This window comes from Gossypium raimondii, chromosome 2 (genome assembly GCF_025698545.1).
Source record: "Gossypium raimondii isolate GPD5lz chromosome 2, ASM2569854v1, whole genome shotgun sequence".
Classification (NCBI taxonomy): domain Eukaryota; kingdom Viridiplantae; phylum Streptophyta; class Magnoliopsida; order Malvales; family Malvaceae; genus Gossypium; species Gossypium raimondii.
This window is the reverse complement of record NC_068566.1, coordinates 33,883,415-33,955,503: the sequence shown is the minus strand read 5'-3', so window position 1 is coordinate 33,955,503 and position 72,089 is coordinate 33,883,415. Positions and strand designations below refer to the sequence as shown.

At 35.5% G+C, this 72,089-nt stretch overlaps 2 protein-coding genes and 2 long non-coding RNA genes across 9 annotated transcripts; 3 read left to right on the top strand and 1 right to left on the bottom strand.

The window, feature by feature from the left end:
• The first annotated feature begins 22,734 nt into the window (after positions 1-22,734).
• Positions 22,735-28,355, top strand: LOC105788474 (squamosa promoter-binding-like protein 6). Of its 3 annotated transcripts, none has more exons than XM_052627331.1 (5): positions 22,735-22,816; positions 23,518-24,438; positions 24,941-25,077; positions 27,159-27,946; positions 28,085-28,355. In XM_052627331.1, the coding sequence occupies exons 2-4, from the start codon at positions 23,774-23,776 to the stop codon at positions 27,932-27,934; spliced, it is 1,578 nt and encodes a 525-aa protein (XP_052483291.1). In that variant the 5' UTR covers positions 22,735-22,816; positions 23,518-23,773; the 3' UTR covers positions 27,935-27,946; positions 28,085-28,355. The 3 variants fall into 3 exon arrangements, with proteins under 3 accessions (XP_052483291.1, XP_012470849.1, XP_052483292.1); XM_012615395.2 differs by lacking the exon at positions 22,735-22,816 and adding an exon at positions 23,055-23,215; XM_052627332.1 differs by lacking the exon at positions 22,735-22,816 and having other exon boundaries at positions 23,271-24,438; positions 28,090-28,355.
• Positions 28,356-28,493: 138 nt separating this feature from the next.
• On the top strand, positions 28,494-32,179 carry LOC105788476 (COBRA-like protein 4). The gene is made up of 6 exons (XM_012615396.2): positions 28,494-29,575; positions 29,661-29,740; positions 30,459-30,915; positions 30,994-31,141; positions 31,237-31,517; positions 31,596-32,179. The coding sequence occupies exons 1-6, from the start codon at positions 29,506-29,508 to the stop codon at positions 31,877-31,879; spliced, it is 1,320 nt and encodes a 439-aa protein (XP_012470850.1). The 5' UTR covers positions 28,494-29,505; the 3' UTR covers positions 31,880-32,179.
• Positions 32,180-49,170: 16,991 nt separating this feature from the next.
• On the bottom strand, positions 49,171-50,958 carry LOC105788472 (uncharacterized). 2 transcript variants are annotated; one of them, XR_001132043.2, is made up of 3 exons: positions 50,348-50,824; positions 49,317-49,454; positions 49,171-49,203 (listed from the first exon to the last, which is right to left on the bottom strand). It is a non-coding gene; the product is annotated as an uncharacterized LOC105788472 (long non-coding RNA). The 2 variants fall into 2 exon arrangements; XR_001132042.2 differs by having other exon boundaries at positions 49,171-49,454; positions 50,348-50,958.
• A 2,890-nt stretch (positions 50,959-53,848) lies between these two features.
• LOC105788473 (uncharacterized) lies at positions 53,849-60,484 on the top strand. 3 transcript variants are annotated; one of them, XR_001132044.2, is made up of 3 exons: positions 53,849-54,026; positions 54,363-57,157; positions 57,262-60,231. It is a non-coding gene; the product is annotated as an uncharacterized LOC105788473 (long non-coding RNA). The 3 variants fall into 3 exon arrangements; XR_008193374.1 differs by having other exon boundaries at positions 53,853-56,532; positions 56,787-57,157; positions 57,262-60,484; XR_008193373.1 differs by having other exon boundaries at positions 53,853-56,532; positions 56,640-57,157; positions 57,262-60,484.
• Positions 60,485-72,089: the final 11,605 nt, after the last annotated feature.

Sequence of the window (72,089 nt, the reverse complement as noted above, 5' to 3'; positions counted from 1 at the left end):
GAGTCAATTGGTGTGTTGGAGATCCATGTATCCAGTGTGTGGTGATAGAGCCCACTTATATGTTTCATAGATCAAGTACCAAATTATCTTTAAATGTGATTATATGTGTAATGTGATATATGCTTAAAAGTGTATGTGATTACTAAATAAATGAACCATTAAACAATGCATGAGTAAGTATAATATGACATTAAAGTTGGTACTATTGTAAGTATGCTATATAGATGGTTCGTTAATGCATGATGACTTGTTTGCGTGGTAGTTATTCTGGGCAGTCACTAAACTTGTTAAGCTCACCCACTCCTTTTAAACCATTGTAGATTAGTAGCGTTTTAGTGTGAGCCGTGTGGTTCCAAGGGATTGATCCAAGCTAGACTCTACTAATTCTTCGTAGGTGATTTATTATCCATTTATGTTTTCGAAAAATAAAGGCAATGCGGTAGACTTTTTGCTGGTATTTTCCATGATATTTTGGTTGTTTCCATAGTTTATTTTGTTCTTAGGATTTAAAGATTTCAATCATGATATGTTGATTATTGCTCAGACTTGTTTTCGATGTTTGAAACTGTTATTATAGTCGTTCTGACATTTATTTGATATGGTAAAAGTTGCATGTTGAATAAACTTGTGTTGGAATTGCTTGTATGCTCTTATATGTTGAAGTTTTACTATTTGAAGCTGAGGTATTGATATTCGAGTTTTAAAAATGATACCTCTATGGTTTTCAAATGTGCATGAAGTCAGAATCGTAATTTGGTATCGATACCATATCATGAGTATCGATACTCGGGGTAAAATTACTGATATGTATTGAAAGGTACCGATAACTTCTGGTGTTTTATTTTTAGGCAAGAAATAGAATATTTTTTTGGTATCAATTTTTCAATCGGTATTAATACCAAGTAAGGAAGATATCAATATCCATGTTCCAATATCGATTCATACATAGTCAATTTTGAAATTTTGCTAAGTGGCCCTCATGTATGTACAATTGTTATTATATGATCAATTAAAGTGTGTGTAGTAAGTCTTAATGATAATTAAGAGTATATTTAACTTAAAACTCGTGTAAATTCTAAAATGGAAGACGTTTCTTTCATAATGAACTCATTTTTACTGTGTATGATGTGAGACAATGGTGTGGCATCCTAATATTCGGGTTTGGCGATCGGACTGGGTATAGGGTGATACGTTTAGGATAACTAATAAGGGTGTTTTAGTTTTAAAAGGGTGGAATCTTTAGTTAGGAACCAGTTAAAATAAGGGTTTGGTTGTCAGGTTTCCATAACGATTCAGGTCAATCTTACAAAAATTTGCAACTATGTCACGATATGGAGGTTTTGTGTTGCGACACCCCTGATAGTTTGTTGATGCCTTCTTGAAATTTTTGGAGTTGGGGCTACTGTCATCGATGTTGCGACCTAAAGGTACCTGTGCTATGACTTGATTTTTTATTTTTTTATTCTGGACTCAGTGTTGTGACACCAATCCTATTTTGGCCTTTTTTCCCTTGAATTTCAAGGTGTTCGGTTCATACATATCCTACTCTTAAACAATTCGAAGAAAATTAAATCCCGATGTACTTCCCCCCACACTTTAAAGCATATATTGCCCTTACTGTAAAATGATTAAGGTGCAAAAAAGAAAAGTTTCCTGAGAAGGTTGAATTCCTTTTGTTGTATTGACATCAGGATTTGTTTGCTCCAATCGGATAGAAAGTACCCACACGAAAATTTTATAACAAGAAATATGAAATATGCAATATACTATAAAGGAAAAGAAATTAATAACTAATATAAAATAAACAACTAAAGTAATAAAAGAAATGAAAAAAATTTAAAAAGAAATAAAGGTTCTTTAAAAGTTGGGATGACCCTATCGCCACCATAGAAGAACCTCCAGCTAGTTCTCAACACCTTTATCCGACATTTGTTTTTCTATCGATGTATATCAAGCAGCCACATTGGTTGATTCCAATAATTTTGCCTTATTTTCAACCATTTAGTACCACATCCAAGCCAACCCCAAACTATTTTTTGGGGTATTATTGCCTCGAGCTTCCTGCCCTCCATGCCGCATGAAGTTTTTGTCACTCGAGCTTTATTGCCCTTGTCAAATGAGAATGAATCAAACTCATCGATCTTTTTAGCTGGCACCTTCTCTACTATGGCCAGAAAGTGTATTGGCTCTTCTGTACTTTCATTCATAATCAATTTAAGCTCCATGTTAGTAGTTACTTCTATTTTTACATTAGCGACTACATCTATTGTTCTGTCAATTGGATCAAAAATCATTTCATCTATGTTCAACTCATCCCCATGATCTTCAATTACAAGTTCAGGTTGAATCTGATAATGGATCTCATCATGTTTTTCAATAGTACAAGGGTTTTCATGATCCAAGTGGTGCACGTCAAACATGTCCTCTTTCCTTGGACGCAGTGCTTCAGATATTTCTTACATCATTTTCATCATTTGCGCCATCATGTCTGACATGTTTGATAATACCTTAGAGTTAACAGTCTTAGTGGTTTCACATAAAGGCATCTCATACGAATCACAAGAAGGCTTGTCTAAATTTTCGGGCATATCATGATCTTCTTCAGGTGCCTCATACAAATTACCAGTGAACCTCATACAAATTACCAGTGAACTCATGTGGATGTTCAACTATATTAGTACCTTGGTTATTACTCCACTAGTGCATTGAGGCTTCATTTCCACATTGGCTTAGCTCTATCATGAACAATTTTTTATTTTCCATGATCTCTCATTCTTCATAAACTCCCTCCTCGTATATTTCTTCATCATAGTTCATTTCATCGTCAAACCATATGTAACCAAACTCATCCGCAGTTAAAAGATCTTTGTCGACTTAGTCTCTATGAACCAGTAACTAACTGGATGGGTATTCCTTTCTCCCGAGGCATACACTAAGATCTACAGGGAGAAATAAATAAGTTAGTAGACTAAATTAAAAAAATAAAATCGTACCTATAACTTAAAAATTTCCTAACTATCCTATTAAACGCAAAAATTAAAACTAATCTAGTACCGTTGCCTCCTCGGCTACGGTGCCAACAACTTGACCATCTCCAGATTTACTAACATCTAGAGTGTAAATCCTACAACCAAATTTTATCGTTAGGTGGTTTCCACAAGTATGCGGATCAGGTTATAATATAGATTTATACAAAAAAGTATTGGAGTACTCTAAGGATCGTACCCAAGGGAGGCGAAGATGAACTAATTCTAACTTTTACGTTAATAGATCTAATTAGTAATTTAATAAAACTATATTACGATAAATCCTAAGGTGATGAAAAATCATATTGTATGAAAATAATTAAAATGCATAAAATAAAGAAAATAAACTAATTTGTAGACTTTATCAATTTTAAAGACGGAAGACTAACTCACTTCGGTAATCATAACTAACTCCTATTTTGGGTTCTATTCAATTAACGAGTCATTAACCTAGCAAGATCTCTCGATCTTTCACTAAACTAATAAGTCGGTAAAAACTACTTATCTTTCGACCTCACAGTCCAAATCGGATTAAGGTAAGGTGTTCACAGATAGGCAATACCAATTTTGGGTTCATTCCAACCTAAATGACTTCCTAGGATTATCAGGCCTAGTGGTTTTAAGTTCTTCCTGTCCCAACCAGTTGATCCGCTAAGAAACCCTACATAGAAGTTCATTACTCCCACGTCTACTCATTATTCTCCCATAAAAGGATTAGTCCTGCAAGGATCTAATAAACATTATAAACTTGATTGAAAAGATAAGCATAAATAATATATCAAAAATAGAGTTTAAGAAAAATCCTGCTATGTATTGATAATTGTGAGAACAGAAATCCACGAAGAGTCGATGAATCCATAAATCGAGTTCCACAACGAATGAAAATAAAAGCTAGAATAAAATTACAAATGAAAATAACCTAAGTACAAAATAAACTAAAAATAAACTGAAAATAAAACTAAATTAAAGTCGTAACATAAAACTTGAATTAAAAACTGTTTATGAAGAGTTTACAGTTGTCTATTTATAGGCTTAGGGTTGGTCGTCATCCATTGACCTAATTTGGCTGACGTTTTTGCATTAAAGTTTTTTGTGCAGACCAAAATGCCCTTAGCTCATTAATTCTCCTCGTCAAGGCGATATCGCAACACCCTCTAGCTTGTGTCGTGAAACTGATAGTAGTTTATTATCTGAGGCTTGATTACAGGGCTGTGTCACGACACTAAAGGCCATTTACTCCTTTTGAGTGCCCTTCTTATTATTTTACGACATCGACACTCCATGTTGCAACATCACAGCCAGTCTTGTGTTCCTATGCCTCCGAATGATGTCCTACACACTCACCGAATACGTTAGCCTACCTTTAGGCCTATTTTGGCCCCTAAGGTCATAAAAATTACTCAAATTACACTTTTTATTATTTTTGAACTAAAATTAAAAACTAAGTAAAAACATATCAAAATTGCTTTTATACGAGCTCCTCAAGTGCAAAAAGTAGTTTAATCTACTATAACAAACTGCGGCAAATCAGAAAACATTTTACATTATTACCCAAGCTTTTATATTTTATTTAATTTAGTCCCTAAAATTGAAACTTACATATTTTTCATAATTCAACCAAAAACCTTTGTGTCAAATTCAATATAGTCCCTTAACAGCCACTAAGTGACTAAATTTTACAAGAATTCCTTATTAAATTCAATATTTTATCAATTTAGTCCCTAAACTCAAAACTAACTAAAATTATTTTACAAAATAGTCCTATTTTTAACATCAAGCTTATAATATATCAATTAACCTCAAGAACATCTAAAAATCATTAATGGAATGTCCCAAAACCTTTAACAGTTTTAAGAAATAATCCCCGAGTTAACTAGATTGAGCTACAACGATCTCAAAAAAATAAAATTTACTAAAAACGAAAGCAAAATTTAGTTACATGCAAAGAACCAAGCCTTACCAATTCTTTCTTTTAAAAATGGTGTTTTCGGTTGGGAAATGTTAGAATGAAGAAGATGATAGCTTGGTTTTCATTTGTTTATGATTTTATTTACTTAATTACCATTTTACACTTGTAATTTAATTGAAATTTCATCAAAAACATGCATGACCCATCCACTTACTATTAATAATGAATAAATTGTCCTAATAGTCCTTAAAAATTCATTTACCAAGCACTTAACTAATAACAATCATTACTGATTAACTTTTGTAGCTTTTAAGATTTAGTCTTTTTTCCTTAATTAACTAGCCAAACACCAAAATTATCGGACCAAACTCTAATATGACACTATAATAGAGTCGTAAATATTAAATAAATAATATGTACTGACTCACTGGTCAGAATTGTGATTTCGAAACCATCGTTTTTGACAACACTGAAAAATAGGTTGTTACACTAGCTTTCAGTTCCTTATCTATTTGAACTTAAGTTTTCATTTATACCAAAGTATACGAGACACGCATACGTAGTCCATCATCCATTCAAGATTAAGGTATGTTACACTATAAACATCACAAGTGAATTGTTAGGATTTGGTAACCCCCAGCCTAAATGACCCAATAGGGTCCAGGTCTCTGACCAGGATAGACCCGACCCAGAAGAAGAATGTTCGCTGTAAAGATAGTTCGTTGGGGACCCCACTAGAATGCCGAGTGCTCATAAAAATAGATCACGAGGAGAGTTCACATAAGCCTCACAAGAATGGGATCGTGAGCTATGTCTGCAGAAGGGATCGTAAGCCCTACAAGGGACCCTCGTTCGTGACCAGTAGGTATGGGGCTCGCTAGAGGTGTCAATCCCAAGATTACAAATGATCGCGTGCTCCGCAGACACACATCTAATAAGCCAGGGAATGTCAGCACCAAAGATAGGGAACGTTAGTGCCATCGGCCCTAAGACCGAGACAAAATAGTGGGCCATATTGTGAGTTGTAACAGTAGCAGTAGGAACATGTACAAATACCCCCTGCGTTTCCCTTAATACAACATGAGAAAAATATTATTTAACAATTGGTGCGATAATGTGGACTACTTCTAATTGGTAGATTTTCTCCAATTTGATTCAATTCTTTTCAACCCTAAAAAAACCAAATAACTCACCCAAATGAGACTTTTCCTTTTATCCCTTCCTCCAGTTAGGCAGGAGAGTCGGGTTCCAGCCCCCAACACGATGAGACAAACTTGTTCATTGCTTGGTCCATCGACAGTCCTAAAAATCTCAACAATGCAATCTACCGAAGGCCTTCCCCTTCATTGGACCTTAATCTCTCCTCGGGTCAGAGAATGCCCTATTCTCTCACCAAGAACCACCCCCACAGCAATTCCTGGCCCTCTAGGAGTAGATGAAGTTCATGAGGGAACAAATAGTCGCACAAGAAGCATAGTTTGTGGAACAGCAAACCTTCTAGTAGGAGTTACTAAGACAGAACAAGGAACTATACAGAAAAGCACATGCTAACAACTTAGGATCCCAAGGAAACGACAACACCCAAGATGAAGCCCCAAGTACCCAGGTGAAAGAGTGGCTGAACGATATAGACGAGCTTTGCCACAACGTGCGAGCCTTACACCCTGAGTCACAAGATATGGATTGGTTATTCTACTCCAACAACCTACTGGCCCTTGAAATCACAGTAGTGGGCTTGCCCCGTGATTTCAAGGTACCTAAAGATATGTTTGAAGGAAGAAGGGACCTATGAGCCCACCTGATGTAGTATAATGACTATATAAATGTGTTGGGATCGTCAGACGCAGCCAAATATAAGGCCTTCCCTACAATGCTGAAAGTATGCTCCAAGGATTGGTATCTCTCCCTCCCATAAGACTCGGTTCATAACTTCTCGCAATTGGGAAAATGTTCTTGGGTAGATTCAGGGCCCATCGAGCGATCATGAACACACTCATGGGGCTGATGTTAGTAAAGTAGCGGGAGGGTGAGTCTCTTCAAGACTATGTAAAGAGGTTCCATGCGACTACACTCAACACAAAAAACTTGGAAGACCTATGGGCGATAGATGCCTTCATTATGGGAGTGCAGAATGACCACGTCCAGTACTCATTCACAGACAACAAGCCACAGAGCCTAGTCGACCTGTACGAGTACACCCATAAGTTCGCAGAGGCAAAAGAAATTAAGAGAGCGTCGCGGGTTAATTTTCAAAAGGAGGACCGATAACCCAAAACTAGAAAGGGACAATGTGGTAGGCAATCTCTCATCAACCAGTCTTTACGGGTCAGGATCAATGGACCGTACAACACCTTAACCCAAGGTGACACACTTAGAAACCCGCAAGGGCCCCAATAAGAACACGAGAGGCATTATCCTCCCCAGGGCAAGTTTGAGGCTTACACCCTGCTGAATGCCACGCGAGCCTACATCCTCAACCAAGTAAAGAGCCTAGGCATCCTTCCCAGACCACCCACGATACAAAGTACTAGTAGAAGGACGAACTCCAGGGACTGATGCTTCCACGATGATATTGGGCATACGAGGAAAGACTGTTTCACGCTAAAGGATGCCATAAAGGAAGCAGTCTGAAATTGCGAACATGATAAGTTCGTAAATCAAAAAGGTTTGAAGAAGGGCCGAATCTCGTGAGGACCAAATTCCAAGGGTAAGCAAAGGGAACGAGGCACCATTCATGTAATCATAGGCACCAATGACGACTGGATGCAGTCAAATGCAAAACGCTGAGAACACATGAGAGGTGGATGTCACTCAGTGCTCTAAAAAGGCCGTGACACTAGGAAAAATAGCATGTGGAGTTTAGGAGCGATGACGAGGTACTAATCCGTGACGATGAGGGAAATGAGCCAAAGGAAGTTTCGGCTACGGTCGCAAGATTCAAAGTTAAGAGGATACTTGCTGATAGCGGTAGCGCGGTAGAAGTCCTATCTTAGGAAGCGTATAAGAAAATAGGTTTAAAAGAATAGTCGTTGTCCGAGGCCAGCCCCCTGTACGACTTTGCAAACCATCTTGTCAAGGTAAAAGCTGCGATCACACTACCAGTCACCTTAGGGGACAACGACCAAGAAGTATGGCCATTTCTATGTGGTCGACCACTCGATGGCATACAATGCCTTATTTGGAAGACTAATCATAAGGATGGTGAAAATGGTGATGGTGACCTTTTGCATGAAAATCAAATTCCGACAAGTACCAGTGTTGGCTTCTTGTGATCCAACCAATACAAGGCGAAGCAATGTCACATGCTATCTGTTAGGCAAGCAATGAAGCCTCTGCCCAAGAGGCAGAGTTCACGAAAGGAAAAATTAACGACCCAAGCCATCAACTTAGACGATCTAGATGTAAGAGAAGAGCATTGAGATAAGAAACCCGAAGCAGCAGAGCACACCGAGACCCTATAGCTATTCTGTGACAACAAAAAGAAAATAGTTAAGATCTCGTCAACACTAAATAAGGAATAAAAAATTATGTTGTTCAAATGTCTGAGGGGGAATTCAGACGTCTTCGCATGGTTTGCGATGGATATACCAGGCATAGATCCACAGGTAATTGTGTATAGGTTGAATGTGTTCCCAAAGGCGAAGCCCGCAAAGCAAAAAAAATGCACTACATGTAATAGAGGCAGTGAGGCAGGAGGTCTCCTAATTGCTGGCCACTGGATTTATCAGGGACGTGGAGTACCCAAATTGCATCTCAAATGTGGTAATGGTAAAAAGGTGACGGGCAAGTGAAGGATCTGCATCGACTTCTCCAACCTGAACAAGGCATACCCCAATGATAGCTTCCCCCTAATGTCACTAGATCGTCTGGTTAACGCCTCCGTAGGGTCCAAATTTCTGAGTTTTATGGATGCCTTTTCGGTCTACAATCAGATCCTACTGGACTTTTCAGTCTACCAAGAAAAAATAACTTTCATCACCGAAGAGGGTCTCTTCTATTACCGAGTCGAACCATTTGGACTCAAGAATACAGGTACAACTTACCAAAGGTTGGTAAACAGGATATTCAAATATCAGATAGGCCACGGCCTAGAGGTGTACGTAGATGACATGCTGGTAAAAAGTGAGTCCATGAAGAAACATGTGCGGAACCTCTCCACAGCATTTGCTATATTGAGGGTCCATAACATAAAGCTTAATCCGGAAAAATGTGTCTTCGGGGTGCAAGTTGTCAAGTTCTTGGGTTTCATAATCTCATAAATAGAAATAGAGGTGAATCCGAAAAAAATCTAGGCCATCATAGAGATTCTCCCGGTGAACTATAAAAGAAATTCAGCGTCTCACAGGCAGGGTGGTGGCTCTGAATAGGTTTATCTTCAGGATGGCAGACAAGTGCCTCCTATTTTTCAAAGCTCTAAGGAAACCCTTCTCGTGGATTGAAGAATGCCAAACTGCCTTCGAACAACTGAAACAATACCTCACCTCCTCTCCACTGTTAAAGTCACCTAGAATGGGAGAAACACTATACCTATACTTAGTAGCCTCAGAGGAGACGGTCGCAGTCGTCTTAGTTAAGTTTGAAAGCACCATTCAATTCTCAGTATACTATGTCAACAAGGTGCTTCATCACGGTGAGCTCAGGTACACAAAAATAGAAAAATTCATCTATGCTCTAATCATTGCAGCTCACAAGCTACGATCCTACTTCTAGGCCCACCCAATCGTTGTAGTCACCGACCAACCGATGAAGGAAGTGCTCACCAAAGCAGACACCCTGGGGAAGATAACGAAGTGGAGAATCGAACTCGCAAAGTTCGGGACAGATTTCACCCTGCGAAAGGCGATAAAAAGACAGGTGCTGGCAGACTTCTTAGTAGAGTGCTAGTTCGAAAGAAGCGAGGAGATGACATGTACCATGGGTTGTAATTTGATGCATCAAATAGTGAAATATCTCACAGAGATAGTGTAATATGCGAACACTAATGAAAGTTAGCAATTTAATGATGGCACATTTTATGATGGGACGTACCACTCTAATGATTCTTATATTTTGAGGAAAAACGATACTCACTTTGCATTTTGTACTAAAGTTTCTTTTTATTGTTGAACACTGCCAATAGTAAACACAACCCCAGGAATCGTACGCACAATAGATAACTCGAAAGGTTGGTTAGTTTACATCGACGACTTTGCAACCAAAATAAGATCAGGGGAAGACACGCTCGTAGTAGACCCAAAGGGCAACAAATGGCAATATGGACTATCGTTTAGATTCCAAACATCGAACAACACCGTCGAGTACGAAGTGCTGATCTCTAGGTTATAATTGATGCACCAGTTGGGTGCTAGGGACCTAACTATACACACGGGCTCCTAGCTAGTAGCGAAGCAAATACATGGCAAGTACGAGGTGAAAGAAGCAACCCTAAAACAATATCATGCGATGGAAACCCAATTACTGGCAGGGTTCAACAAAGCCGAAGTTAGGAAGCTCCCAAGGAACGACATCACGAGTGCAGATACTCTGTCAAAGTTAGCATCCTCCATCACCATTGAGTAGAGAGGAAAAATCCTACTCGAACTCAAAGAAACGGCAAGCTACGGCACCCCCAATTACTCTCTACGACCCAAGAAAAAATATGGATGACCTCTATAATCCACACGTTATAGGGTAAACAGGAAAGCCAAGATTGAAAAGAGCTCGCAAAACTAAAGCGCAAGGTGGCAAGGTATGTCTTACATACGAACTGCGAATACTTGTTGAATTCTTCACATGAAAATTACATATCCACCTATTGCAAACTTATTACATACTAAGTTAAAACAACATGTTTCATTCACCTTTTGATATATACACCTTCCTAGAGGGTATGCTATATAAAAAAGGGTTTTCGTACCCATTACTATGATGCCTTTCTCCCTTAGAAGCTGAGTATATCATGAGAGAAATCCATGAGGGCATTTGCAGATATCACTTAGAAAGAAGATTATTAGCACAAAAGATACTTAAACAGGGGTACTATTTGCCTACCATCTACGAAGACACCTAGAACATGGTTCGCAAGTGCGACTCCTGCCAAAGAAACGCTAGAATACAGCGACAACCAGTAGAACCCCTCTAGATCATGATAGGACCTTGGCCTTTTGCGACCTGGGGGTTGATATCCTCAAACCATTCCCCATAGCCATGGCACAGAAGAAATTCATTATAGTAGTTGTTGACTACTTCACCAAGTAGATCGAGGCAGAAGCCTTGGCAACTATCACAGAAAAGCAAATAGAGTCATTCATGTGGAAGTCAATTATATGTAAATTCAGAATACCTCATATTATTATCACGGACAACACTACACAGTTTCAGGGTAAATTCAATAACTTTTACATAGACCTTCAGATATCCTTATCCCAAAGCTCAGTAAAGACCTCACAAACCAATGGCTAACTGGAAACTGTAAACAAGAAAATTCTAACAGCTTTCAAGAAAAAGGTGGGCGAACTAAAAGGGGTTTGGTTGGAAGAGTTGCCAAGAATCCTGTGGGCACTGTAAACCACGCCCCACACTATAATAGGAGAAACAACCTTCTCACTCGTTTATGGCACAGAAGTCGTAATCCCCACGGAGCTAGGCTTAAGATCACATAAAAAGCGACACTTTAACGAATAAGCTAACCATGAAGCCCTGAGACTCAACTTGAACCTAATCGATGAGCTCAGAGAAAATGCTAAAATTAGAAATACAGCTCGCGCCCAACAAGTAACTCGTTACTGTAACTCCAAGGTCAGAGGAAAATAGTTTCAAGTAGGCAACCTTGTGCTAATAAACACTGAAGCTAGCCTACCTTCTTCCCAACGCGGGAAAATGGCTCCTAACTAGGAGGGATCATATAAAGTGGTAAAGAAAATAGGCTATGGAGCATATAGGTTAGCAAGAATGGAAGGCACGATGGTACTGCAAACTTAGAATGTCCGACACCTCAAAAAGTACTATGTACAAATTCCTATCCCATAAATAAAATTTCATTCCAACAAAACTATCGTCGGTGAAAACAAGGTTCGTAGGTGAAGAGCCGTAACCTCTAAAACAGTTAACGAGAGCAAAGTTCGTAGTTGTAAAAACAAGGTTCACAGGTGAAGAGTGGCAACCTCTAAAACAGATAGTGAGAGCAAAGCTCTGAGCTGTAAAAACAAGGTTCGTAGGTGAAGAGCCGCAACCTCTAAAACAGTTAGCAAGAATAAAGCTTCTAACTGTAAAAATAAGGTTCACAGGCGAAGAGCCACAACCTCTAAAATAGTTAGCAAGAGAAAAGCTCCCAGCTGTAAAAACAAGATTCATAGGTGAACAGTCACAGCCTTTAAAACAGTTAGCGAGAGAAAATCTCTCAGTTGTAAAAACAAGGTCCGCAGGCGAATGGCTGCAGCCTTTAAAATAGTTAGTAAGAGAAAAGCTCCTAACTGTAAAAATAAGGTTCGTAAGTGAAGAGCCATAACCTCTAAAATAGTTAGCGAGAGCAAAGATCCCAGCTGTAAAAATAAGGTTTGCAGGCGAAGAGCCACAAACTCTAAAACAGTTAGCAAAAGCAAAGCTCCTAGCTATAAAAAAAAGGTTCGCAGGTGAAGAGCAACAACCTTTAAAACAGTTAGCGAGAGCAAAGCTCCAAGTTTTAAAAATAATGTTCACAAGCGAAGAGCCACAACCTCTAAAACAGTTAGCGAGAGCAAATCTCCTAACTATAAAACAAATTTCACAAGCAAAGAGTCGCAACCTCTAAAACAGTTAGCAAGAATAAAGCTCCCAGTTGTAAAAACAAGGTACGCAAGTGAAGAGCCGGAACCTTTAAAACAGTTAATGAGAGCAAAGCTCCCAGCTGTAAAAACAAAGTTCACAAGTGAATAGTTGCAACTTCTAAAACAGTTAGCGAGAGCAAAGCTCCCAACTATAAAACAAGGTTTGCAAGCGAATAGCCGCAACATCTAAAATAGTTAGCGAGAGTAAAACTCCCAGCTATAGAAATAAGGTTTGCAAGCGAAGAATTTTAAAACCTCTTAAGTATGAAACAGCTCACGGATTCATATTCCCAACTATGAATTTTAAAACTTTAAGTATAGAACAACTCACAGGTTCATACTCCCTGCTGTGAGACAAAACCCTTAAGTACTAAATAGCTCTCAGATTCGTATTCCCAGCTATGAATTTTAAAATTCTTAAGTAGAGAACAGTTCACAAATCTACATTCCCAACGCATTATTCTCAAAGCATAGTACATAATACAAAGCTTGCAAACATAGAAAGAAAACCAATAGGAAATAAAAACAAATACTTGTTCACTAAACAAAAATTAAATTACCTTTGCTCGATTAAATCATCAACCCCCCAACACCCTGGTCAGTGTTAACAAGAGCGACACACTTGCCAACTGAGGAAACAATAGTAACACCCCCAATTACCGAAAGAGGATCTGAGTTCACATCATCACCGATAACAGAATGAGCCATTTCTGCAGTGGCAGAGCCCTCCCCCTCCTCTAGATAAAGCTCACCCTTCCAAATAGCGACGAATGAGTCCCAAGTAGGCCCAGAAGGACTGAAAACATTAAAAACGAAGCTACTCATGTCTGCATCAATGAGCGCATCAAAATCCACCTTGTGAACATCAAAAGGACCACAAGTAACTTGGGCATGAAGTAGTAGATTCTCCTTAAACTTCCAAAGGGAGCCTAGGATGTTTTGGGATGTTTGTTGCCTAAAAGCTGTCAAAACCTCATCTTGCTTCCGTAGGGTGCTATCCACTTGCTCTTTACACTCATTGATAATCCTTTCCAACTCGGTAGAATGTCTCAAAGTGACCCTTTTCAACTCCGCCTCTGCAGTTATATGCCTCTCTCTCTCTGAAGAAAGCTCAGCCTCACAGTCCTCTACCTTAATCTCCATGATTGTAAAGCGCTCGATGAGAACCCCCTATTTCTCATTTATTATCTCATTCTTCTCCCCCATCTTGTGATACATCTCACGCACCCTATTTAGCTCAGCCTTGGAGTCCGTGAGTTCTTTATTATGGGCTTTCGTCTGTCTCAGTCTGAGAGCACTGACTACAGACAGCAAGAGGTGTAGAGATAAAGAGAAGTCATATCCAACCTCAACATGCACTCTTTCAATAGTAGGAGCTACTGGAGAGTTCTTAGGAGCAAGGGGATGGGGTATCCTCATTGATGGTAATCAGTGAGTTTGCCTAGGCAACAGTTGGCAAGCTCGCCACAAGAAAAGAATGATAAGTAGTGACTGTAGCAACAGAGCCACCATGATCGGCTCTCTTTTTTCGACAATGCTCTAGTGGAGCACCGCTCTCCTTCTCCTCGCTAGAAGGGTTGATACATATGGCCCTAGCAAAAGTCTTATGCTTCTTACAGCCACTGCCTATCAAAGCATCAATATCCATAGCTTTATTAAGCTCGCACAAGATGTTGTCAATCTCATTGGAATTATCCTCACATCCCCGATTGCCTCCTGCAGCATCAACAACCCAATGATCAGTAGAAGCAATTAACAAGTCAGTACCTCCTCTAGCCCTCTCATCTTACTCGAACTCAGGAAGAGCGAAGAGATAGAGCGTCATCCCACAATAATGGTAGAAGAAGTTCGCAGGCTCCTCCAAACGCCCTGTTAATATCATGCCCAACTAATCAAGGGAATCATGAGGCTAAGTACTTCTCGTTGGTCGTCCACCAACTGATTGTGCGACCTCTTAGTTGTCGCTAGCTCTCCAACTGTTCATGCTGAGATCCTCCAAGTAGAACCTGAAGAAGTTTCTTGCAGTCAAGATCACCTTCATTAGTGATAAGAATCCTCTAGAAGGTACGCATATCTTCACTAGGGGAAGACCACATGGTGAGGAACCCAAAGCCCTCACTAAGGATGTTGCGGACTTAAATGTACTTCCCCTGTTTTAGCCAAAAGTTCTTGCACTGATTTCGTATGATCATTCGCGCCTTCCGATGAGGGAAAAGTAGTAGAACCCCACTGACTCGCCCACATCACTCCCCTTCAACTAGTACAGATGCTAGAAGACAAAGAGCATCAGCACTTCACAATGCTGGTAGCTATCAAGAAAATACGCCATGGTTAGCCACCAGAAAAAAATTAAAGAGTTGGCCAGGAGCAAGGCGGTAGTCATTAAGGAGGTTATAGAAGAAAGGATGTAGTAGGAGGTGGAATCCTGCTTCTAAGACATGCAGCAGAAAAAGGAAGATATCCTCCGTTTCCTCAAACACCCAGTGTGACCCCAAAGGGGTGAAAATTTCATAGGCAAAGTGGGGGAGCTTTATTCCCTGTACAGCCAGAGCCTGTTTCATTTCTTTCGGTGTGGTGGTACAAACGTAAGGCTTTTCAATTACAATGAATGGAACTGGACGGACCGAGACGATGTGGTTGTGGGCTCCTCTCATCTTCACCATGATTTGAGTAAAAAAGAAAACAAAAATGGAAACTAAGAAGCAGAAAAGATTCATGAGAATTACCTCGATTCTAACTTGCAGAAAATACCAAATAGTGAAGAAACCTAAACCCCCTAGAGATCCCCTTTTAAAGAAAAGTTCCTTAAACCGTTTGGATGGCCAAAAATGAACCAACGACCCAAATGCGACCCAAAGGTTTAGATGCGCACACCCAATACCGGGGTTCACACGTGGCAAGGCAGTTGTTATGCACCACGACTTACGGCGTACCCAACAAGTTGCATTCAAAATAGACCTAAGGCCTACCACTTTATAACGTCTCTTAAGCCCACTAAAGGGGACTAGATTGTTAGGATTCTATGTCCACTAGCCCAAATGACCCAATAGGGTCCAGGTCTCCGACCAGGATAAACTCGACCTGGAAGAATAATGTCCGCTATAAAGATAGTTCGTTGGGGACCCTGCTAGGATGCTGGATGTTCACAAAGATAGCTCGCTGGGAGAGTTCACGAGGGACCCCGCTAGGGTGTCGGGTGCTCGCAAAGATAGCTCGTAAGGAGAGCTCGCGTAAACCTTGCAGGAATATGGTCGTAAACTATGTCCACAAAATGAATCACGAGCCCTATAAGGGGCCCCCGCTCGTGACCAACAGGTACGGGGCTCGCTGAAGGTGTCAGTCCCAAGATTAGAAAGGACTACGTGCTCCACAGACACGTATCCAATAAGCTAGGGAATGTCAGTGCCATCGGCCCTAAGACCGAGACAAAATAGTGGGCCCTATTTGTGAGCTGTAACAGTAGTAGTAGGAACATGTATAAATACCCCATGTGTTTCCCTTAATACGACATAAGAAAAATATTCTTCAACATGAATAAATTCATAAACAGATCTAGGATTTATTCTACTTGGGTTTTGACCGATGTGATTGACTGATGTAATATTAGTTCAGTCAGTCACATCTATGTCTCTATCTTCTGGGAGTCATTCGCTACGATACCCAAGACAAGGTATCTCCGTAACTAGACTTGATAAGCGGCATATTAGTCTTTCAATTGATTTGCTCAATTCTGATTAGACTAAGGACATGTTTAGATAATCTACTAATATAAGTTTTCTTTCTACATTACAATCTGACCACGTAATGTCATTTAATATTAGTTTAAACGATAGATAATTAGTAAGCTAATATTTTCTTTCAATTTTATTTATGTACAAAAACTATTGAGGACAATATACAAAAGATATTAATGATACTAATGGATTTTATTAAACCAAATTGTTCGAAAATTACAAGTATATAGACGGAATCACTACACTAAAGGCACTAGATCCTAGATCCTAGCATTGGGGTCAAAGAATTTATTCTTTTTTCCTAACCTCTAGTATTGGTATTGATTTAGTGTATTTCCCATTAGATTCACCACCTTTATCTAATTTTAGTATTTTCACTTTTTCATCTAATTGTCCTTCAACTTCATTAATATATACCTCAAGGACATTTATGGATTGAGATCTTTAATTAAGCAAATAGATATAAAAAATACCATGAAAAATATCAATAAAATTGATAAATTATTTCTTTTCCATTAAAAGATGGAACATCAAAAGGTCCACATAAACTAATGTGTATTATTTCAAGAAGTTGGGTACTTATTGTGGTGACTTTACGAGTATGTTTGGTTTCCTTTCCTTAATGCAATCTACATATACACGAATATTAGTAAAACCTAGATTAGGTATAATCTCATTCTTTAATGAGATAGTCTTTTTTCTTTAGATACATGACCTAAACATTTATGCAAAAAATAAACAAATTTTTCATTTAAGATATTATGTTTAATTTCAATATTGTTATTGTACAAGCCCAAATTTACCCGGGGCCCAATATGGTCCAAATAAAACCAACCCTATACCCACCTAGACCTAACCCAAAATCAGCCCAGTACACTTAAACAAACCCAAACCAATTAAACCTACCCAAACCCAATTACAGGCCCGAAATTAAACTCAACCCAAACCCAATCCTAAACAAAACCTAAACAGCCCAAATGGCCCAACACAAAAAAAAAAGAAACAGGAAACCCTAAGCCTTGGTCTTCGCCATCGCCGCCTAGCTCGCTCATGACCACCGACGCCACCCGCTCTCGACACCAACCACCCCGTCCACTTGCACTGCAGAAGAAATGACAAGATAATAAATTTAAAAAAATAGAGTTGTAAATGGCTATAAGAGCCATCTAAAACCATTGTAAAAAAGGGGCTATTATTTTCTTTATTTTTCTCTTCTTTTGTAACATTTTCGTAGAAAAAAGCAAAAAAAAGGTGACCTTTTTTCATTTTCGCATTTCCCATCTATTAATACATGTTCATTCTATTTTTATACATATTACATATATATAAATAGTTTATATTCACAAAAAATTAAAAAAAATTAAATTTTTACCTCTTCTGAATTTCCACGCGGTGGCCGGCGCGACGCCGGTGCGACGCCGGAGCGGCAGGCCTAGGCCGGAATCTGGACCTAGTCCAGAGAGAATATTTTTTTCTTTCTTCTGTTTTTTTTTCTTTTCAATGCCCAAATGATTTTTTTTTCTCAAAAGAGTGCCTTTTATACCCTGGTAAAATGACGTCGTTTTGGCCGGCATTCTTAAGCCCCGGAACGACGTCGTTTTGACTTGGTTCAAATCGACCCAACCCATACCGCCTGGGATCCGCGTGTTTTTGGACCAGAGGGGTTATTTTCGTCCTCAATCCTTCCGCTTTTGAGGCCGTTTACAATTGGGCCCTATTCCCTTTTATTATTTGTTTTAATTTTGCTCTAAATTTTCATCTTTCTTGCGATTTGGTCCATAGACCGTCTGCTCAGGCTTTGTTAGAACGACGCCGCTTGGTCAACGTGGGAATATTTCCCTTTTGGTCCCCCTCCTTTTGCGCGTCTGGATTTAATCCTTTTTGTTTCTTTATTTTTCGAATTCGCCCCATATTTTTCATTTTTAATCCAATTTAGCCCTTTTTTATTATTTTGGTTATCTTCTTATTAAAATTAATAAAGTTGACATTATTATTACTATTTTTTTATTTTTTATTATATTATCATCTTTACTATTATTATTAATATTAATGTTATTATTACTATCATTATATTTCTATTTATATTTACTTATGTAATTTTAAATGTATGTGCCATCTTATATTATATTATATTATTATTACATAAGTGCTTATATATATTTCATATATAATTTATTTAATATATATATTAAATACTTTTTATATATACATATTTATATACATATATCTATATACTCTTTTCCTCATGAATATATGTATATATACTCATATATATTTTATTTTATTTTAATAATTTTAAAACATACATATACATTTTTTCATATTTTTATAAATTTATGTGTGTACACGTGTTTTATAACATACATACTTATATAGTATATATATATATATATATTTGCATTTTATAATCTATATACATATATATATATGTAAATACTTATATTTTTATATCTTATAATTCATATATACATTTTCATATTTCCATAATTTTATGAATATACATACGTATATATTTCCCTTATATGTACATACATATTTTCCTTTATTTTTATGTTCATTTATGTATTTATTTATATGTCCTTTTTATGCTTTAGTTTATTTATTTATTTATTTGCTATGGTATATGCATGATTGATTTATTTTATTTATTCGTTTTTGCTCATATTATTTTTGTTCACATTATCGTATTTATTATTTCATTATGCATATTAACATCATACTTCAAAAAAGAAAATTTTTCTAAATAAGGCAATATTTAGCATTTGGAATTTCGAGGAAACGTGCCCTAAGGTGCTGGGTGTCGATTTTTCTCATTCAACTAAATAGCTAAATATCCTTTTTAAAATTTTAAAATAAGGCAATGTTTTGCGTTTGGAAATTCGAGAAAACATGCCCTAAGGTGCTGGGTGTCGATTTTTCTCGTTCAACCAAATGGCTTAATATCCTTTTAAAAATTTTAAAATAAGACAATGTTTTGCGTTTGGAAATTTGAGAAAACATGCCCTAAGGTGCTGGGTGTCGATTTTTCTCGTTTAACCAAATTGCCAAATATCCTCTTGAATTTTAATCCATGCCATTCGAGTTTTTTTAAGGATCATATTTTAAATTTCTTTAAAGTTTTCAGTTTTTCGACACTAAGACATTAAGTAATCAACTAGGTACCAATTTTGGGCGTATCGAGGGTGCTAATCCTTCCTCGTGCGTAACCGACTCCCGAACCCGTTTTTTTGAATTTCGTGGACCAAACTTGTTGTTTTAATAAAATCAAATCGTTTATTAAAAACAACCACTTTTCGATGTAGTCCGATCACACCTCATCAAAAAGGATCGGTGGCGACTCCCATTTTCGTTTTCATTTTCCAAAACCCAAGTCGACCCCGTTTTTCATCCAAAAAATGGTGTCAACAGTTATGATAAACAAGTAAAGATTCATCAAAATATAAATCAAGTTTTAATTTATATAAATCATCAATAACATTTCTAAAACCTCTAATAGTGTCATTTTTAAATAAATCAAAACAACCATGTCCAAACTTAACATTAAACCCCAAAACATTAAGTTTTTTTAATATCAATAAAGTTCTTAGAAACTGAAGGTCCAAGATTAAGATATAAATAGTATCTAAGACTAAGATATAAGTCCTTATGCTTTCAATTAAAGCCTTTATTTAGTTATCCATATATAAGATATCTTCATTTGGATTTGTGGTTTAGATTGAAAGGAATATGTGTTTCATGTTGGATACATTAGTAGTAATAGTAGTAGTAGTGTCTAAGTCAAACAACTAAATATTATTAGCAACTTCAATTAAGCTTGATTTGAAACATATAAAAGTATAAAATAACTTTCTTTTTAACCAAACTTTGTGTTTTTAGCAATCTTTTATAATGTCTTATTTTCTTACAAAAGTGACACTTATCTATCATTTGTTTTATTTTCTCACATTTAGAGACATTGATAAGCGTATTTTTCTTCCTCTTAAACTTGTTGGTTTTTACCTTAATATCTCAGTGACTTACAAAGTTGATGGAATGACTTCCTTAACTTTCTAATCTTTTTTTCTCCTAAACTAGCTTACTAGCCAATTCATTAACATCTTGCTAATCTTTAACAATGTTACAGTTAATTTGAAATAGCCTATAATTTGGAGGTGGTTAGTTTAAAATAAACCTGACTAAAAAAGAGTCTTCCACCATCATCTCCAAGGTGTTTAGTCTTGTTGCAATATTGGTCATCTTGATGATATGTTCTTACATTCCCCTCGACCCATCAAACTTCATGATAGTGAGATGTGTCATTAAAAACATTTCTACAAACATAATATATTATTTCTTACTTTTAATTTGTTGAATCGTGGTCTTAACATTATTGAAAATAGTCATGTTAAAAACATAAAGTTCAATCTGTTTGATCATTCTCATTGCTTATGATACAAAGTCTCTTCCTCATTGTTTAACTCAATAATAAAAATAGGTTTATCTCCTAATAGTGTCAAGTCAAGATCCAAAACACCTAAATGGAACTTAACTTACTCCATTCAGAGAAGCTCTAACCATTAAAAAAAGCAACAAATAGGCTTGCGAATGAAAAGAAATAACTGTAAAATAATATATAAAAACAAAACAATACATAAATGTTTAACTATTAAATTTAATTTATGAATTTATATAAGCAAACAGTCCAAGTATATTGTAATTCTCCTCTAATTACAATATACTATCATAAATAAATGTTACTAACTTTAATGGACAAATAAATATTTTTACTAAATAAACACATCATCTTTAGAAATTCAAATATATATCTAACAAGAATATTTCATAAATAATAATTTTATGATCTTTAGAATAACATTATTTTCACAAATATAAAATAGGCTAAAATGATATATAAGACTCTGAACTTTCGCAAAAAAAATCAATTAAACCCCTCCACGAAAAAATATACTCAATTAAGCCCTCAATCTCTCAAATTGCATCAATTAAATCCTTTGACCAACGTTTTCCATCTTTAACCATTACAGCGTCGATATGACCGTTAACGGCGCTAACGTGGCACTCCATGTCAACGACAGTTGACATTAATTGCCACATCAGCAAAAAATAAAAAAATCAATTTTTTTAATAAATTAAAAGAAATGTTTTTTATTGGAATGGGTTCAATCATTTCAAAGCTTATTTTTAAAAATCAAAAATATTTTAAAAATTATAAATATATAAAAACATTATTAAAATTTATAAAATATTAAATAAAATTCAAAAATTTAAAAATTAAAATTAATAAAAAACCATTTAAAAGTTAAAGCTCGTAATGAATATGGACATATGGTTATCCAAACTCAATGAAAATCTAGACAACCATGTGTCCTAATTCATTGTAGATGATTTTCTAAATTATATAAAGTTTAAAATATTAAAATTATTTTTCTTTAAAATATTATATATGTATAAATGTTTAATTTTGTTGGTACCTTTTAAGATATATAAAAAATAAAAATATTTACTTTAATAAATAAACATATATTAATTTTATTTTAAAAAACTGAGTCTTATAGAATAAACTTTAACATGTGATTGAGAGATTGCTAAACCCTGCAAAAGAAGAGCAAAAACACAAAAAAGATGTTAAATAATTCACAAAAATAACCAAAAGCTTTTAGTAGTAAACACACTGACACAAACTTTTACAATGGTTGCATCTGAAATTATAATGAACATAGAACAAGGAAACCAACATCATACGAAGCTGCAGATTCTACTTGAAAGGTAATATTGTCCAAACATAAAAGAAGCCATGTTGGTGCAAGTGTAGTAGAGATTCCCTGCTTCTTAGGTAGGCAGTTACTGATTTAGGCTTCCTAAGCAATAGAGAATCTCTACTCCCCTAATATCCAACATGACTAAAGATAAAAAAATCTCAAACCTTCTAGGGTTTTAAAAACCCCAATTTTTTGAGAATAAATTACTTCAAAGTGAAAAAAAATGAAAGTTGTGGGCAGAAAGAAAAACAGCAATTGATAACAAGGAGTTAATAGTTTGAAAAATAAATCTATTTGCTACAAGAGTTATTAAATTTGTTTCAAGGTAGTTTTGCTTAAAAGAAAGAAAATTAATATTACAATGTGTCGAAAACTAGCCATTAGTTATTTGGTAAAAAATAATTTAAATTATAAATGTTTTTAAAAATATAATAAAATGTAAATGACATTGATTGTAAATGTTCTATTTATAAGGTGAATGAGTGGGACGGTACTTATGGACTGGATGGCGGCTAATGTTAATTGGGCACCCATTCCCAACTCGTTATGTAGTCAGTCGCCATGACGATATGGTAAAACCCACATCGCCAAATATTTCAAATTGGTATGTCGATTGTTGATATATTTCATATGTTTTGTTTGTTTCAAACACGATAAATGTATCAAATTCAACCCCAAATCATATTATTTCGGAAAATATTTTTTTATATTTTCCGGGAAAAAAACCATTTCCAACGCATGTTATACAAATGGTTGAATTTTGGAATTTTTTTTTTTTACCGGAAAAAATTTGGAAAGCTTTGAGAGTAGTTTTTTCAAAGAAAAAAAAAACATGATATTTTGTGGTCTCTGAAAATAACAACACCCAAAGCTCTCTCTGTCGCTTCTTCCATGGAGTATGGGACATCAGCATATCGTTTTCACTGAGTTTATTGTGTTGTGTGTGTGTCTCTCTCTCTCCATGTCAAACCATTTTATTGTACCATTGCTTCACTCTTTTCTGGTAAGTACACACTTCTTTATCTCTCTTTTTCTTCCTTTCCCTTTTTTCTCCTTTCTCTCTCATAATCATTGAGAAACTTTTTACTCTTAATCATTGAGCTTTTTCTTCTTCAAGTGTTGTTTTTTTAAGTTATTTTCATTAACTGATACTTTTTTTTTAACTCTTACATTTAGCATTACTTCTTTTGTTCTCTCAGCTTTTTACTTGATTGAATCCATGTTGGGTTATCAAGTAATTGCTAGAGCTGTTTATTGTTTTGGGTTTTTGATGTTCTGCACTGGTTTTTTTGTTTGTTCGTGAAGTGCTTTTGGCTGTGAAAAGACTTGAACTTCCCATAAATTCGGTGCTTCAAAGAAGAGAATTTGTTGGGTTTCTTTGCTTGTCTTAATCTGGATAAGGTTTAAGGGGCCCCTAAAGAGTTACTTTTGAGACTCAGGTGAATTTTTGGAGATCTGCATGTTATAGTGAAAAGGATTAAGGAAGATAGGTCGTTTTGTGTTTAATTTTTCCTTGAATTGAACTTTGTTTTATTTGTATTTGGTGATTCCATTGCATGTAATGGAGTCCTGGAGTTATGTTTCTGGGGAGAATGGATCTGAATCTGATGCAGCAAATTCAGCTTCTGATTCTTTTGTAAGAAACAGAAATGCCTTTATGAATTTGGAGTTCAAAGGTCCATATAGTTTTAGTAACAATATGATAGTCTCTGGACAACAAACAATTGAAAGCCATGGTTTTGGAGAGTTGGGGTATGGAGAATTGATAGGGAAACAGTTAACTAATGGTTCAATTGGGGATGTTTTAAGTAGCAAAGTTAGTGAGGCTAGAACTGAAAATCCAATATTGGCTACCCTGAATACCTTTTCCGTGGACGATGAGTCTAGTTCTATGCTTTCAAGTTCTGTTGTAGACTCGAATAGTCGGGATTCTTTGCTGATAGATTTGAAGCTGGGAAGATTTCCTGATTATATAGATGGCCAAAGTTCTAGTTTATCTATAGGAGCCCCCATTTTATCATCATGTGAGTCATCTACACCCCCAAAGAGAGTTCGAGCGGCCGGAGCAAATTCTCATACTGCATATTGCCAAGTTTATGGGTGTAATAAGGATCTCACTTCCTCAAAAGATTACCACAAGAGGCACAAAGTTTGCGAGGCTCACTCAAAAACTGAAAAAGTTATTGTTAATGGAATTGAACAAAGGTTTTGTCAACAATGCAGCAGGTCAGTTTTGCTTGTAGAAGCCCTTTTGCAGTCTTTATATTTGTGTAAATTATGGTAATGTTCACAGTTTTCTTTTTATCCCTTTTCAGCTTTTCCTGTGTTTTCTCATTAGTAGAAAAGTTTATCTGGGACCTTGGAAGTGTTCCGGTTGTCTTGTTCCATCTTTCATATAGTTAACTAAGATTGGATTGTTTTCCAGGTTTTTCGTTTCATGTTGCAAATCTTGTTTTTGAGGGTTGTATAATGAACCTTTTCACTTTCAAGGCTGTAACCTCTGCGGATGGATTGCTGGCATAAACCTATTTACATTGTTGATTCATCTTAATTATCAGGTCCTGTTGTTTTTCAGGGAAAAGATAAAATCTACCATTTTGAAAGGTTGCCTGATTTTGAGTGTCAATAAATGGGTGAAAGTCATTTTTGTCATCGTAGAACTTGGCTCAATTACCATACTTGAGCCTCATTCCTGCTATAATATGTCTTAGTGTGTTTCACCATCCAGGTTTCATTTGCTGGCTGAATTTGATGATGGAAAGCGCAGTTGCCGTAAACGCCTAGCTGGCCACAATGAGCGGCGGAGAAAGCCTCAAGTTGGTATTCGATACGGGAGAACCGGAAGGTTACTTCAGCCATATAATGGTAATAAACCCATATCATACCTGATTTCAGTCATTCATATAATAACGTGTCGATATGTGACCTGCAATTTTTTTACTTCCTTGGCAGAATATTAACATGAAAATATAAGTTTTGTTTGCTAAGCTAAATGGCAATAGATTACTTGAATTGGTAGAAAGCTTTTCCAAAAATACAATGATTTGCTTATCTTGTTTCCTAAATATAAAACATCAATTGCTTTTATTTCTTGATTCATACTTTAGTTCAAAAACACTTGAAATATTTAAATGTTTTGACTTCTTTGTATAGTAAACATTGAGTTTGTTGACATTACCATTTATGATCGCATTAACATTCTCTAAATTGGATTCCTCTTTTATTGATGTGTGTATATCTTCAAATATTCATTTCCTGTATTTCCATGCAAGGAAAAGTTAAAGTGAAATGAAGCCTTCACTTTCCATATAAACTGATATGTATGAACATCCATTTCTTGTCTCAAACCCCTATATCAACCTGCAAATTTGCATGCTTACTGGATTTAGAAGGCATATGTGAGCCTTCAGAGCTTCATTCCAGCATTATCAGTAAATTATATTCAACTTGGGTGTATGCTTAACTCATCTACAAGGGACCATTGCTTAAGGTTTCTCAATTCAGGTTGTGAGTCCATGCCATAGTATCTTGAGATGTTGCCTCTTAGTGCCTTTTGAGAGATGTATGCTCAATATCTGAGTGGTTTTTCATTGAATTATTAAGGAGACACCATACATTTTCACCCAGTTCTCGGTAACTTTTTCTTTTATTCCAAACTTTAAACTAGGAGGATGGACAACTGCTAGGAACCTTTGAGATTCATGTTTGTTTCAAGTCTGAACAAGCTAATCACCTGAGGATTAAGATCACTTTGAAAGATTTTCAAAGCTTAAGTTCAGCTCAGATCTTGCAATGTGAATCCATTCAAACTCAAGCTCAGGGTCAAGCTTGAGTTCAATCATGCATGCGCAGACTCAAATGTTAGCTTGAATAATTTGCAACTAGATTGGCACATTTCCACAGCCTATGTTGTTCCGACTCTTCATTTTACTTGAAGTACCCTTGTTTGTCATCTGTGTCTGACACATTTCTGGAGACATGGCCGTCCAAGGACCCTCCAAATAAAGTCTTAGAAAAATATAGAACATATTCCTATTAAACACATACATGTCTCCGATACCCACGTCCTAGTCCGAATACATAGTCAGTTACTAGGGGGATGATATATGTGATGACATGGTAGCTGCGTTGACCTTCTGTTTCATGATAATACAGAGGTGCATAAAGATGCAAAGAAGTTGTGCTTTAGCTTTATAAGCTTCATTCTAATTCTGTTTCACCGATTCCTTTTGTACAAGCCATATGATGATTAACATGTATTGACATTTGACAGTTTTAATGGTCTGAGATTGCTTGACATTACCTTTCGTAGCTTGTCAGAATTTATGGTTCTAGAGTTTACTTTTACTGGTAGTTTAGAGATTAGCCATATTAGCTAGACATATCACTTTAAAACACTAAGCAGTATTCATGTAGTCTATGATACTCGGACTCAGGTTAGAGTGTCTTGGAACGAAGTCAAGAATTTTAAATTGGGCTGGTTGAGATAAAAAGAAAAGAAATCAAATTATAATTATAATTATAATTTTTGGGGGGATCAAAATTTTTTTTTTTTTTTACCTTTTCTAAAGTATAAAAATACTAAATTATAAAAAACAAAAATTGAAGAAAATATGAAGAAGATGGGAGGCGGGACCTCAGCCTACCACCCTCCCTACAGCGCTGTGAGTGTCAAATTTGCATGTGTCCTACACCTATATGTTCAACTTTTCTAAAATTTTCCATGTATTTGGAGGGTTATATCACCACAATCATGTCCAAATATGTGTTAGACATAGGTGAACACGAAAAATGAAAAATCAAAAGTAATGGTTGCCTTGCAGGTAAGACAAGAAGTCAGAGGCGCCAAAAGTTTAAAAAAAGCAACTAAGTTTACTTTAGTAATATTCATAAATATCCGTGACTTTTATGTTTTACATCTCGTAAATGCTCCCAACATTGCGCAGGCTTCGCTGGTGGCAGATTTCAAGGGACTATGCTGACAAATACATCCTTTATTTGCCAAAATGTTCGAACTAGTGGCCTTTTGCATCCTGAGAAATATGTAACAAACGAATGGGGCAAACGGATAAAAGTTGAAGATGGGACGGATTTTAGCCCTCTTTCTGCCATACCTGTCAAGAACGGGGGGCATTTTGAGAAACATTTTCCCTATTTCCATAATGGACCTAGTGCAGTCACTGGAGGCATTTTAGGTGAGAACAATGCACGATATCCTCATGGTTTTGATGGGACTTATTCCGGATCACGGCCTTTGTTCCAAGGCACCTCCTCGTCAGCAAGTGAAGACATCAATGTTTTCGATGCAGCATTGAGCATTCAGGGATTATCTGGGATTTCGGATTCTGTTTGTGCTCTCTCTCTTCTGTCATCTCAATCACACAGCTCTTCAAGCCACTCATCAGGAATTCCCATGGCCCGTTCCCTGGTTATTCCAGGCTACCATAACCATCACATGACTCAAGTCTCGGAAAAGCTCGACAGAGTGTTGAATACGATCTCTTCATCAGGGATCAATTCAACCGAAGGCAGTAACATGGGTGCTATACTGATATCTGATAGTAGTGAAGCTGCCAACTTCAATATCACTGATGGACTATCATGCAAAGATGGACCAACGATCAACTTGCTTCAGCTTTCATCGCAGCTTCAGCGAGTGGAACATCAAAGACAATCTATGCAAGAAGACAATGAAAATGAGACCTGCCTCCGAATCATTTAAGTACAGATTAAGGTAAGTAAAGATGCTCGAGTTGAATGACATTATGATCATATATCTTTGACATTTGAACCAAGTGTTTTGTTTATCTAACATTCTTCCATTCTCTGAATTTGCTGGCCTGGAACTAAATGATTGGACTTGCAATGGAAGACAAGTTCAATGTTGCTGAAAGCTGCACAGTTCTCGAGATGTCCAAATAGTCGGAGTAACATAGATGGAAGCATGATGAGAAAGTTCAGCAGCTGCTAACAGGATTCCCCACCCCACCCCTCGGTTAAGTTTCACCTAGACTTTTACAAGTTATTTTGTAATCGAAAAAAAAAATTGTTTGATTATGTTTCTCGAATTAAAAATGTTTTGATGAACAAAATTATCAACATTTCTCGAATTAAAAATGTTTTGATGAACAAAATTATCAACATTTCTGTTTGCAACGTTCATCAAATCAAGTTTAATATTCGACACTCGCTATTTAGATGCATAACTAAAGCAAAATTATCAAACAAGTTTTATATGAGCTTGTGATATAAATCTTACTAAACTGCTTAAATTTTAGGGTAAATTACACTATTAGTCATTAAACTATGGGTAAGTTTAATTTTGGTTAGTTAATTAAAAAAGTTACAATTTAATCTTTGAACTATTTGAAAGTTTTCATTTAAGTTATTAAATTATTCAAAGTTTTTTATTTAAGTCATTGAGTTGTTGAGTTTTTCTTTTTTTAATCACCAGTGAGCTCCAAGCGATTATTCGATGGCCAGTATGGTAGATCAATATCCATCGATGAGTAAGAGAATATATTTTAGATCTAAGTTTCATAAAAAAAATGTGAAATATAGAAGAGAAAAGGTCAGAAAGCTTTTAATCGGTGCAGGTAATGGGATAAAATTGATTTTAATATTAAATACAAATTTTTTGAATAGTTCAATAATCAAATTGTTGTTTTATGCCATAATTAATTATACTAGGAAACTTGGCACGTCATGTTAGCATAAAATCTCAAAGCTGATTTTACTTTTTTTTTTTTTTTTAAACAGAGTTAGCATAAGCAAAGCTTTCATCTAACATCCATATTAAAACACAAAACAAAATGGGAAGTTGGAAAATCCTTGTCTGAATAACTCAATTATTCCATTTAAACTATCACATATGTTGCATATTCAAAACTAAAAATTTTGTTGTTGCCATTTCCCTATCCCTTTTACAATCTATCATTATAATATTATTAATTGTGAAACAGTTGAGTAGTCATTATCACTAGGTGAGTTGACTTCAATAACTGCAAGCTCTCACACACCCACCAATTTAATTAATTTTAAATGGAAATCATTTGTTTGGTAGGTGATTAAATCGAGTTTAAGATGTTTCTGTATTTGACGAATATCGGCAGTTAGAAGATTGTGCTCAGAATATGTCTGAAAAAAGTTCCAAGTCATACTCACACATATATACAACAAAACCAGTAGTTGAGGCTGTCGTAAACAATTCTTGTTTGTTGGGGGAATAGATATAAACCCATAGGAGTATCATTGTTTACAGACAGAAGGAGTACTACCTCTTGATATTGCACAATGATGTTCTACAAATTTGCCTACCCTCTGCCAATGGTTGCTTTCTTTGCTATAATCATTTCTCAAGCAGGTCAGTTGCTATAATCATTTTCGTGTTTTAGTTAATTAAGTTTTCTTGCTAATAATTTCCTTTCCCTTTTCTACTTTTGTTGTAGGAGCATATGATCCGTTAGATCCTAACGGAAATATAACAATTAAATGGGACGTTATGTCCTGGACTCCGGATGGTTACGTTGTAAGTATAACTTAATTTCACTTATTATACTCATATTTTTTTCATTAAACTCAAAATTAATTAATTGGTTCACGTAATCACCTTAAAAGATAAATTTTCAATAAATTTGGTCAAAACTACGACTTCCTTTATACCAAAAACAATGATTTCCATTTATATTGATCAAAATGTTAAATATTGATATGTATCCATCACTAATATATTTAAACTTTTTCAAGTTTTTTCTTATAATTGAAAGTTACCTCAAATAAGAGCCTAGCTAAGGGTTGGCAGGGGCTTAATCCAGAGTAATAACAATTTTAATCCAGTCTAATTATAGAATATTCAATTTAACTTTTTTTAATCCTTTGACTCCAAACTTTTAAAATTTTATTTTAACCCCACAATACCGAACTTCTAGCTTCGATCCAGGTCAATATCCTAATACCCATATGCAAATATTACTTCGATTTAGTAATTATAAAGTTTCTTTTATTAAACTCAAACTTAAATTAGACTGTTCATGTAATCATTTTTAAAAGGTAGGTTCCAAATACTATATTCCAAACTTTCTTTATACCATAAACAATGCTTTTCACTTATGTTACTCAAATTTGGTTTGGATATAAGATCCCATACTAAAATTTTCAATATTCATTTTTATAGTAAATATAACTTTTGAGTGTGGGATAGTTGAAGAAATAGAAATGCAAGCTTATATATCATATCTGGTATGCAGGCAGTTGTAACAATGACCAACTTCCAAATGTATCGGCACATAATGAGCCCCGGCTGGACCCTAGGCTGGGTTTGGGCTAAGAAAGAAGTGATCTGGTCAATGGTGGGAGCCCAAGCCACTGAACAAGGAGATTGTTCAAAGTTCAAAGGAAACGTCCCACACTGCTGTAAGAAAAACCCCACGGTCGTGGACTTGCTCCCCGGCGTCCCATATAACCAACAGATAGCCAATTGTTGCAAAGGTGGCGTCGTGTCGTCATGGGGCCAAGACTCCTCCACCGCGGTTTCGTCCTTTCAGGTGAGTGTTGGCCGTGCCGGGACTTCCAATAAAACAGTGAACCTGCCGTTGAACTTCACTTTGCTTGGTCCTGGTCTGGGTTACACATGCAGCGGAGCTAAAAAGGTGCCGTCCACTGTTTTCCTCACCCCTGATGGTCGACGAAAAACTCAAGCATTGAGTAAGTTTTTGATAATTTGCACTTAAAACAGATATACTTACACCCGACATAAGTTATGTGTTGTAATTTGTGCTGCAGTGACATGGAATGTGACATGCACGTATAATCAGATTCTGGCATCACGATATCCGAGTTGTTGTGTCTCGATGTCTTCATTTTACAACTCCACAATCACACCTTGTCCATCATGTTCTTGTGGCTGTCAAAACAACAATAATTGCATCTCGTAAACCTTCTTTCTGATCCCACACGAAAATGTTTTTAACTATGGGATTTCACTATATATCATCATCCCTAATGACATTAGTCTACAAATTGCAGGGGTGATGCAGAGATAGAAAGTGTAGTTGGCAAGAACAGAACAAGGAGTAGAAATTCGAATGCGATGATAAGGTGTACCAACCATATGTGCCCCATCCGAGTGCATTGGCATGTGAAGCTGAATTACAAGGAGTATTGGCGAGTGAAGATGACGGTCACTAATTTCAACTACGCCATGAACTACACGCAGTGGACACTTGTGGCTCAACATCCTAACCTCGACAACATCACCCAAGTTTTCAGTTTCGAATATAAACCCCTCCTTCCTTACAAATACACAAGTAAGTCCTTGTCTTTGATTTGAATTTCCCTAGGCAGTCGACAAGTGGGCTAACCATGGACTAACTTTGAACATGCAGATGACACTGGTATGTTCTATGGCTTGAAGTTCTACAATGACGTATTAAAGGAAGCCGGAGCTGATGGAAACGTCCAATCAGAATTGATTCTTAGGAAAGACATGAGTACATTCACGTTCAAGCAAGGTTGGGCTTTCCCTAGGAAAATATACTTCAATGGCGATGAATGCGCCATGCCAGGTCCAGAGGAATATCCTTATCTACCAAACTCTGCAAATTCAAAGCTATCGACAATGGCTTCCTTTTTGCTTTTGGTTTTCGCTAATCTTTTGGGGATGATTTGAAGTGAGTGAGTGAATGAAAGCAGGGAAAAGATGAAAGAAACCAAACCTTTAAGAAAGTAAGCCATTGACAGGCAGCCATGTGGATGAAGTTGAAGCGGTAGGGGGTAGATGAAAAAAAGTGTGACATGAATGATTTTGCAGAGAAAGCCAATAATGAATCTGGGTTTTTCCAAGGTTTTATCATTAGTGGCTCGGGCCGGGTTTCAGTCTGGATTTTTAGTTAAGCTGGTCCAAATTAAAGGTTGATCCGTAAATATGTTTTATTTAAAAATAATAAAATATAGTGAAATTTTATTTTTACATTGATATTGATATATTGATAACTAAATTTAATTAATTTTTTTATTAAAATAATAATTATAATCTAGCCTGCTTGAATTTTAAATTATTTATACAAAGTCCCAATCAGGAAAAATCCTTAAGAAAAATAATTTTCTTTCTCAAATAGGCAGAGAGAAGCTTTAGCCTGAAAATAGTAAAACTGGGATTTGGTCTCTTTAAAGTTATGGATTAATACAACAATAAAATTGTATTTTAACTTTTCTTTTGAATTACAATTTAATTTTGCTACTTTAGGTACAAGAAATGAAATACGATGAGCCTATCCTATGCAAATTTTTTTTTTTTTTTTGCTCGAGTTGCATAGAATTTTTACAGATAAATTCTTATTTAAAAACTTTTAAGTGTTATATTTAGGTTTTTTACCGAATAAATTAAAAAATTAAATCTTGAAATAGGTTGTCGATAGATTAATTATCGAAATGGTATATTTTTTAATGGCACCTATCTAATAGACGCCAATAAATTTTTATATTAAATTTTTTCTTTTAATAAAATATTATTAATTTTTTCTCGGATCAGTATATGACCCGGGTATAGATACTGTATGCGACTAGTTGCGCCTATCTCGAGGCGCCAATGGTGTAGCCTATCGACAAAGCGACTAGTCACGCTTATTTTTTTCCCTATATATACCCCCGAAAATCAAATGAGCACAGACATAAATTTTAACAGAGGAACATACACAAAATTTAGCAGAACGGAAATAGGAAGATAGGGAGAAGAAAAAAAGAAAGGAAAGCAAGAAGAAGGATAAAGTATTTTGGTTTATTTCTTTTTAACTAGAATGTAGAGTCTTGTTAGTAATTTTATTATTTGAAAGTTATTTTGTTAGGTTATTAATTTTGTTAGCTTTTGAATGAAAAATTTTGCATTAAAAATTTTATGTAATTTTTTTTCATTTTGAAACTATTTTAAGAATTTTGAAATTTTTTTAATAGATCTAGTATTGAATATGGAGAATCAGTTTTTTGTATGCGTTTATTTCGATAGAGAAATTTTGACAACAACCGTGTGATGTATATTTGAATGTCGCAAACAAGTAGCAATGTGATTTAATAGAAATATCTCGTTTGATGATATGAAGGAAAAAATTAGTGAAAAATTTATAGACGTTGTGGGAGAAAGATATCAAAAATTTTTTACAAGTTTTCAGTTTCAACGGATCCAATAAAATTTACCGAAATGGAACTTGTAGACGATGAAGACGTGAAGACAATGGTCGCTCTTTATTGTGGGACTCAAAGCAACCAAAATACACCAATTCAATTATTTTCTGAGTTAGCTGGTGTGGAGGCAACTGAAGATCCCACTCCATTAGGTGAAGAAGATGGAGTTCAAGAGCCGTGTATGGTGGTTCTGATATCATATGTTGATAGTCAATCAACTATACACGAGATCAATATTGATCTTAATGTTGCACCCGAGACTGATGTGGTTGGTGATGATGTATACTATAGTAATGATCCTGTTGATCACGAAGTTGATAGTGAGAGTGATCCCGACGTGGATGAGGTCCCAGATGATATTGACGACGAAGGCGTGAATGAGGATGGAAATGTTAACGCATCTTCAGTCGGAAACCAGATTCGTGGTATTATGATACACAATAATCCTGGGGCACACATGTCTCGGATAAACCCCGATGCAGCGCGGGTAGCTGAGTTTTTGGAGTACCCTAAAATTCTACCTGCTCACCGGATGGCCCTATATTCTGATCCAGAGGAGTTGTTCGTGGGCCAGAGATTCGAAAGTAAGGAAGAATGCATATTTGCTATTAAGCGGTATAGCATGAATATATTAGTAGACTACAAAGTCGTCGTGTCTAAACCAACATTATATATTGGAGAGTGTTGGAGGCCGGCAGAAGGCTGCAATTGGCGGATACGATCTGCATTTATCCAGAAGTCGCAGATGTGGGAGATACGAAAATTTGTTGGGCCTCACATATGCACTTCAACACGTATGATAGAAGATCATCGAAAACTTGACTCCAAAACTATCTGTACGTGCATCATGCCAATGGTGAAAGACATGCCGACCATTAAAGTTTCAGCACTGATTTCCGAAATACAAGCACGATTCCAGTACCGAGTATCATACAGGAAGGCATGGATAGCTAAACAGATGGAAATAGAGCAATTGTACGAAGATTTTGATGCATCTTACAATGAGTTACAAGGATGGATAGCCGCTATGAAGGAACACGTGCCGAGGACTATCATTGAGTTGCAGACACGACCTTATTACGGGCCGGATGACCAACTACAATCGAGAAAAAGAATTTTCCATTGGATATTTTGGACGTTTGATCCATGTGTGCGCGTATTTCCTCACTGCAAATCATTTGTGCAAGTAGATGGAACCTGGCTTTATGGAAAATACACACAGATCCTGGCTTTATGGAAAATACACACAGATCCTCTTCTTGCGATTGCTCAAGACGGCAACAGGAACGTGCTCCTGATAGCATTTTCCATCGTCGATAAGGAGAACATGAAATCGTGGGAGTTCTTCCTTACCAACCTGCGGAGGTATGTTATTAGCAACGATAATATTTCCATCATCTCCGATAGAGGGAAAGGATTAATTGTAGCCATTAGGCGTTCCGGTGTACCATGGAGATCCGTTTACTACATCCGGTACATTGCGGCTAACTTCTAGTGAGATTATAAGAATGTAGACTGGAAGAGACAAATTGTCAGAATGGGTAAAGAATTACCTTATCTTTTCAATATAAGTTTTAATGTTTTAGAACAATACTGTAACTTATATTTTCTTAATACATATGCAGCGCACGAGCTAGAGCCACACATTTTTTTGCCAAAGAATGTCTCAACTTGAGAGTGACATGGTGGGTCAAACCAACACATCTTTCCGACAGTGGTTGGGTACCATGGAGCCGTGGTAATGGGCTCAAAATTTTGACGAGGGCTTTCGTTATGGTCAAATGACCACAAACTTGGTGGAGGGGATCAACGTTTTTATTATTAAAAACACGAAATCTTTCGATTTCATCTGTCTTCTCGGTTACATTCTACAGGTTGGCTACCTTGATGCCAAGAATGAGTCAGCAACAAGTCAACCAGGTGGAGGCGGGACACGTCTTTGTCGAAGATGTTAGGGATGCAATGGTTGCAAACCGTCGGATGGCGAGGTCGATAACAGTAGAAGTATATTCATGACGTAATGAAACGTTTCGAGTTACAGAGACCATGGTCGTCGACCTGGTATACCACCTAGGTCCTACGGAGTTGATCTCTGAAACAAACGGTGTGACTGTAGGAGGTTTCAAACACTTCATTATCCATGTGCACATGTCGTGGAAGCTTGTGCTAAAGTTGGGCTCAATGTAGAACTATTTATCGATGAAGTGTACACCATCGAACGCACATTGCGTGCATGGAAAAACGAGTTCCCCGTGCTAAAACTGCATGGCTAAAACTGTGGACCCCTAACTGTCATCCAACAAAGTTTGCGATACGAGATGGCTAAAATCAGAGACCCCAACCGTCGTCTGACAAAGTTCGCGATCTGACATGGCTAAAATCTGCGAACCCCAATCAGTATGAACGAGTGTTATGCAAATTGGATAATAGGGGTAAGTATATCAAGTGGACCTTACCGCCGTTTGCATCCGGCATGAGTACACCCCTTATAAAGTGCATAATGTAAGCTCGAACGGCCAGCATCACCTCCCATTCATTGGCAGTACTCGGCAAATGCTCAAAATTGGCCTTTAGCCATGAAAATCTCAAACTGGTAAATTTCCCCTCACTTGGCGAGCGTCCAAGTAATTTATAGCAAAGGGTAGTCGGCCTAGAGATTGAACTTACACCCGTGACCGCATTCCTGTCGATGGGAAGCCCGAGCTGTAATGCAACATCCTCTAGAGTGACGGTACACTCTTCGCACGGCAAATGAAATGTATGGGTCTCAGGACGCCATCGCTCGACTAAAGCAGAAATCAAGTCGTATCGCAGATCAAAAGTCTGGATCAATGTCGCTAATCTGAACTCGACTAACTCTAAGTATGGTATTAGGCGTTCATCTGGCAGAAACCCTACACTATTAACACGGCCCCTCAATACGCGGTACGGACCTTGACATTATTAAATTAGTAAAATAGTTAATACAATATAATTTAATTTAACAAATAACATGAGTATCAAATAAAAATTTTATTACCATCTCATTAATAGTACTTGATATGTGATTATTATTATTAATCAAAGAACCCATTTGTCGCAAATCAAATTAAAAAAATGAATTCATTTAATTTGTTTCAAAAATACAATAAAATATTTCAAATTTCAAAAACAAAACACGGTAAATAAATATCTAATAATTTCTCATAATTTACCTACAATAAAAAAATTTATGTCGATTACAATAATAATATAATTAAAAATAATATAAACTATCTTAAAAACATACAAATTAAAAAAATAAAAATAGATACATACCCGAGTAGTTTATGCTCAAACAACCTATAAAATTATATAACAACAAATTTAATCAACATTTTAATAAATCAATAAAACTATTAAATAAATAAAAATCAAATAAAATTATATTATATAAAATTACATTATATAAAAATTAAATGAGTTAACAACAACTATATGATTAAAAGAGTCAGTTATGATTAAACTTTTAATGAAATGATTTTTAATTTTTTATAAACTTTGGATCCGTTTGATTACCGGTAAAATATTTTCCGTAAAATGATTTCGGAAAATGTTTTACTTTTTGTAAAATGATTTCTTGAAAAATATTTTACGGTGTTTGATTGAATCTGTGTAAATTTTCTGTTGTTTGGCAGATTTCCTGAAAATATTTTCTGGAAAAGTTATTTTTACATATGTCGAAACCGCTTTTCGAAAACAAAAAAAAAATTAGTTTCGACTTAAAAATGAAAATTGGAGTCGCCACCAATCCTTTATTGAGGTGTGATTGGATCACCTGAAAACGACTTTGGTCTACGAGTTTTAGGAAAAAACTGGTTCGGGAGTCAGCTACGTACAAGGAAGGATTAGCACCCTCGTAACGCCCAAAATTGGTACCAAATTACTTAATGTCTTAAGGTCGAATGAATAATTTGCTTTTGTTTTAAAAAAACTCGTCTCGAGACAACAAAATGTCACATCCAGTGAGTTAGGACACAACCCTTTGAAGTCTCGAGAGTAAATTTAAATCTTGAAATGTTTACAAATTTATTGAAAAAAAGATATTCGGCTATTTAAATTCAACGAAAAAACTGAAGCCCAATAAGTTAGGGCACAATCTCCTCAAGAATTTCGAACGCCGAATATTTTGAAAGTCAGCTATTGCACTCCCTTTCACGGCCTTCTGACTCACATAGACTATATCAAATTCAGAAAGTAAAATCTACCATCTGGCCATTCTCCCATTCAAAGCAGTCGCCTCCATCATATACTTTAAAGGATTTAATTTTGAAATCAGCCAGGTCTTATGGTACAACATGTACTGCCTCAGTCTCCGGGTTGTCCAGATTAAGGCACAACACAATTTCTCAACTGGCGAGTATCTCATTTCACAATCAGTGAATTTTTTACTGACTATAAAACCCAACAGTTTTCCTGACCTAGCTCTGAAGGTGCATTTCGTTAGATTAAGCTTGAGCTGGAACTTTCTCAGGACCTGTACATGTTCCTCCTCCATTCTGGATTTTACAATCATATCGTCAACGTAAACCTCTATTTCTTTTTGCATCATGTCATGGAACAAGGCTACCATGACTCTTTGATATGTTGCCCCAGCATTCTTTAAACCAAACGGCATCACCTTATAACAAAATGTACTCCACAAGGTGATGAATGTGGTCTTTCCCATATCTTCAGGATGCATCTTAATCTGATTGTATCCAGAGAACCCGTCCATAAAGGAGAACAGAGAGTAGCCTGCTGTATTATCCACCAGAGTGTCAACATGAGGCAATGGAAAATTATCTTTTGGGCTGGCCATGTTCAGGTCCCTGTAATCCACGCACATTCGAACTTTCCCATGTTTTTTAGGGACTGGGACAATATTGGCTACCCATTCAGAGTACTTGATCGGCTGTAAGAACCCAGCATCAAATTGTTTTTTGAATTCTTCTTTTATTTTTAGCACCATATCAGGCATCATCCTTCAAAGTTTCTGCTGTATTGGCTTGCAATCCTCTCTTATAGGAAGGCGATGCACTACGATGTCAGTGCTTAATCCTGGCATATCTCGGTATGACCATGCGAAGATATATTTAAATTCCTAGAGTAACTCAATGAGGTCTCGCCTCGCCTTTGTGGTAATATCAGTTCCAATATTCACCTTTTTTCCCTCCTCCAAGCTCACAATTTCTATTGACTCCTTGTGAGGTAGGATTTGTTCCTCTTCCTGTTCTACCATCCTCAACAAGTCCGAAGATAAACCACAGTCTAGGTCATCTTCCAAGTCATGCGATCTCTCTAAAACATGTCTTGTTCGAAAGGAAATTCTGAGTTTGTAGCAGCGTCATTCATGTCATGGATATCTGGGGACCTACGGTGGGTACAAAAAAATATACAAAGAATATATGAATTTATGAATGATTATTTGTACAATATGATTATAAATGTAATGAAAGAATGATTTGGAAGACAGTCTCAAACAAATGAAAGAATAAAAGAATACTTGCTTGAAGTGAGTGCAAAAATGCATTTTATTAGAATGATAACGTTCAGACATCAGCCTATTTCACAAAGGAATTCTTATTATTTTTAGGCTAAAAAGGACAAGAATGTTCTGAACATTACTCTAAAAAAGCTCTAAAGACTACAGAGATTTCTTCCGCAGTCCAATTATTTAGCTCGCTCCTAGGTTCGTAAGGGCGAATTCCTAACAAGATCATTCTTTCAGCCAGGTCTATGGCATTGATTTGAACACTTCCCAATACTTCTTCATACATCGTATTCACCCCATTATCAGTGTGATTGGGTAGCGGATTTTCTGTATTGGATGAATCGTCAAATTTGACAATACCCATGTTGATAAACCTTTCAACTAGTTTCTTAAAAGAGGTGCAATTTTCTGTGGAATGCCCCGTAATTCCTGCATGATAATCGAACTGTGCATTTGCATCATACCATTTAGGGTATGGAGGCTACAAGGGCTTTAAATAGTAAGGGGAGACGACGTGTGCATCGAACAACCTTTGATATAGCTCCTTATACGACATTGGAATCGATGTGAACTGGGGCCTCTCATTGTTTTGTCTTGTACCTGATTCCTGCCTTAATGAGCCTTGCTGATTGGCAACCCCCTTTCCTGGCTAATTTACCGTGATCGACTTCGAGTAACCTTTGTTGTATGTACTCGTGTTGTTCACCTCATTTTCTTTCTTTCTCAGGACCGACCTTTTGTTACTTTCTCCAGCATCTATCTTTCCACATCTTATGGTATTCTCAATCATCTCGCCATTCATAACTATATCTGAAAAGCTCTTTATGGCGCTCCTCAGCATGTGTGTGATGAATGGGGCTTTTAACGTATTAATAAAGAGCATCGTGGTTTCCTTCTCTAGGAGCGGTGGCTAAACTTGGATGGCAACCTCCCTCCATCTCTGCCCATATTGCCTAAAACTCTCACTAGGCTTCTTCTCCATGTTTTGTAAAGTAATTCTATCAGGAGTCATATCTGTGACATGATTATATTACTTCATGAATGCTTGTGCTAGGTCCCTCCACGAACTAATCCTGGTACAGCTTAATTGGTTATACCACTTGGACGCTGCTCCCACTAAGTTGTCCTGGAAACAGTGTATTAGTAGCTGGTCATTGTTGACATATCCAGCCATTCGTCTGCAGAACATGGTGATGTGAGCTTCAGGGCAACTGGTCCCATTGTACTTTTCAAATTCTGGAATTTTGAACTTGTGCGGAAGAACTAAATCTGGAACCAAGCTCAGATCTTTAGCGTCAATTCCCTAATGACTATCAACACCTTACATCGCTTTGAATTTTTCCTCCAACCATCTACACATTTCCTCTAGCTGTTTTGGTAATTCTACCTTAGTCTTTTCCTTTTCCGTTACTTCATCAAAATCGGGAATCACTAGATTAGCTGGGTTATTTCCTGGATTTGAACCTGATCCAGTTTGAAAGTTCACTGGCATCGAGTCATCAGCCTGAGGCCTAATTGTGACGGATGGTCTCCGTGGGTGCATCTCAGCTTGGACCTGTAGCTTAGGTGGAGTAAAACCTGGAGGATATAGCGGCTCATCATTATCCTCACTGGGGTTGGTCATGGGGCCTTTCCCTTTATCTTTTCCCCCAGTCAATAATTGGGTCAACTCGGTCATCATGCTTTTTTGGGACTCTAGTATTTTGTTTGTCCTCTCCTGTTGGATCTTATCCAACCGCTCTTGCATTTGCGCTTGCAGCCGGTCTTGCATCTCCCTTTGTAATTATTCGAGTTTTTCTAACCTTTGGTCCATGTCTTTCGTCTTAGCTCGGGTACCGTAACGATGTTTAGCTGACAGGTTTTTTGCTGGTTGCCAAGTAAACTGAAATAATTTTAACTAATTAGGACCTTTTGGTGGATTTTAATGCATATGATGTGATGTAATGTAATGCAAATGCATGAAGTGAATGCAAAAAGGCGTCAATTAAATTCAATTCCATTTAGAAAACTTTACTAGAAAATAAAAATCTTTACATAAAACAAATTACATATATGACCTAGCCCTAACACTCAAAGCTTTAATTTTCCTAAGCAGCGAAGCTAACTCGTGCCCCCGGTCTGATTCTAGCTCGTACTTTACATTTAGTATATCAGCTTGTACTGCCAAAGTTTGTAGATAATCTGCTACTTCTCGAATCTGAGTCACAGCCTCCCCCATAATATGATCTCTGTTTTTGACTTGGTTCTGACAATAAAGGAGCTGTTCTTTTGACGCTCTTCACTGGCTTAAAGGGATTCAATCCGCATTTCATAATTTTGTAATGCCATTTCCAATTCTTCCACTCCTCTTTTCATTTGCTCAATCTTGTCTACGCTTGCTCTTAGCTCCATTACAGAATTACGGTTTCGATACTGAGACAGAATTTTTTCAAGCTTGGCCACTCTAGCTTTTAGCTCACCCTTTTCATTTTGACTTTCTGACAAGCTCTTCTTTAAGGTCTCATTTTGCATCTGGGGCTCTTGGAACTACCTTTCCCATCTATCGGCCTTGATCTTTTCCTCCTGAATTTCCTGACACCACTGCTCTGAAGTTTTCCCCAGCCCAGTAGCTTTCATCGAACAACGCAACCTCTTATAGTCCGTTTTCAAACTATCCAAATCGCCCTCAGCCTTATTCTTCCCTTTTCTTAATTTCTCAGATTCTAGTTTTTGAACATCCATGTCAAGTCTCAAATTCATCTTCTCTTCTTCCATTTGTTCTATCTTCTTTTCTAACTCTGCATTCTTTCTTTTAAAATCCTGTTTTATAATCTCTAACTCGGAGGGAACAACTTGCAGATGTTTTTGTGTAGGCTGACTGTCTCCCTGACTTTTCCCTGAAATGTTATCATTAATCCTTCTACCCCACCACTCGATATATTCAGGGGTCACTATCGGACCTACTGCCAAGCTCTTCATCTGTCGAGTCTGATTCCAGGCACTGGACATCTCTCGAATCTTCTTCTTGTAACCATCATCTTTATATGAAAATTCACACTGAGCTAGCCCCTGAGTTGCAGGTATGAACTACTTTGACCTATACTGTCTTAGCACCAGCAACGATGCATAGCCAATAGCTCCCTAAATCCCAAGTAGTGGAACCTAATCAAAATTACCGCATCTATATAAGATCTCATCTGGAAGCATCCAAGGAGCTCTCCATTCGATATCCTCTTCTCGAAGATTCTAAAAAATTTCCATCCATTTTCCTTCTGAGATATTATCTCACCTCGGTATAGCCACTATCTCCTTCAAAGGTGAATAATTTTTGGAGAAGACCCGATAAGAAACTTTATCAACTTTCTAAAAGTGACTATGGAACCATGCTAAAAGGAGCTGCGCACATCCAATGAATCTACCCTCACATACTCTTCGGCATTCGTTCAACGATCTAAAGGTTTCTGCCAAAATTGTCGGGACTGGTGTAACCCTCTTATTAAGTCGGTCAAAGAGATCAGTGACTGCTTCATCAACGTGCCCTAGGGCTTTAGGAAACACAACTAGGCCATAAACACTCAAGGTAAAGACATTTACTTTCTTCTTCACATCTGGGTGTGCTAGAATCAAATCCCTCAAATTTTTCCGAGGAATACATTTGCTATCCCCCTTCTGCTTGATCCGCGCTGCAACCCATTGCTCGCTCATTCCAGTGATATTCACCAATTTCTTCAAAAAGGTTGGGACATTGGCAGCTCTCGAGTAAACTTTATCTGCTTGAATCTTCGAGCAATGAAGTAAAGCCATGTACTCCTCCACTGTAGGTACCAAATCACCTTCCTCAAAAGTGAAACAACTGTAAGCAGGATTCCAAAACTGGGCAAGGGCACGAAACAAGTATTTGTCCACCTTTATGTCAAGCAGATAAGGCAGATCTCCTTAGCTAGAATAAAAAAGCTGCTTGACCTCATCATTCCACTGATCCCAGATTTCTTTTAATTCTTGCAGAGTATTCTGGGTTACACTAATACGAGTGAAATTCCACAACTCTGATACATATCCTTCGGCCAAACTATCACCTTTTTCTCACTGTATCATCTCAGACCAAGTTTGGACAGCCGCATTGTCCTCCACTTTATCAAGAAATTCATTTTCCATGATAAGCTCTCTATCTAGTAACTGAATAGGAATCGACGCCTTTTAGGAAGAAATGCTATGCAGTCCAAATGCTATGCAATCAAAGCAAAATATACAACAGTTAGTATCATGTATAAAAACAACATTCAACACAAATAGGAAATAATAAAGTACCAATTCGGGAATCTACTAGGGTTTGGTATAGTTCTACCTAAGGCAAGTTCCTAAGGTTCACTATATGAGGTTTCGGCTTCTAGAGCAAAGGTACCCAAACCAACAGATTCCTCGATTCTCACCCATTATAGGCTCATATAGACCGAGTTTGGTTCAGGGGAATACATTTCCCTATCGCTGCACGGAGATGAAAATCTCACGAAGACATAGGTACGGATGTATTCCGAAAGTGGTCCACTATTCTGCACGGAGGTGAAAACCTCACGAAGGACTAGCTTCTCATTCCCACATAAAGGGGTAAAATCACCAAACTTATGTAATGTGATATGCAAATATTTAAACCAGTCGAGCAAGTATATCATGAAGAAAACAAATGAATGCAAAAGGGAAATCATAATTTAAAAAAAAAATTTGATTTTTCGACCATAAGACAAAAATTAATCAATTTATGGCTCGACTCTTTAGCATCCCCAGCGGAGTCACCAAGCTGTCGAAACCGCTTTTCGAAAACAAAAAAAAATTTAGTTTCGACTTAAAAATGAAAATTGGAGTCGCCACCAATCCTTTATTGAGGTGTGATTGGATCACCTGAAAACAACTTTGGTCTACGAGTTTTAGGAAAAAACGGGTTCGGTAGTCAGTTACGTACGAGGAAGGATTAGCACCCTCGTAACGCCCAAAATTGCTACCAAATTACTTATTTAATGTCTTAAGGTTGAATGAATAATTTGCTTTTGTATTAAAAAAACTCGTCTCGAGACAACAAAATGTCACATCCAGTGAGTTAGGACACAACCCTTTGAAGTCTCGAGAGTAAATTTAAATCTTGAAATGTTTACAAATTTATTGAAAAAAAAGATATTCGGCTATTTAAATTCAACGAAAAAACTGAAGCCCAGTAAGTTAGGGCACAATCTCCTCAAGAATTTCGAACGCTGAATATTTTGAAAACTCATGTATAAAACAAATTTAGTAGTTTAAACAAATCAGTAATATATCTAAAGAATAAAAATATTTTAATATAATTTTTACATGTATATATAAAACAATATTATATAAAACTTTCATAGAAATCCTTAAAACATAAAAATATATATATAACATGAAAAAACATACACCGCAAAATAAACACATCAAAATATATGCATTATAATGGATTTAAAAAAATAAAATAATATATTGTAAGATAAAACAATAATATATGACGGTGATATAAATAGAATAAAATTATGCATGCAAAAGGTTGAATAAATCGTCATAAAAATATAATATTGACAATATAGGATGTAATAATAAAACGAATCATGCCTATGTAAAAATGTTATGGATTATAGAAGTAAAAAAATTAATAGATAAATAGAGGAAATATTAAAACTTAAATATAACATAAATAGCTGATATAATAATAATACTAATAAAGACAAATAAAATAAATTGGTCAGAGGACAACATTGAAATAATAATGAAATTTGGAGCGTATTTTGTAATAAATTAAAAGGTTAAAATCGAAATAGGACTAAATTATAAAACGCGCGAAGAAGCGAGGGCCAGATGAGCAATAAATCCAACCTGTAAACATGTGTCATTTCCTCAGAGGATTTGCGTGTTGGAGACTACATCGCAATTCAAAAAAAACTTGCAGCCCAATTTTAAAATAAAGAAAAGAGTGTAAAATAAACTAAATTGGAACAAAATGAAAATGGGGAAGGACTAAAGGCGTAAATAGCCCATTAACAAGAAACACGCGGATCCCCCTTTGACCGGGTCGGGTTACATACGGGAAAGCTTGAAACGGCGTCGTTTTGAGCATTCTGAATCCCACCAAAACGGCGCCGTTTTGGTCCTTCTATAAAGCCCAAAATTTTGCTTTGAAATTCATTTAGATCCCCATTTTTTTTAAAAAAACTTCAAAAAAACCTCTCAACTCTCTCCCCTTTTCTCTCCTTCCGGCCAAACCTCCGGTCTTTGGGCCACCTTAGCGGTCATTTAAAGTCGGCACAGCCATTGTCGTCATGGTGGCCGGAAAACGAAAAGTCATCATTTTTTTGATTTTTTCGTTCCCGAGCCCATGGAACGCCGATTTTTATCGAAATCGGCAACTCTCTTGCAGAAAAGGTATGATTTTTACCCTTTTACTTTCGGTTCTTTTTTTAAAAAAATCCAAAAAAAATAAAAAATAAGTGAATAAATAAATAAGCCGGGGAAAAAAATAAAAGACTACCTTTGAAAAAGATCGATATTTGAACTGATTTTTCTTGATTTCTTTTTGATTCATTACTAAGTCCAAAAAAAATACATAGATTTGGGTGTTTATATAGCCCAAAAATTCCCTATTTTTTCTATTTTTTTTACACTGTTTGTATTTAATTTTGGACTCTCCTAGTCTACTTTGCAGGTGAATGTGGCGGCTAGTGCGGAGAAAACAATACGCGCGGAGGCTGGCTCCGAGTCGTGCGGGGCTGGAGACGGAGCGGCGACTGCTGATTTTTCTGCTTTAGGGTTTCTTTCTTTTTTGTTTTTATTTTTTTGTGGACTAGGGTTTGTTGTTATGTATTGGGTTTGTATTAGGCTAGGGTAATTGGGTTTTTATTTACTATTTGGACTTTATTTGGTTTATTTTGGATTGAGCCAAAATTGGCCTATTACAGCTGCCCCTCTTTACTCGTTTGTCGTGTAATGGAAACGGAGCAAAGACTTTAAAAATGACCAATTTTGCCCGGTCGTGCTTGGACCTTTGTGTTCCTCTTCTTTAAGTAGCCTCATCCCATCCTACCGCATCTTCAGAGGTATAGGAATTGGTGCTTCGATCCACTCCACTTGGGAAGATAAGATCCATGATCTGCTCCACTCACCGCTAGGAGACAGATTCACATTCTTCAACTTACTCCACCTTTTTTCAGGGGAGATAGGACCGGTGGCTTACATCTGCTTCACTACTATCTTAGGAAGATAAGATTTGCCGTCCTCGACCTGCTCCGCTACTGCTTAGGGAGACAGAATCTACAATCTTCAACCTACTCCACTGTTGCTCAGGGAAATAGGAGGGGCTTAAATTTGCTTCCCTACTACCTTGGGAAGATAAGATCCATGATCTGCTCCACTACTACTTAGGGAGACAGTATCTACATTCTTCATCCTACTCCACTTCTACTCAGGGAGATAGGACCAATGGCTTAAATTTGCTTCTCCACTATCTTGGGAAGATAAGATTCGCTGTCTTTGATCTGCTCCGCTACTGCTTAGGGAGACAAGATCTGCAATCTTCAACCTACTCCACTGCTGCTCAGGGAGATAGGACTAATGGCTTAAATCTGCTTCTCCACTATCTTGGGAAGATAAGATTTTCTGTTTTTGATCTGCTCCGCTACTGCTTAGAGAGACAGGATCTACAATCTTCAACCTACTCCACTGCTGCTCAGGGAGATAAGATTAATGGCTTAAATCTGCTTCTTCACTATTTTGGGAAGATATGATTCGCCGTCTTCGATCTGCTCCGCTACTGCTTAGGGAGACAGGATCTGCAATCTTCAATGGTCTATTCTTTGGGGAATAAGACCTGCATGAACCTAATTATGCCTAATGATTGGGATGCCATGATCAAAGTGAATCAAATGCTCCTAACTAGGCATGTATGAATATGCTTGCAAGAATACAAAATGTCATTTTTTTCTCTTTTTTTGTCATTTTTTTAGAATGATCATTTTTTTATCTCCTATGTTGTCATTGCTCGAAGTTTATTAATGTCTTATCACTGACGTGCTATAACACCTTCCTGCTCGATCAGCATCCAAAACACAACTTAATCAGATTGCCCCACTATAAACTTCAAAGTTCAATCCATTAGGACATAAAATTTGTACCATTTTTCTCCCCCTGTAACCCAAGGGTAGAAAAACCTGGTCTTCTTCAATCTTCTCCTATTGCAATTCAAGGATGTGAAACTTTTTGACCCTTTACACCATTCCCAAGGTGTCAAACCAGATGCCTATACACAAATGAATGATTCGCTTCTCCAAGAAAACCCCTTTTTATTGCTTAGTGATTGAAGCTTTATCACCAACATGACATCTTGTCATTTTGTTCAATCAATACTTCTGACAACAAAATCTGAAGGAACATCTGAAGGGATAATCTCAACTTAGACTTTTCCTTCTTAGAAATTTCATCATTTAAGCTTGGTATATTCTAAACAATAGTCCTGTTTTAGATTACTGTATTATTTAGAAACTTCTAGAGTAATATGAAAAACTTCCCTTGTGAAAATTTTATTAGTCCATTAATCACTATTCTAATGCAACATGCTTGCAAAAGATTATAACACTAGATATGAATAAGATAGCTCAAAGTGAATAAATTATCGAGAAGTATGTATATATAGAAAAGAATTGATTGAGAACAAGTTTCTTGAAAAGAATAAAGTATTTCAAGGATAGCAAAGAATAAGGTATTCTAGGGACAATAAGTTCAATATAAATAGTAAGAAAACTAAGTGCCCAAGATATCGCAGCCTGAGCTTCTCTGTACAAACTTTCTTAAGACATGTGTTTAGAAGATCTACAGCACTCTGTCGATACCCTAAACGTCGCATAACCCCTTTCCTGTTAATTCAGGCATAACAAGATCACCACATGCCCCGATCAAAATTTTGAACTACTCTGATCACCTCATGTCCCATCTTGATCAAAATTTGAGTCGCCCTTTTCGGGTTTTCAACTCAAATCCCCTTTGGTCTCAAGGCACCCTTTTCGGGTTTTCACCTTGGCCTCTCGTTTTCTCTCTCTTTTTTTAAAGACTCAAAGCGCCCTTTGCGGGTTTTCACCTTGATCCTTCCTCTTTTAGGTAAAGTACCTCTTGACTACATCTGAGTTTACAGGGTTTGGCAAGTTTTTACCATCCATCTCACTTTGCTTAAGTGCATTCATGCAATGGTGACATTCTGCTAAATGACATTTAGGTGAATCAAATTGTTATAGACTGTGTTTGGCGTAACTGCTTAAGTGTATTTGCTATCAAATTGCTAGCCACTTACAACTAAAAAAATGGCAATGTCTGCTACCAGGAAGCTTGTTGGGTTCAAATCAAAACACACAAAAACCAAAACTTAGCCTAAATAATCTAATCATAAAACACTACTCCGATTGTTAGCGTTCCATTAACTGATTCACCATCTGCTATCAAATTGCTAGCCACTTGCACCTTTCTTTAATAAGACTTTGATTACTTCTAGATGGGACCCTTGAACATCATAGTGAAGTGGAGTGAATCCCTTGCGATTAGTGGCTCTCACTAAAACTCCTAATGAAAGCAGAGTTCAGACAATCTCTAGATGTCTTTTCTGCGTCGCAAAATGAATCGCACCCATGCCATCCATGGCAGCAGCACCAACATCAGCCTTTTGCTTGCAAAGATAACTCATTACCGTGCTTGCTCGGCCTATGTTTGCTAAATGTAGTCTATATCACAAGGTTACCGACGTCAAAGAAACAAATTGAAAACTGAAGGCTATCATGCATGGTGAAAACAATGAGAGATCCAATACTAACGATGTTATCGAGAATAAATATATACAATACAATTCATTCAAAAAGTGCAGAATGCACATCGTTTGAGCATGGTACAATTCTAAACCGATGACCTCTTTCTTAGTAGAGAACTAATTAGGCTATGCATCATTCACAACAATTGCAACATTTCAAGCAACAAGTATATTTTGTTCTAATTTTAACAGTTCATACAGTTACACCGGACCAAATTGAATACAAAATACAACAAAAATTAACCAAAAATTAACCACATCTTCAGTATAACAATAATCAAGTAAGATCTATTAAAACCTTTGTTATTAATGAAAATTTTACTATATTTCAATTCTAAAGGATTTGCATAAATGTTTATAAGAAATGTGCTAGGGACAATCAAATGCAGTAATGTCTAGAGCATTTTATCCCATCCCAGATATGTTATTTAATATGTAATAACCGGGAAGAAGATAAAGTATAGCATACTTATGCAGTTAAAAATCGTAGGAGCTCCAGGTCCTGTAATATAGATTAAAAATAGTAGGAAAAAAAGTAGTAAATTGTTATATTTACAAAAAAACCAATATGAAACCCAGAAGAAACTATACACAGCTAAAGTTGACATTGGATACCAATTTCAAGATCATGCCGTGGGTGAGCAGCGACGGACCTCCTGGTCATTGACGAAAGGATCCTTTCATTCAAAGGAGGATGTGGAGCGCAGTGAGAGTCAGAGGACTTGACTGTAGTCTCAATTGGTGGAGTCATCACTGTGAGTTACAAACAGTGTTAGCAATAATAAACAATTCTTGAATAAGATTTAAATAGCAATAATAAACAATGATTGTAGAAATTTCATTGATTTGTTGCATTTCTTCTTTGATTTTTCTCTCGTGTTATCGATTATATAACTTAACCAATCAAATGCTTGTAGAACCATGCAGTGAAAAAAAAATTGTCACCACATATTGGGTAAAAGCTGTTTCGATTTCAGAAAACTGCCTAAGTTTTGCATTTGACATGGAGCTTTTCTGCTTTGAAAACTGAAGGTTTTCTTAGCACTTTAGCAGCAGAGTATCATCAAATTTAACAATAACAAAACAATTCAACATAAAACTCTCAAAATCCCAAAATAAAACTGCCAAAGAAAAAGGAAAAAAAAGAAGAATTCTACTAATTGATTCTTTTACTCTGTTTGGAAAAATAATCGGAAAATAATTTTTGTTTTAAAGATGATTTCATAGCAGAGTCTTTCGCTCGGTGATTCCACAGCTGATCGTTTACATTTAGGAAAAACGTTTAGAATCAATTAAATTTATAGCTTACAAACACAGATCTACAAACTACTACCTCTTAAAATCTTCTAAAGTGAGAAAATACAAAAGCAAAACCAACCAAGGCTAATAAAAAAGTGATTTCAGCTCAAGATAAGCGCCAGATGATTTCTCACCAGAAAAAAAAAATTATATCATACAAATCTAAGAAATTAAAAATAATGCATCTCTGATTCTGTGCTACAGCCACGTTACAACTTACAAAAAGTAGAAACAACCACATAAAGAAAAAGAAAAAAAGCAGAGCAGAAACGAGAAACGGAGCATAAAAGCCAAAAAGAAATGAAAAATAAACGAAGTAACCGTCGAAAAATAGAATTTCAACGTACCAGTAGCGGTTTCCAGTTCTGAACCAAAATGAATCTTTCAAGAAGCTTGAAGAAACACACAGATCTCAAAAACAAAGAGAGAGCAAAAATAATAAAAGGATAATAGGCACTAAAATAGAGAAATAACACCTTAGAGGAGGCTTTAAATGGAGAAGTAGCAAAGGAAGCTGTGCCGGTTCCTGCTCTCTTTCTTGGTTACCATTTAAAGCCAAACCCGAAGAGCAGAAAAGTGAAGGTTACCAGATCAGGAGAGGAGGGAACCGAGGAAATGAAAAACCACAGCGATAATCGATAGCGAGGAGAGTGGGGGATTACTGGAAAATCAGTTCTCGACGTTTTCTCAGGGAAGTTTTCTCATGGAAATTTGAAGGAATGAAGGAATGGAGAAGAATGGATGAAGGGAGCTTACTGGATGAAGGGAGAAGAATGCCTGAGAGCTTTAGGAAAATGTCTTACAGAAATTGAAACGGTAAGACAATTTCCCAAAAATTGTAAGGCATTTTCCCGTGTTTTGGAGTTGATTTTCCAAATGGAAAATGTTTTCCGCCAAACAAACACTGGAAAAGTTGGAAAATAATTTCCGGAAAATCAAATCCCACAATCAAACAGACCCTTATATGTTAAACTCACAAAATACTAAACTAAACACAACAATTTATAACTTAATCCTATCTGACAGGCGCGACCCGTTTTTTACCCGTATTTTGACCCGTTGATCGTATTTTTACCTGTATATATATTTAAATATTTTTAATAAAAATAAAAAATTAATATTTTATTTAAACAAAAAATATTTTTTAATATAAAAAATTGATTCGCTCCTATCAATAGGCGCGATTAAAAATAATATTTTTAATATAAAAATTGATTCGCGTCTGTCAGATAGGCGCGATTAAAATTTTTTTTAATATAAAAATTTGATTGGCGCCTGTCAGATAGGCACGATTACAAAAAACATACCATTTCGGTAATTAATCTATCTGACAACCTATTTCGGTATTTAATTTTTTTAATATATTTGGGTAAAAAACTCCCAAGTCGATATAAAAAAATTAAATGAGTTAACAGCAATTATGTTGATATAAAAAAAAATAAATGAGTTTACAAAGAACTATATGATTAAAAGAGTCATTATGATTAAACTTTTAATGAAATGATTTTTAATTTTTATAAACTTATATGTTAAAGTCACCAAATACTAAACTAAACACAATAATTTATAATTTAATCCTAAATTACTAATAAATTAATTTTGTAAAGTAAGAGATGAAATTCTTAATTAAGAGATTGTGAAGGTGTCAATCGATAAATTTCTTTGTGTTCTTTTTAACAAAAAACTTTCATTTATAACAAAAATTCCAAGGTAAATCTCACTTTAGTACTTTAAACATGACTTATCTTTAGCATAGATAAAACTAGTTTTTATACCGATCTATCTTTATTATTTATGTTCTTAAATAGATCAAATGTTATTAATCCTTAGCGGATTTATAATTTCATAATAAAAAGATAAAATATTAAACAAATTTAAATTTCGAATATAATATTGAAGTTGTCGAAACCTTTTTTTTTAAAACAAAAATTTAGTTGTCGACTTAAAGAACAAAATTTGGAGTCGCCACCGATCTTTGATTGTGGTGTGATCGGCCCACCTAAAAAAATGATTTTGGTCTACGAATTTGAGAAAATAGGCTCGGGAGTCGGTTATGCATGAGGAAGGGTTAGCACCTTCGTGACGCCCAAAAATCGGTACCATAGTGATTATGTAATGTCTTGGTGTCGAAAATTTAAAAAGATTCTAAAAGAAAGACCTTTAACTCGTGAATGAATTAAAATGACAAAACATTCTTATTTCAAAGAAATAAAATATCACACCCAGTGAGTTAGGGCACAATATCTTTAAATCTTCAAAATTAAGTTTGTCTTTCAATTTTAAAACTTAAACGGTTAAATCTAAGAAGGATATTCGGTTATTTAGGTCAAATGAAGAAAACCGAAGCCTAGTAAGTTAGGGCACAATTTCTCACAATTGCAAATACTGAATAGTGCCTTTTGTTTAAAAATTCTTATTTCGAGAAGTCAAAACGTCGTGACCAGTAAGTTAGGACCTAACATCTTAAATTCCCGAGAACAAGCTTTTATTTGAAATTTGACTTTATTGCAAAATGAATACTTGGCTTTCTAAATTCATCGAAAAATTAATCGCAATCCAATACGTTAGGACACGATTATTTTCTCGAGAATCATGAATACCAAATACCTTGGACACTTATAAAATATGACGGTTTTAATGCTTAGGCGAAACCAAAATATATATTTTTAAAAGGTGTGTTAAAAAGTTAATATACAATTATGAAACAAATACCTCACTTTAAATTATATATATGCTTTCAAAATATAAGTATAATATATAAATAAATTTTGAAAACATTTACATGCATATATTAAAATGGGTGTATAAGTATACAAAAAGAATGAAGTATATAAAACAAAACTTATAATAAATTTCGGAAAAATATGTATGTATATATGTATATGAAGATTGTAAAAATCATGGTAATAAACTAATAAAAAAATATGAAAACATGTGGATATGTATATATTTACGAAATAAAAATAAAGTATATGAAAATAAGAAAAATATAAAATGTTCAGATATGTATATATTTACAAAGTAGAAAAACAAAATGTATAAGTATACATACATAGGTAAATCATGAAAATCTCCATACGTATATATTCCAATACATATATATATGTACAATATGTGTATAATATATTATAGAAAATGTACGTGTATTTTAAAGTGTGAAATGTGAAAATGTGCATGCTATAATATGTATATGCATTATAAAATACGAGAATGGTGAAAATAAAATAATAATAAGTAACATATAAATCAAATATGTACATATGAAAATCAATAAAATAAAAATATAAAATTATGTATATATATAGGAATTAAGAAATAAAATGTAAAATAAAAAAATGTATAAAATATAGATGTAGGTACGCACATTACATAGAAATGCATATGTATATATATATATATATATATATATATATATATATATATATATGCGTATTTAGGAATATATTAATAATATTGATAATGAATAAATAAATAATAAAATGATAATAATATAGAAAGACAAAAAAAGAAAAAAAAAGAATAATAATAAGATAATTTGAAATGGACTAATTTGAACTAAAAACAAAAAAAATGGGGTAGATTCGAAAACAAATAAAAAAGGACGAACTTGAACACGCGAACAACTATGGGGGACTAAAGTGGAAATTAATCCTACCCTCCAAAACGGTGCCGTTCAATTATAGACCCGATTGAAAACGAAATAAATCCTAGGGGAAATTTAAAGACAAAAAAAACCTTGATTTTAAAGCAATAAAAGGATGAAGGACCCGATGCGCAATTAGGCCATTAAAACAAAATGCAAGGATCACTGAGCCATTAAACGGTGTCACTTTTCCCTCTATAAAAACCAACCCAAAACCCTAATTAGAAAGCCTTTAGTTCTCCTTCAAAACAACAGCCACAACAAACATTTAAAAAAAAATAATTGCTCTGATAAGGCTCTTTTAACCCATTTTGCGCCGCCGTTCGTGCCAACGCTCCGATTGCGACGGAGATGGCAACCATCCGGCGGCTTTGACGAAAGAGGTAAGATCCCTTTCTTTTCTTTATTATTTTAAATGAAATAAAACGAAAATAAAAGAGAATAAAACAATATATATGTAAAAAACGATGGACACTACAAAGCAAAACAAAGAAGAAATCACCTATGCAAAAACAAGTTTGATCTCTCTATTTTCTCTCTATTTCTTTGCATATATTTTCGACTGAATCCCCCACTTTACAGATTTTCGATCGGTTTATATAACCGAAATAAAGAAAAATAAAATAAAATCCAAACGAAAATCCTTATTTCCTATTATTGTTGCGCTGTTATTTTTTGTTATTTCCTTCTTTCTCTTTGCTATTTGTTTGTTGCTGCAGATGTGTGCACGACGTGCGTAGGGGAGAGTCATGCTGCGACATTCGCGGCGGCGAGGGTAAGGCTGTTGTTGGGATATGCGGCTAAGGCTGGAAGCTACTAGGGTTTTTTTGTGTGTGTGTGTTTTAGGCTAATGGGTTGGGTCTATTGAAAGGTATTGGGCTAGGGTTAATTTTATTGGGCCTGGGTGTTATATTTATTTTGGGTTTTAGACTGGGCCTGGACAAATAATTGGTGTTACAGAAGTCTTACAATATAATATTGAAATCTTACAAATTTAAATTACTAATAAATTAATTTTAAAATAATTAAAAACACAAAAATTTAAAACATAATTCTAAATTACTAACAAATTAATTTTAAAATAATTATAAAAAGTAAAAAAATTTACATTCATACAAAATACTAATCAAAACTATAAACACTAAACATAAATAATTTATAATTAATAATTAATAACAAAAAAATCACAATATCTTAATTAAACTCTTTAAATTGTAAACAAAATTATTTACTAAAATAATACATTACCTTTCTTCTTCTCCTTTTTCTCTTTTCTTTCTCTTTTCCAGTTGATACATGGGTTTGGGGGACCATACTTATAAGGTCTCCCATTTGTAATTTTTTCCCATTGAAGGGACAATAGCCTGGTGGAAGGGACAACACCATGGTGAAAGGGACAGAGGCAGTAGCATGGGCATTGGTGTCTATTTGTCAGGCGCAATTAGTGGCTCCTATCTGACAGACGCGACCCATTGACCCGTTTTTTACTCGTATTTTGACCCGTTAACCGTATTTTTACCTATATTTATATTTAAATATTTTTAATAAAAAAAATATTTTATTTAAACCAAAAAAGAAAAAAAATTAATATAAAAAATTCATTCGCAGCTGTCAGATAGGAACCGTTAAAAAAACATACAATTTCGGTAATTAATTCATCTGACAATTTATTTCGATATTTAATTTTTTTAATATATTCCAGTAAAAAACCCGTTATATTTTAATTGCTATTTTTTAAAATATCTATTTTCATCGCATATTTTTTTAAGGGAAACTGGGTTATTTTATTTATAATAATAAAATAATAAAATGAACGAAATCAGACGATGAGGAATAATTCAAATCCAAACAAAAACAAAACTGAACAAACAAAATAAAAACAACCCATCAATGAGCTAGCATCCATTCAGAAGAGTATTCTGAAACTCTTTCAATCCCTAAAGCCATATTCATGGTCTCTTTTCCTGTCCTATGAGCAGTACCATGGAATCCAAACGACAACCTTTTATTTCTAGTTTAATCACGTCGTGCACCTCTCCTTCTTATAACGGAGATGCCTTGAAACTTCATCGGAAACTCGAAGAAACTCAGCAACCCATCACCGCCTCAAGTAACCCACCTTCATTGAACCATCCCACCCAGCCACAACCCCGGACCTCGTAACCCCACCCCTGATAACAGCAGCCCTCAATAACCTCCCCCACTTCCAAACCTGTCATTTCCTTGTCCGACAACTAAACCCCCTTCCTTCCCCCCCTCCCCCCCCCCCCTCACCTTCATACGCCTCCGAGACCCCTCTCAAGGGACTTAATTTCATCACCCAATGCGATTCTATCAGAGACGACACCTACCATTTCTTCCCCCTTCCTCCATCTGCATGCCGGACCAGTTGTTCTCCATCGCATCCCTCACAAAGTCCGATACACACCCTCCCAAATAAGTACTCCCACCCCTCATCAACCCCTTTTTAGCTAATATATGTGCAACTTTATTTTGCATCCCTGGGAACACGTATGAATAAACATTTTTTGAAACCCTTTACTTTTAACTTTGCATCATATATATAGGCCCTTATAACCGACCCATCATCACAGCAGGATTTCATCTTTTTAATCACCGACAGAGCATCCCCTTCTAGCATCTCCTCTTGGATCCCTAAGTCAATCGCCAAACTCACTGCCTAGAGACATGTAAGAGCCTCCGCTGCAAAACCCGTAGGTATGTGGCAGTTTACAATTGCTCTTGAGCCTACCACTTGACCTCTCCCATTTCTAATAAAAATCCCTATATATGATCTCCTATCCTTCCCTTGAAATGTTGAGTCAAAATTTATTTTAAGAAAAGGATCCCTCAGGGGCCTCCGCCGCTCATACTCAACCCTTCGAACAGGTAACTCTACTGAATCGCATCGACTTCTTTAATGTAGGACTCAACCCTTTTCAATATGTCCTGAGATAATAGAATCACCTTATCATGAATCAACATGTTCCTTGTAGACCAAATAAACCATAGAGCACATACCACAATTCTACATGTAGTAATCGGGAACGTGGAAACAATATGAGTAAGCCAATCCTGCAAAGATACATTAGCAATATCATCAGGCCATTTCAAATCTAACCTTCTCTATATTTCCTCGACAGAAAGACATTCTCTAAAGATATGCTCTGAGGTCTCGACATCTCTTGTATATTTTGGACACATTGCTTAACTCCGCAGCCTCTTATTACACAAATTAGAGTATCTAGGGATGTAATTTTTAAAAATTTGCCATGCTGTAATTTTTATTTTCTCTGGTAGATTGATTTGCCTGAGTTTCTTAAAGAAATTTGTATAATTACCATAATTATCAGTAGGCTCAAGTGAGATATCACTCCAGAGTAGGATCTTATAGCCGCTCCTTACGGTAAAATCGTCCGACGACTCTTCCCCCCAAACTACCATGTCCTCTTATAGATTCCCAACAATAGGGATACACCGTACCCTCTCAGCAATCTCTTCACTCGAATGCATGGTAAGTTGTTGCTCATCCCACTGCCTTGTTTGACGATTAATCAATTCAGACACTAGCCTAACTAACGAGTTCCCGTCTACACTTTGTAATTTTCGTTCTGGCAGGCCAGGAACCTATACATCCTCCCAAATTCTGATATTAGACTTGAAGCCCACTCGCCAGCCCAACCCCAAATTGATCAGACCCCTTGCAGCCTAAACGCTCTTACAAGTATATGATGGGTCAGTACTAGAGGTGTTCATGGGCCGGGTGGCCGGCCCGGCCCGATGGCTCGGCCCGGTCCGGCTGAAATATGGGAGGGTTTGGGTAAAAATATAGACCCGAAATATGAGCTTGGGCAAAAAAATGAGGCCCGTTTAGAAAACGGGCCAGGCCTCGGGCACCACTTTTTGGCCCGGGCCCGGCTTGACCCGGCCCGAATATAATAAATATATATTTTTTATTTTTAAAAATATTTTAAAATACTTTTTTATTTTTAAAATATTTTTTTAATTTTCTAAATTTTTTTTTGTGTTTATTTAAAAAATGGGCTGGGCCGGGCCGGGCCCGGGCTTAGGAATTTTTTCCCCGGGCCGGGCCTAGACAAAATTCCAGGCCCATATTTTGGGCCGGGCCTGGGCCTAGGACTCAGGCCGAATTTTTTTATGGGTCCAGCCCGAACCCGGCCTTGTCCGGCCCATGAACACCTCTAGTGACCGCGCTAAAAGAGAATCCGGATATTTATTCAAACGCCATCCCTATTTTGCATGTAAGGCAATATTAAAATTTTCCAAATTATGAGAATCCAAACCTCCATCCTCCTTTAGGTCATACAACTTTGATCACTTGCACCAATGAATACCCTTTTTTCCCCATGCTTTTGCCACCAAAATCGACTAATAATACGTTCTAACTCCAAGCAAAATGAAATTGATAATAAGAAACATGACATTGCAAAGGTAGGAATGGCTTGCAAAACACTTTTAATTAAAGTCTCCTTACCCCTTGCGATAAAGGCCTAACACACCAGTTCGCAACACTTCTCAAGCGATCCTTAAAAACTTGAAAAGCCCACCATTTATTTTGGCCAACCATATTGGGTAAACCCAAGTATCGCTTCGGGTCAGTAGAGGAATAGACCTCTAAACATGCAGCTATATCCTCCCTACACTGTTCTTCCACATTTGCACTGAAATAGACAACTGATTTATCAAAATTAATACATTGACCTGACGAATTCTCATATTTTGCGAAAATCTGCTTCAAAATCATAGCTCTATTTATCGTCACCTCCCTAAACAGAATATAATCATCTGTGAACAATAACTGTGAGATTTTCAGACCCTTCTAACTAATTTTTTTCTCCCCTCACCAACTTCTACCGAATTGTTCTTCGCATAAGAAAAGACAACCCCTCACTACAAATAAGAAACAAGTAGGGACTAAAGGGATTCCCTTGCTGAAGACCCCTTATAAGAGAAAAATTCTTTCCCAATTTACCATTTAGAACCACAAAATAAGATACTATACTAATACAATGCACAATGAAATCCACCCAGCTTTTCAAGAAACCCATCTTCAACATCATCTTCTCTAAAAAACCCCCACTCCATCTTGTCATATACCTTACTCATATCCAGTTTGATTAGCTTTCCTAGAACAAAAGCGATTTGTGCCTCATCCACACACAAGCTCAACACTTTTTGAAATCTATTCACCACTGTTTTCGAAATGATCTTATACAAAACAAAGCATAAACTAATGGGCCGAAATTGTTGGATTTCCATTTTTGGGGATAAAGACAATATTTGTTTTATTTATGTAAGCAAGAGACTTACCACCATTTAGAACCTCAAGGCAATAGTCTCCAACATTCTGCCCCACTATGTGCCAATAGTTCTGATAGAACAAAACTAGAAGACCATCTGATCTTGACGCTTTGGTTGGCGTCATAGCTTTCAAAGCAGTAAGGATTTCCTCCCTTTCATAGGTAGCATTTAGGTTATTATTCATCTCGCCAGTAATGCATGGTTCCACTCCCTCTAAAATATGATCAGAATTCCTACATCCCTGTGATGTAAATAACTGCATGAAATAATCATTAACAATATCAAACAACTCATCTCTTGTCTGAAACAATTTGCCCACATCCTCCAATTAAACCCTTAATTATATTCATTCTCTGCCTCAGTGACGCAAATCGATGGGAAAACCCGTGTTTCAGTCCCTCATCTTCAACCAATTCACACGTGGTCTCTGCTCCCAATAAAGTTCTTCCTTATCAATTTCAAGATTCATTTCCAACTTTGTTCCTAAAAGATCAGAGATATTCTCCTCATCTCTATCCCCCTCATTGAGATCTATCAACCGATTTTGCAACCCTTTAATTTTCCCCCTTCCTCAATCTCAAACGAGCCGCCCAACGTTTCATTTTACATAATTAAATTATTTGTACATAATTCTAGACCAACACAATAAGAAGCATATTGTCACCACTTAAAGACACATTCATTTTACAAAGAGATAGAAAGAGTGAGATTCACACCCTAAACATAGTAAAGTGAGTTAAAAATGAGTAGGGTGATTGTTGGATTTCTATACATGCTTAAGCTTAAAAATCACTAACTCAAAATATAGAGATTTTATTTTGTAAATTAGATATCTCAAGCTTAACACTAAGTGATCAATATCTATAAAATACCTAAAAATAAGAAGACATTCAATCTCTATTCGACCCGCAAGACATTATGTTCCAGAAGCCATATAAAAATATCAAAAAAACAAAAACAACTATAAAATCTAACCAAAATTTAAAGCAACGGTCTAACCAAAATCCAACAAAGAAATATCCAAAGCCTCGAATATGGAATTAGAGGTCAATGTTACCACATCACACACACAAACGCTCTAAACATTCTACTTTGGATGATCACAAAATCTTGTCTATTCTGCCACTACTTAAAAGACTACACATGAAGTCTCTCTAAACTTCGAAGGAAACTTTGCTTACATACATATAAAGGCGAAAACAACTGACAAGGAAACTTCAAAATAAGTTCACTAAGATAAAATATTTTAAAAATAAAAGGGGGTAAACTACCAAATAGTTATTTTTGTTTGTCTCAGGTTACATTTTAGTCACTTATGTTTGAAATGTTATATTTTAGTCACTTACGTTATCATGTTATAACATTTTAGTCACTGAACGTTAATTTCTGTTAACTGTGTAACGGTAAGCTCAATGGCGTATCTAGGGGGATGTCAGGGGATCCCCCCTAAAATGGAAAATTGTTCATTTAAGCCCTTTAGAAATTTTAAAATTTTAAATTAGTAAAATTAAATTTGCACTTTGCCCCCCTTAAAATAATAAAAATTTGATTTAATCATTTAAAAATTATAAAGATATAGGCTATCAATATTTAATATTTAATTTTGCCCCCCTAAAAAAAAAAGTTATGGCTCCTCCCCTGAGTAAGTTGATATGGCACGTTAAATCATCATTTCAAATGAAAATACATATATTAATGTACATTTCAAACATAAGTGACTAAAATGTAACCTGAGACAAACATAACTCAAGATGAGCGTTAACTGCTGTTAACGGTGTAACGGTAAGCTGACGTGGCACATTAAATTATTATTTCAAACGGAAATATATATAGTAATGTACATTAAAATATAAGTGACTAAAATATAATATTTCAAACATAACTCAAGCTGACATGTCACGTTAACGGTAAATGACTAAAACATAACATTTTAAGCATAAGTGACTAAAATGTAACTTAAGATAAACAAAGTGACTATTTTAATGGTTTACCAAAAGAAATACATAGAATACATACTCAAATTCAACCATAATTCGCAAGTTTTGTTTAAGTTGATAACCTAACCACCAAATATAAATTTATTTATTAATTTTAAAAAAAAAATCAAATATAAAACTATATATAGAGAAATATATGATTTCCATGGAATCTGATATCATAACAAATTGATGATATGTAGTTAATCATGCAATAAAGTTTTTTTTTTAAAGCTTATAGAAAATGTCATTTTATGTTAGGTAACGTACCAAATTAATATATTTGAAAAGCACATCTCAGCTTTCAAAGAATGCTACTAAAATAGCTGCTTTCTTTTTCTTCTAATTATGAAGTTGAGATTTCATTGGCCGCTATTATAATTATCCAATAAGTCATTTTCACAGATGAGATGTCTATATTTGTCCACAATTATTTTTATACTATTTTGTAATGATGCATATATAAGCAACTTATTCTTTTATGTTATTTATGGTTAGTGTTGGATGTATTTATATATATAGGTTAACTTATGACTTACTCTTTATATACTTTTATCAAATTTGGGATTTAATTTCATTAATAATTAATTATGAGATTGATTTTTTTAATTTTTATGAGATTGAATTTATTAAATTATATTTTAGTCCTTTTACTATCACTAAATTTGAGATTTAACCCTTTTATTTTTATTTGTTAAAAGAAGCTTCAATCCTTACAATTATCTAGATGCCTTGGCTTAGACGAGGCTAATTTTATTCTTCATTAAAACTATGAAGGCATTGAATCTAAAGTTGTTGCCTATTGGTCAAATGTTCGTCTTTTCCAGGAATAGTCTAGATTCAAATCACAATTGTACCAAAAAAAACTATGAATGCATTTGTGACCAGCACATGGAAAAAAGAGCATTGGCCCAGACGTCTTGAGACAAAGATACTGCTAGCAAGCCATTAACAAGGATGCAATAGAGCTTATTTAGGAATTCGAGCCTTACCAAAATGTCATATAAAAGTACATTTATAGATATGGCATGCTTAAGTTAGCTAGCACTGATAATGGCACGTAGTTCAAGGGGAAATATGAACATTCTATGCCAATTTTAGGGGTGAATGTTCAATCAAATCAAATAGAAAAATTTCGAGTTAATCGAATTTTCGAATCTTATTTTACCATCGTAACTTGATTTGAAAATTTCTTGAATCGATTAGAGTGAAATGGAATTCGAATCGATTCGAATATATTTGTTCGAGTTAAATTTAAAAAAAAAACTAAATACCATACTGTACATATTAAACCATATATCATACTCAATTGTTCCAATTCCTGCTATATCTAAGTTTTACTGACTCTCCAATCCCCAAGCAATGTAATGGCAATTTAAACTACAAACAACCAAACACTACTCTAGAATTTTAATGCTACCAAAGTAAATAAATGAAAATATTTGGCTTAAACAATCTGAGCGTTACTGCATAATCTCAGTTTCATTAATTCCAAAGAACATAATTGTTGGGGATCGACCCGATTAAGCAACGAACAAGTAAAAAATAGCAAAAGAAATTGAGAAATTGAACACACAAATTAAACGTGAAAAAACCCTCCAAAAATGATAAAAAAAAAACCATGGGTAAAGAAAATTTTACTATAATGGTAAAAGAACGAAGAGTACAAAAGATGAAGATAAAAACTAAACCTCGAAACCCAAAAAACAAAGAACCTTCAAAATGTAAATACAAAATTCTCAAAAAGTGTTATGAGTTCTAATATTTTAATAGGTGTTTTTTCTAAGGTTGTAAAAGAGCCTATTTATAGGCTAAATTCATAGGTCAAATAATAATAAAATAATCTAAACTAATCATAGTTCAACTGAAACAAATAAACAGAGTTTAACTAGGAGATTATCTCTCAAATTTGACTAAAATATGAGTCATACTTAACAAATTTTTACTTGTTTATTTCTTAATCAGGTCGATCCCCAACAAGTGGTATCAAGACCTAGTTCAATTTTTGTAGATCAACCCGTTCAAAGATGGCAACAACAAGGTTTGACATTGAGAAGTTCGATGGTGTCACAAATTTCAATCTGTGGCAAGTTCGGATGATGGCAATTCTAGTGCAGACCGGTTTAAAAAAAGGTCGTTACCGAGGAAAAACTTGAAAATCTATATCAGACAGAATGGGAAGAGCTTAATGAAAAGGCCCTATCTGCAATCCAGTTGTGCGTCACGAATAGGGTATTGCAGGAGGTATTAATGGAAAAAACCTCATCCGCCTTGTGAAAAAGGTTAGAAACTCTTTATGCGACTAAGTTTTTGGTTAACCATTTAATGTTGAAATAACGTTTATTTACGTTTCACATGAACGAATGTGAGCTTCTTAGAGATCACATTAGATAATTTATTACTCTTTTGAATGATTTAAAGAATATTGAGGTTAAGATTGAAAATAAAGATCAGGTTATGCTATTATTGTACTCTTTACCCTCTTCATACAAGTCTTTCTGGAAGACCCTGATTTATGGCATAGACAAACTCTCATTCGAAGATGTGAATGGTCATTTGTTAAGTAAAGGCAAACTCGATAATGAGTTTGGTTCGGATAGTAAGATAGATAGGCAAGTTTCTGTTTTGGTAGCATCAAAGAAGCAAGACAAAAGGTGTCGCTATTGTAAGAAGTTAGGTCACGTCAAAGCAAATTGTTATAAATTACGAAATAAAAGGGGTGCTGAGAGTAACGAGGAAGATGTAGTTGGTGCTAATTTGGCCTACGAAAGTAATGATGATTTCTTGTTAGTGTCAACGAGCGATAGGTCCAAGCTTACGTCCGAGTGGATTCTAGATTCGAATGTTCTTTCTACATGTGTCCCAACAGAGGATGGTTCTTCACATACAATTCGGTTGAAGGTGGAGTTGTGCACATGGGAAATGATTCATCCAATAAGGTAATTGATATTGGTACTGTTAAAATTAAGATGCACGACGGGAAAATTAGGACACTCTCATATGTCAAGTATGTACCTGATTTACGAAAGAATCTCATCTCCTTAAGTATTTTAGACTCAAAAGGTTGCAAAATCAACATTGAGTCGAGCGACATTAAGGTGTCTCATGGGGCTCCCATTTTTTTAAAAGGTAAAAGGACCGACGGTCTTTATATTTTGGAAGGTTCTACAGTGACTGGTGAAACAAGATGTCCCTCGTCCGTTATGGATTTGAAGTCAACTCATTTGAAGTGGAGGCAACTTGGTCATAGGAGGGAAAAATGTATGACCGTTTTGTTGAAGAGAGGTTCTCTTTTGGATGCATGTTTTGAAAAGTTAGGGCACTGTGTTCGTGAAAATCAAACTCGGGTTAGTTTTAATTTGGCAGTGCACAAGTCGAAGGCTAGAAGTCTTCCAACTTCTAAGCATAGATTTGACTCAGTTAATTCCCTGCATAGTTCAAGATAGCCCCATGGCAGGCTTTGGCAAAGATGGCATTGTGCAAATACGAGTCAAGGTGGAGATTTGTTGAGTATAACTCAAATTTCAATCAAATTTGAGAGATAATCTCCCAATTAAACTTTATTTATTTGTTTCAATAGAATTCAGATTAGTCTAGATTATTTTATTATTATTTGACTTACGAATTTAGCCTATAAATAGTCTCTTTTACAACCTTAGCAAAAACACCTATTAAAAGATTAGAACTCATAACACTTTTGGAGAATATTGTGTTTACATTTTGAGGTTTTTTTGTTGTCGGGTTTCGGGGTTTAGTTTTTATCTCTATATTTTGTACTCTTCGTTCTTTTTCATTATAGTAAAATTATCTTTGCTCGAGATTTTTTATCCTCTTTAGAGGGGTTTTTCCACATTAAATTTGTGTGTTCAATTTATGAAGTTCTTTTGCTATTTTTTACTTGTTCGTTGTTTAATCGGGTCGATCTCTAACAATAATGATTCAATTTTATAAAAATTCAAAGCTCGAAATCAAAACATTAGATAGACAACAATCGAAACAATGGCTAAATATCGTCAACAACAATCACATAAACATGTTCAAGGCCACATCAAAATTTCATGAAATAAACAAAAAAATAGAGCTTTGCTTAAGTAAAAAACTATAAATAAAGCACATAAAGCTTAGAACCCTAGCTTGGTACGATGTTAGTACCTATGTTTTGTGTTTGTACCTGTAGTGCACCAAAAGAACACCAATTTTAAAGTGGCATTGACCAGAACACCAATTTCGGGGCGACTGGAGATCGGAGATAGTGAGGGATTTTCCTGACCTAAGAAAGTTTGATGAACTGATGAAGAAGAAGAATAGAGGTAGGGATTTTGATTTGGTGATTTGAATGAACTGATGATGATGAAGAAGAATGGAGGGTTTAATTTAGGGATTTTTGAAGAAGAAGAAGAAGAAAAAGAATGGATTTTAGGTTTAATTTAGGGTTTTTTGAAGAAGAAAAATAGATTTGGAATTTGGAGGTTTGAATGGAAGGACGATGGAGCCTGAAGGGTTTGATTTGGGGGAAATTGGAAAAATGGTAGGTCTAGTCGGCTGGGGTAGACGGGCTTTGGGGGGAAATGGGGTAAAGTAAAAAGGATTGGGCTTTGGGCTTTGGGCTTTGGGGGGAAATGGGGTAAAGTAAAAAGGTTTGGGCTTGAGAATATAAATTTTAAATTTTAAATTTTAAATAATACAATTTGTATTCGTTTTATTTGAATTATTCAAGTTATTCAAATTTGAAAATTTAACTCGACTCAAACTCGAAATTTAAAAAAAATCGACTAGATTTGGTTAACTCGATTTGAATAATTCAAAATTGAAAAAAAAATATTTTTTCGAGTCGAATCAACTTTTGATCCCCCTAGCCAACTCTCACATCTCCCTCACCCATAACTCTGTAAAAACCCTGTAAACCAACAAACATGTGTAAGCCACCAACAAGAAAATCCTTCAAGCCCTTAAAGAAAAAGTCAAAGATTCCAAAGAAGCGTGGTTAAGGAATTATCGATGTACTCTATAGGCTTTTAAGGAAGATTCCAAATTAGAGGCCCCTTCAATTTGATGTTTGGGAAGCCATCATTGTCGGGATCTAGTACAATTAGTGTAATGAATTCGTTTAGTACTTGTAATTTTTTGAACAAATTGGTTTAATAAAATCCATTAATATCATTAATATATTTTGTATATTTTCTTCAATGGTTTTTGCACACAAAGAAAAATGAAGATAAATATTGAATCATTGATTATCTAACGTTTAAACTAATATCAAGCGGTATTACATGGTTGGATCGTAATACAAGAAGACAACTTATATTAATAGATAATCTAAACACATCATTAGTTTAATCGAAATTGAGAAAATAGATTGAAAGACTAATATGTCGTTTGTTAAGTCCAATCGATGAGGTATCTTGTCTTAGGTATCAGAGCAGATGAATCCTAAAATATAAAGATATAGATGTGACTAACTAAACTGGCAGTACATCGAACAAGACCCAAGTAGAATATATCTTAGATATGTTTATAGATTTATTCACTTGTGACATTCATAATGTGACATACCTTAATCCTGAGTGGATGATGGACTACGTCTGCATGACTTGCATACTTTGATGTAAATAAAAACTTAAGTTCAAATAAATAAGGAAACAAAAGTTGGTACATTGCTATACAAGTTTTGCATGATGTGTCATCATTCCACAATAGTGAAATTCATAGACAATAAAGGGTAAATGATATCATCTCATCAGTATTACATGATAGATGGAAAGTAACGTGGTTAGGAGTCATTTTCTTTAGAGATAAATGATTTAATTACTATTTGTTAGTATTTTACTTTTCATGAAGGAAGATGTAATGATTCTCATTAAAGAAAATAAGATCATATTGAGAGAACAGATTTATCCCAAAGAGATTTAAGATATCTTATAAGGATAATATATTTATTTTACAAGGATAAATTCGTGGTTCGAGAATATCAGAGAATGTCGTTTGGTTGAAAGTTGAGATTGACTTAATCGCCTCATACAAAGCACAAGTATAATTTCGATTAAGGGTTTATTGTTATAAATATAAAAAAGATTCAGTTTTAAGAAAAATTTTAAGCTTTCATTGCGCCTAAACGCATTGTTTTCTAAATCAATTTTTCCAACAATCATACCAACAAAAAGAGGCTTCAGTATTTTATAGGGTTTCCCTTTTTGACAACTAGTTGAATGAGGAATCCCTCAGAATCAACCTAGTCTTCCTAAAAGAAACTTAAGACCTCATTGAAACTAGGCTAGCTAGTAACTTGGACCCAATAATTGGCCAAGTACTACAATTCTAAAGTTCATAACCACAAATTCCAAGTAAGCGACATGGTTATATGCAATAATAAAGCCAACACCCTTACATCACAATGAAGAAAAATGACACCAAAACGGGAAGGTCCTTATAGGGTTATCAAAAAGATCGATATAAAGCTTACCAATTAGTACAGATGGATGTCAAATTCGTACCAAGGACATAGAACACATGACACTAAAGAAATACTATATGTAAGTCCCTAAGTATGTCTTTATAGTTGAACGAAACTGGATTTTATCGTCAAATGCATAACTCTTTTCAAGTGTCACTCCTTTTAATCAAGCAAAATTAGTTTTCAGAAAGGTCAAGCCTCTATGGGCCTGACCTCTTTTAGCATGTGGACTCACTTTTTAATGAAACCAAGACTTTCCAAGCACGATGACTCACTTTTTACTGAATTCAAGCCTCTATAGGTCTAACCTCTTCAAGCACATAGATCACATTTTAGTGAAGTTAAGCCTTTAAGGTTTTGCCTCTTCAAGCACACAAGCTCACTTTTTAGTGAAACCAAGCCTTTTAGGCTTCTATTGGAAAAACAAGATTAGACGTGTAGCGAAAATTTAAAAATTTTTAAAAATAAAGGGCAGTGCATGAGAATATTTTTATATATTTGAATGATAGTTACAAAATTACAATATCAAAAAATTATATTTTTACTTAATTAAAATATTAATTTATATTATTTACTTATTATCATATAATATTTTAATAAAATTATATATTAATTTTTTATACAATAATATAATTAATTAAATGAAAATGTTTACTATAAAACCCAAAAGTATAATGAGTTGGTTATTATTCACACTAATAAAAATAAAAAAGAATATATATATATATATATATAGGAAAATTGGAAAAGGATAAAGTGTTGTGGTGAAAAGCAAATTTTTTTACTAGAGTCAAAACCGTCAATGAGGAATTGAAGGTGCAGTACAGTCTAAAAAAGTCAACTCAGTAACTGGTATGTTATCCAAAGAGCAATTGTGGTAAGATTAGATTTAAAAAGTACCCTAAACACACTGTAACACGGGTAAAATTGCTTCTAAAGGGAACCTAAAACTACAAAAAGAAAAACATCGATAAAAATTCATTAACTTAAAAAATCAAAAACATTAATGATGAAGCTAAGAAAAAGAAAGCAAATAATAATAATAATAATAATAATAATAATAATAATAATAATAATAATAATAATAATACAAAGGAAGCAAGAATGCACATAGCAAATGGAGACCTGATAAAGGCTTTTTCCTCCCAAGAATCTTTCAAAAACCTCAAAACTTCCACAAACCACTAATAATATCCTTGTGAAAAGTGAAAGTTTCATATTCAAAGGCACTATTTATAAGCGTCAAATGAATCCAGCTTAAAGGGCACAAATATTTATACCCAATTGATGTACAACTCATGGAAATAACCATAATTAGCATGTTGCTCCACTCTCCAATCAACTTATAACACGTAAGCCCTTCATTAATGCCAAATTGCATGAACTCGGAGATGAAGGAAACAATTACATCATGATTGTTTCACATGTGCCGCAAGAAACCTTTAAGTAACTGCCACAAAAAATAAAAATTTGAAAAAAAAATTAAGTATCAAAAGTTGCACCAATAATTGATATAGGATTTGCTCGAGTACCTCACATTTTCAGGTTTGCTGCCTCTTCAGGCTCGCTCCTCAAACTTGGCATCACAAGCTCGCCCTATTGGCCTATCAAGCTCTCCAAAAACAAAATGTTGCATCTCTGGAAAAAATAAACATTGACTAAGAACATTATCTTCAGAAAGGTCAATTTATAACCTCCCCCCGACTAAAGGGCCAATTGTTATACCACCATACCTCAGTAGGAGCACCTTGTGAATCAACTACTCGGCTAAAGAAAACTCACAAGACTGAGTGCACTCGTGTGCCTGTCACATCAATTACTACAAGATCATGTCAAGGTGCCTATGCCAACCACATGATCTTACTTGGATGTGATTAGGTATAGCTTGATATGATCTTTACCACATCAATCACATCCAAGTAGAGCACTTCATGACTTTACCACAGTAGGACATTTGTTTAGAGGAGCCTATGCCAACCCCTCCTCTATATAAATCTCCTCATTTCTCCAAGGAAGCCAAGATTCCCCACTCCTACAAAAACTCTAATATATATATTTATATATATATATTCTCTAACTTCCCCAAAAACCTCTATTAGCGACTCTCAGTATCTTCGTGGAAACTACTCCCAACCTCTCTCACCATATATTGTATCAACAAATGCCATTAGCAATTCAGATTAATTCATCATACCAATAACAATAATGGACCAAAAATGGCTAAATAAAAATAAATGAGGTAAGCAATCTTTAAATGAGGGTCCCATAATTTTTTATTATTTTTACTATGTGTCCAAGATTTGTGCGATTTTCTTTCGTGTTTCTTCTTCGTGTGTCTGCCTTTATTCTTTGAATATTATGGCAGTAGTGGATGTGTATGAGTTCCCATTTTTTTTGGTGGTGTACGGTGTCGGTGATTTAACGCGAGGAGTCCATGTTAAAGTCAGTCGCTAAGAAGTGTTTTTTCAAGAAGAGACGAACTTTTATACGGTGATGTTGTCTGGTTCTTTGTTTTCTTCCTACTTTATTGCTTCTTGGTAAAAATAGTTTTGTAATTTTCCTTTTTTTTCTTTCGATGTGCATGGTTTTTGATATTATGATAGCTGCTCCCCTTGTGGGGCCCACGGTATTTTTAGAGTTTTTGGTTGACTTTCATACGTTCTTTGCATGAGAACAGATCTTTTAATTGGCTCTCTTTTACCGAGAAATTAGATACGTGCTTTGCATGCTTGATGGTTTGTGTGACTATCAATTGGATGCTGACGGTGGAGAAGATTTAGTTTTGTTTTTTCCGGCTTCTTGTTGAAGACTTAGGTTTTTCTTTTCTTTTCATTTTTTGGATGGCTTGATTTCTTTTCTAATTTGTATGAGTAACTAATCTCTGTTAATATTGGTTGTTTTTGTGTTACTTAAACCTGGTTTTACCTGCCTTATCTTTTTCTTTTCATTTTTCTCTTTATTATTGTAAGTGGTTTTGTCTTTCATTTTCCTACAGTTTTTGTTTTTTTCCTATACTTGTTTTCTTTGATTTCCTCTCACTCTGTAAGGCTGTATTTTAGCCTCAATCCCGGCTCACTGCCTTTCTTTCTTGTGTTTATTTTAGGGTTTTTCTTGTTGCCTTTTGGTAAACTGAGGGGGTGGTTTTCTTGTTGAGATAAGATTCTCGATGGCTGAAGATATTAATGGGATGTTAGAAAGATTGAAATTTTTGGAAGAAGAGTCAGTCCAAGTTATTAACACTGATGCTGTTAATAATTTTCAAGGATTCAAAGCATGGGCGATGGGTAGAATAATGGTGGATTAGAAACTGAATAGAGAGGCAATGTATAGGGTCTTTAGGTCGTTATGGTTCACGAAAGAGGAGGTAAACTTTGTAGCCCTAAATGAAGATGTGATAATTGTTAAATTTGGATGTTTAGAAGACAGAAGCAAAATTCTCAACCTTATGCCTTGGCTTTTTGAAAACTGCTTATTCGCTATGATGCCTTTCATCAAGGGTAAAGATATAGACACATTTGAGTTCAACCTATATCTTTTTTGGCTGCTGGTTTATAACAATCCTATTGGAATTTATGGATTATTAAACAGTGTTGGACATCGGTAATGCTATAGGAGAGTTGATGGCGATCGACTGGAAATATAGAAATGGAGGTTAGACCGAATTCCTAAGGTCGAAAATAAAAATTCATGTGTCAAACTCCGTGCAGAGGGTAGTGAAGCTTGTGAGGAAAAATGAAGTCAAAATCATATGTATGCTCAAGTATGAGAGATTACCAAATTTTTGCTACTACTGTGGATTGATTGGTCATAAAACAAAAAAAAGTGCAAAAATAGGGATGAATCCTTTGATTCTAATATTTTAAACTTCCAATATGGAAGCTAGCTAAGGGCGAATATAGTGGCGTCGAACCAAGACAGAGGCATATGGTGAAATGGTATTGAGATAATGGCAAAAAAAGAGAGCCCCTAAATGAGGAAAATGAGGAGAGTAAAATAGACACAGGAAACGACAGTGGGCAAATAATACAAAAAGAAAAAGAAAAAGGGTGTGAAAAAGACTCAGTATCTAACTCCCTTATGGAAAAGAGAAGTCATAAATCTGTGCATGATGGACTGGGAAGATTTAGAAGTAAAAGAAAGAGACGAAGGGGATTAAATTGAGACAACACAGATGAGAGTCCATCAAATATTGTGAGGAGGAGATTGCTGAAAAAGGTTTCACCATGCAAGGCGGCGGCTGGTGACCAGTCCCGCCAAGAGCAATGAGGATTCTATGCTGGAACTGTCGTGGGATTGGGAACCCTGCGATAGTTCGTGAGCTTAAGCAACTTCTTGTTGCGAATGATCCCGAGGTTATCTTTCTTTGTGAAACTAAAGTTCATGCTAATAAGCTTGTTTTTATTCATAGCAAATGTAGGATAGAGGGGTGTTTAGCTGTTAATGCTATCGGAAAAAGTGGTGGTCTTTTCATGATGTGGAAAGAAGGTACAAAGGTCGAGATAAGAAAAAACTATTCTAACGATCATATTGATTCTCTGATTCACTTGGAAAATGATAAGGTCATATGTTTCACGAGATTTTATGGGAACGTTGATTCTAACAAAAGACAGAGTTCGTGGGATATGTTAAGGAAGATAGGAAAATCTGTTAAGGAAAAGTGGATCATTGAAGGAGATTTCAATGCGATTCTCAATAAT

Bases quoted from the DNA above. Each gene is read 5' to 3' on its own strand.
- LOC105788474 (XM_052627331.1), top strand. From the start codon at position 23,774: ATGGAGTCCTGGAGTTATGTTTCTGGGGAGAATGGATCTGAATCTGAT. The intron at 24,439-24,940 runs GTCAGTTTTGCT...TTCACCATCCAG, and splicing joins TTTTGTCAACAATGCAGCAG to GTTTCATTTGCTGGCTGAAT. The intron at 25,078-27,158 runs GTAATAAACCCA...AACATTGCGCAG, and splicing joins GTTACTTCAGCCATATAATG to GCTTCGCTGGTGGCAGATTT.
- LOC105788476 (XM_012615396.2), top strand. From the start codon at position 29,506: ATGATGTTCTACAAATTTGCCTACCCTCTGCCAATGGTTGCTTTCTTT. The intron at 29,741-30,458 runs GTAAGTATAACT...TCTGGTATGCAG, and splicing joins GGACTCCGGATGGTTACGTT to GCAGTTGTAACAATGACCAA. The intron at 31,142-31,236 runs GTAAACCTTCTT...TACAAATTGCAG, and splicing joins AACAACAATAATTGCATCTC to GGGTGATGCAGAGATAGAAA.